The sequence below is a fragment of the Primulina tabacum genome, chromosome 7 (assembly GCF_025594145.1).
Source record: "Primulina tabacum isolate GXHZ01 chromosome 7, ASM2559414v2, whole genome shotgun sequence".
NCBI lineage: Eukaryota > Viridiplantae > Streptophyta > Magnoliopsida > Lamiales > Gesneriaceae > Primulina > Primulina tabacum.
The window spans coordinates 10,198,230-10,270,318 of record NC_134556.1 but is presented as its reverse complement, the minus strand read 5'-3'; the positions used below and the strand labels follow the sequence as shown (position 1 = coordinate 10,270,318).

The 72,089-nt window shown below is 37.3% G+C and overlaps 4 protein-coding genes and 1 pseudogene across 5 annotated transcripts; 3 read left to right on the top strand and 2 right to left on the bottom strand.

Annotated features, from left to right (window-relative positions):
• The first annotated feature begins 32,134 nt into the window (after positions 1–32,134).
• On the top strand, positions 32,135–34,453 carry LOC142551132 (uncharacterized). The gene is made up of 7 exons (XM_075660192.1): positions 32,135–32,388; positions 32,464–32,502; positions 32,619–32,672; positions 33,173–33,226; positions 33,739–33,792; positions 33,879–33,950; positions 34,026–34,453. The coding sequence occupies exons 1-7, from the start codon at positions 32,347–32,349 to the stop codon at positions 34,134–34,136; spliced, it is 426 nt and encodes a 141-aa protein (XP_075516307.1). The 5' UTR covers positions 32,135–32,346; the 3' UTR covers positions 34,137–34,453.
• Positions 34,454–36,044: 1,591 nt separating this feature from the next.
• On the top strand, positions 36,045–36,940 carry LOC142550556 (uncharacterized). The gene is made up of 2 exons (XM_075659629.1): positions 36,045–36,277; positions 36,391–36,940. Exons 1-2 carry the CDS (start codon positions 36,045–36,047, stop codon positions 36,938–36,940), a joined length of 783 nt encoding a protein of 260 aa, XP_075515744.1.
• Positions 36,941–39,580: 2,640 nt separating this feature from the next.
• Positions 39,581–41,229, bottom strand: LOC142550496 (putative protein phosphatase 2C 40; annotated as a pseudogene).
• Positions 41,230–54,800: 13,571 nt separating this feature from the next.
• On the bottom strand, positions 54,801–59,753 carry LOC142550555 (uncharacterized). Its single transcript, XM_075659628.1, has 5 exons — positions 59,403–59,753; positions 58,636–59,008; positions 58,012–58,488; positions 55,214–55,348; positions 54,801–55,102 (listed from the first exon to the last, which is right to left on the bottom strand). The coding sequence occupies exons 1-5, from the start codon at positions 59,751–59,753 to the stop codon at positions 54,801–54,803; spliced, it is 1,638 nt and encodes a 545-aa protein (XP_075515743.1).
• A 5,475-nt stretch (positions 59,754–65,228) lies between these two features.
• Positions 65,229–68,072, top strand: LOC142551131 (uncharacterized). 2 transcript variants are annotated; one of them, XM_075660190.1, is made up of 4 exons: positions 65,231–66,551; positions 66,900–67,108; positions 67,283–67,486; positions 67,563–68,072. In XM_075660190.1, the coding sequence occupies exons 1-4, from the start codon at positions 65,273–65,275 to the stop codon at positions 67,692–67,694; spliced, it is 1,824 nt and encodes a 607-aa protein (XP_075516305.1). In that variant the 5' UTR covers positions 65,231–65,272; the 3' UTR covers positions 67,695–68,072. The 2 variants fall into 2 exon arrangements, with proteins under 2 accessions (XP_075516306.1, XP_075516305.1); XM_075660191.1 differs by lacking the exon at positions 67,563–68,072 and having other exon boundaries at positions 65,229–66,551; positions 66,900–67,125; positions 67,283–67,419.
• Positions 68,073–72,089: the final 4,017 nt, after the last annotated feature.

The following is a 72,089-nucleotide window of genomic DNA, read 5'->3' as shown; positions in this document are numbered from 1 at the left end:
AGCAGGCGGAGTCCACTGCGAGAGAATTTCATTCTCCCTAAGATACTCTTGGAACTCGGCACTCAAGTACTCACCACCTCAATCCGATCGAAGTGACTTGATGCTTCGTTCCAATTGTTTCTCTACTTCACTTCTAAATTCTTTGAACCTTTCAAAGGCTTCAGATTTGTATTTCATCAAATACACATACCCATACCTCGAAAAGTCATCGGTAAAGGTGATGAAGTAGGCATGTCCATGCTTAGTGGTGATGCTAAGCGGACCACACACATCGGTATGGATCAAATCCAATAACCCTTTGGCTCGCTCCACAAGGCCCTTAAAGGGAATTTTGGTCATCTTTCCTTTCATACAGGATTCACAAGTAGTGAGAGAATTAATATCAGACATATCAAACATGCCTACTTCCATTAGCTTGTTCATCCTTCTTAGGGAAATATGTCCTAATAGAGGATGCCATAATTGAGCCGAATTTAGAGTATCTTGTTTTCATTTGTTTGTTGTTGTTATTGCTTGGACATTGTTTAGTGGAATATCTTTCAATTTTAAGTCATAGAGATCATTTTCAAGTTCTCCAGTACCAATTAAACATTCATTCTTGTAAATGTTGCAAACACCTTTGCTAAATAAACAAGAATATCCATCTTTATCAAGCATAGAAATGGAAACAATGTTTTTAACCAAATTAGATACAAACAAAAAATCTCTTAAAATTAACTGAAAATCATTGTTCAAAAGCAAGTAAACATCTCCAATAGCCTTGGCAGCAACTCTTGCTCCATTGCCCATCCTCAAGAAGGTCTCACCTTCCCTAAGTCTTCTACTTCTTCCCATCACCTGCAAATCATTGCAGAGATGTGAGCCACAGCCGGTATCCAATACCCAAGAAGTAGAGTTAATTGAAATGTTTACTTCAATATAGAACATATCATTTCCAGAACCCTTCTGGGAAATATATTCTCTGCAGTTACGACTCCAATGTCCAGGCTTCTTGCAGTGATGACATACATTAGTAGTCTTGTCAGCCTTAAATGGTGTGACTGCCACAACGAGATTCGGAGCTTGCTTCTTCAAGGGCACATTCTTCTTGGAACGTTGGAAAGAACGCTTCTTTCCCTTCCCTGGTGGACCAGTCTTCGCACCAGATGAAGAACACACATAAAAAACTAGCTTCTCTTTCTTGATGGTGGACTCAAACGTAACAAGCATGTTCACCAAATCCTCAAGGGTAGGCTCTAGCTTGTTCATGTTGAAATTCACCACAAAAGGATCAAATGAGCTAGGCAGTGACAAGAGCAACACGTCGGTGGTCAACTCCGAAGGCAACGTAAGATCCATGCCAACGAGCTTGTCCACAAGCCCAATCATCTTTAGACATTGTCAAAATTTGTACTGAAAAGTAAAACGGATAAATCTTAATGACTATTTTAAAATATTTAGTAAGATATAAAGTATGGACTTTTACTTCATAAATTTTCGTTTCCACTGTTTTGACATTTTTCACTATCCTCTAGTGAAAACAGGTAACTCCTTTCCTCAGTAGGTACGTAAGGTCCAATTAGAAAATTATGATCCCGAATAATATCAGCAAATCATAATTTCTAAAAGATAGTTTCCAATTGCATCTCCATGCAACTTTTTACGTAAACTTTTGTCTCACGTTTGATTAGGACCCAATAATATGACGTCGTTCATCTTTACGTGTTAAGCCTTACCCATCGATATTGAACCTTAATGGACGGTCGCCATGAGCCTCAATAATATGAGCTGAAATCATGGGAGTTCCACGTAGTTCACATCACCATGTCAATAGATGTCACAGCTTTCCGATGTCCAGGGCTCCCCCAATAATATGAGCCGAGCCCCGAGCACGGGTTGCGTTCATCATGCACCCATTGTCGATGGAAGACATGTAAATTATAAAAAACCTTTATAATTCTCTTTTTCGGGCTTGATATTAATTTTGAATCTTATTCAAAATGAGGGTTTTTAATTTTGAAAGGTCTCATCATTAATTTTGTTTAAAAGCTCGCCATGTTTGATCGTACGTTTGTCAGATTCATACAACTTTGTTATTATCATAATAATAACGCACATACTCATTATTTATAATATATCATGCATATATTATAAACATTAAACTAAACAAGGATGATCAATCGTCCCAAAAACTAAAGGCTTGTGTGAGTCAAACACGAGCCTAGGTCCAATCATAGGGAATGCATGAGATGCAAATGCAAAATTACATAAGCCTCCAATATTTACATGTCTTCGATCTTCATAATCATCATGGCCACCAACATCCAATCTTGATCTTCAAATATACTAATATTTAAAAATAAATATCCACGGCATACATCTCATTAGGTGGGAACTGGATATAAACCAATCCCACTTATAAATTGATAATTATTACAAATATTCAACACAAAATATCCTAGCATACACCTAGCAAATTGGGCTTGGGCTTTTGATCATCCTTCATGCATAATATCACATATCATACACCATCAATTAATTATCACAATAATCAATTGATCCAATATTATATATCTTGATCCAATCACTAATCGCCACGATTATAAACTAAATCAACAAAGTAAACAAACTCCTTTGTTTACTTTCTAATTAATTTATTTATAACCAAATTTCTTGTAAATCACAATTTACTATAAATTATTAAAGTCAAACTTCAATTATTTATTTTATGAGAAAATATATACAAATTTTGTGGATTTAAACTTAAGAGCCCAATAAGACATTTTTCACCAAAAACCATTTTGGCCCATTTAAATTCAAAAATTATGTTAGCCATCTAATGGCCCAACAACTCAAGGCCCATGACATTTGGATATTCCAAAATACTTTTGGTAACCCTAATCGTCATCGCCGTTGCCGGATTCCGGCCAACATGCACCAACTTTTTTTTAAATTAAAGTAGGTGAACATTTCGGGAGCCCATGGGGCTGCCCTTGCTGTCTGAAATGGGCAGCAACATGGGGTCGAAGTTTTCCCCAAAACCGGCCAACGATTTGTTGTAACGATTTTCTCATGCGATTAGAAATTGTCCTCAATATAATATCATGTATTTGCTACATAAAATAGTAATCTTAGCTCATGATAACACTTGAAAGCGGATCGGTTACGGTACCCGGATACGCAACGGAAGTTTCAAAACAAAATTTTAACAAGAAAAAGCGAGCACCCCTACATATAGTGTGTAGCAAATAACATAAAACACAAAAATGACATTCATGGTGTGTTTCGTATTTTACCTATCAATCACACAGGATTGATTGATGGCTCCAACCAAGTTGTAAACAACTTGGCTCTTGAAATGTAGACAAATCTACAAGCCTCCTTTAAGCACCACCAACTAGGAAGATCCCCTCTAATTTTGCGCTAGAAAAATTAGAGAATTTTTCTTTGAGAAGGTTATGCTATCCTCAATAATTGAAGAAGCAAAAATGGGAGAGAATTGCATCAAAATTTCGGCCAAGGCTTAAGGAGAGAAGGGGATGATATTTTTTTGGTTGTGTAAAAAGTTAAAGTGTAAAGTTGCATGTGCATGCCATGCCATTAACTCAAAAGTTGCCTCCAACCCTTCACCTTCCAAGCATGCAATTTGTTTGGGCGTGTAACAATTACAAGGCCCATTGAATTTTATTTAAATATCTCAAACATATTTGAGATCATTTAAACTTTACTTGATTTTACTCAAGCCCACTAGTTGAATAATTATTTCTAATTGAGCTCTAGTAAGCCCAATGTTATTTAATTAATTCAACATTTGAATCATTTAATTATTTGGACTCTACTAGGTACATAGTGTTTAATTAATTCAACACTTGAATTAATTTAATTAAGTCCATAATAATGTTTATGAAAATCACAATTTTCAAATACATTATTTATTTGGCCAACTTTTAATTTAGGAACATTTCCATAAATTAAAAGTTACATTCCCCATAACCCTCTCATAGAAGTCATACTTTTATTTTTGTTAACGCTTATAAAATCCTTTATAAGCCGTTCAACACATTGAACTATTTTCTTCTCAACGGGATCTAGAAAGCTAGTATTTATGTGGTCCTCAATGGTTCAATGATATAACTAGCCGTGAGTTCACATCTCAATGTGATTCGGGACTAAACATGTCCTTATATGAGCATACCCCAAATGCTCCATTCTTATTTATCAAGTCATTGATAATAAGAACGTCAGAGCTCAATTCTGATAGTACCCAACCAATCATGTTAAACGCCTAGCAGCATCGCTTACATGATTCCCTAGATATCAAATGATAGTGCCAGCAAGAACCAATTTTTTAAGGTTGGCGTACAGTACGGTCCCTTCATCTCATATATCCCGACCGATTCGACAACTATTCGTATATCGAGAGTTGTCAATAAATCGATACTATGTTTCATATCGTAGTTGCATCGATGGTGCAATCTATGAAACCCCTTTCATAATTAGCACCAACACTTTGATCAGAGATTTCAAACTACATACACATGAGATAACATAGAATATCCATACCCGAAGGTAAATGGTGAATCCCCTACTACAATGCATCGACTCCTATATGTTCCGAAAAAACACCCAATCTTGCCACCTGATGACCCCATGAGAGTCGGTAAACAAGTCAAAGTGCAATGCTAGAATATAGAGTCACAATATTGTCCCAGGTCATAAGGACTAATGGTGTACAACCATAAACTAGGACGTTTCCACTCGATAAGTGAGAACCACTAGAAAAGTTCTTTATGGAGGGTTGTTCAGTGCACTTTACAAGGAGCACCTATCTGCATGCTCGGACATCACAATGTCCCCTACCAATGAAATATGGTACTCACATTGCAGATACTAGTCTCAAACTCGAGCGGCATTTATCCTTCTTAACGGCGGCTGAATCGACTAGGAACTGTTTAGAATATACAGTATTTTAAATATGAGTTTCATGATACTCATCATATGAGCATATCGTATTTTTTTTACTATTTATATATTCAAGGACTTTATCTATACAACAAGCATGTGTATACAGATAAAGATGTGTCAAAACATTAATTTCAAATATTATTAAAATAAAGATTGTTTATACATAGAGTTTCAACATGAACCATCAGCCAACACTTGGCTCGACGGGCACCTACTATAACAAGTTCAACTGGCAAGTCAACTGATTTCACCAGCCCAACTGAAGATCAGTTCAGATGACCAGTTCAGAGCATCAGTTAAAACTAATCAGATTGCAGAACACGGCAAGCTTATTTAATGGAATCCAGTTGTGCACAAAGGTACAAAATCAATTGTCCAGTTAAAGGACAATAACGTTGCATCATGTTTAAAGCCAAAACGTTCCAGAATGGCTGTCGGAAATTACAAACATGTTTCGAGAAACAAATTCTAAATGCAACGGATACAATTATTGAGTCTCGCTGTACGATCAAGCTTCGCGCCTATAAATAGAAGATGAAGATCAGTGGAGACAATATAAAACAACAAGAATGTCTGAAGAAGAAGGGCACGCGAAAAGCCTTATCAGCTTACAAGAAGTAATCAGTCAGTTGTGAGGGAACACTAAAACGTGTTATCAGCTTAGTATAGAAGTTCTTTTCCCTCAGTGTGTGAGAAAACCTTCCTGATGTATTCATTGTTCAGTTCTCACACACACTCACTCACATATATCATAGAGTAGAGCTTATTGAATAACTGAGTGAGTCTTGCACAAAGACAATAAACTTGTGTATGTAGTCTTTGACACACAGACTTTAAACAAGTGTTGGCTAGAAGGTGTTGCCTTCAGTCTAGGCTAGGAGTTCAGTTAGGTAGTAGAGTAAGTCTTAAGCTGAGTGGGTTTGTACAAGGGGTTTTATAAAACAAAGTCTTATAGTGTATCCTACCCGAGGAGGTAGAAGGGGTGACGTAGGAGCAGTTGAAGTCTTTGAATCCAATAAAAATATCTTGTGTTATTTCTGTTTAACTATTTTATTTTTGTTCTTAACTGATTTGATCATTTCAGCTAATATCAGTTCAATTCTATCCATACTGAACTGATATAAACCAGTACTGATCCCATTTAATTTTCAGTTATTCAGTTGCACATGATATAAAACCTATTAGTTTTTTTACCGAAGGATTACTTCGAGTATTTTACTCTTGGTTTGCAACCAAACTCGATTTACTTCATCAGTGTTTACATTATTCGAACACGAGCTACTGCAGCTCATTGAGAATATTGTGTTTGAAGCACCTTCAAAGGTCCCCGAACCGATCCATCAATTGGTATCAGAGCTATCTGTTCTAAGAAGGACATTTGAAAGATAATATTTTAAAATTTGTTTCAAAACGGTATTTAAAATGGTTTTCAAAACCCTCATAAATTTTATATGAGTTTGCCGTGAGAAGAGAGAAGGTTTTTGGCTCTGCAACTAACATTGTAGTCACTTCTCTCGACTCCGTAACTTTGATGTTTTAGCAGCTTGCCGGGTTCTGAGTTCAACTAACTGCAGAACAACTAAACTGATCTGTGGACAAGATTTCAGTTGCAAGCTTACCAGTTCAACTTATCAACAGACGAACCCAACTACCAGCTGAAACTGATGATTTAAGTAGAGATTAATCATCAGAAGTACTGCCGCTTAACTGCCATATCAGATCAAAATAGATGATCAATGCGGTTCAGCATTAGTTGAGTCCAGTTTGAGTCAGCTCGACTAGTTAGCCAGCACAGAGATCAAGTCCAAAGCAAATTAGCTGCTCTTCCGGCGAAAGAGACTCAAGACCGATGCAGAATTCAAAATATTCAAGGTGACCAGCTGTTGGTATATCCAATTCTAGCATGTATAAAATGACTGATATTTGAAGTTTTTAAAATTTGCTATTATAGTAGCACTTTCCTTTACAATTTGGTGCATTTAAATGTACGAAAAAAACGCGTTTTTGTTCAAATAAACATCATTTTATCTAGTTAGTTTTTATGTAACTGAATTGCTATTTTCATATGTGTGTTGCCTAAAACTGCTTGAATGTTAAATGATATTAAAACTCATTGTTAAAATCGCATAAAAATGATTATATTTTTGAGGGGGAGTTTTTAAATTCACTTATTGAGGGGAATATTTATCCCTCGAACTTAAAATTTTTTTTTAATCGTTTCAAATGTTTTTAATTCTCACAAAGGAGGAGAATCAGTTAAATTTTAAATTTTAAATTTTTCAATCTCTTTAATTGTACGATCAAGTTTCGCGCCTATAAATAGAAGATGAAGATCAGTGAAGACAATATAGAACAACAAGAGTGTGTGAGGAAGAAGGGCACGCTAAAAGCCTTATCAGCTTACGAGAAGTAATCAGCCCAGTTGTGAGGGAACACTTCAACGTGTTATCAGCTTAGTATAGAAGCTCTTTTTCCTCAGTGTGTGCGAACACCTTCCTGGTGTATTCATTGTCCAGTTCTCACACACATTCACACATTATCACTCACATATATCAGAGAGTAGAGCTTATTGAATAGCTGAGTGAGTCTTGCACAAAGACAATAAACTTGTGTATGTAGTCTTTGACGCACAGACATTAAACAAGTGTTGACTGGAAGGTGTTGCCTTCAGTCTAGGCTAGGAGTTCAGTTATGCAGTAGAGTATGTCCTAAGCTGAGTGGGTTTGTACAAGGTGTTGTATAATCAAAGTTTTCTAGTGTATTCTACCCGAGGAGGTAGAAGGGGTGACGTAGGAGCAGTTGAAGTCTCTGAACATCTATAAACATATCTTGTGTTATTTCTATTTACTTGCTTGTTTTTGTTCTTAATCAATTTGATCATTTCAGCTGATATCAGTTCAGTTCTGTCCATAACTGAACTGATATAAGCCATAACTGATCTCATGTAATTTTCAGTTATTCGGTTGCAATGATATAAAGCCTATTAGTTTTCTTAACGAAGGATTACTTCGAGTATTTTTCGCTTGGTTTTGTAACCAAACTCGATTTAATTCATCGGTTTTTACATTCTTAAAACACAAGCTATAGCTCATTGAGAATATTGTGTTTGAAGCACCCTCAAAGGTGTCCGAACCGATCCATCATATATCAAAGTCTTTTAGTGAAATCATATTCTCGTGATAGAAGGGATGACATAGAATCATTTGAAGTTTCCTGTTAGGATCGGTTGGGTGTGATAAAGTGTTTAGAAAGGGGTGGAATAAACACTTGACAATTTTCACAACTTTTCGATGGATGAATTAGTTTAGTGATAAAATGAATTCATGAATCTTGTTGTCAATGTCAATCAGTTAACTTAATAAAGATGCAGAGTTAGTTGAAAGATAGATAGAATAAAACTGATAATAAGCAACACAATATTTTTGTTGATGTTCGGAGATTTCAAAAACTCCTATATCACCTCTTCTATCATGAAAATAGGATATTCACTAAAAGGCTTTGATTTATACAATGCTTTGTACAAACCCACTTCATTTCGGACTTAACATTGCCAAAACAGAAACTGAGACGTCTACTAATTTAAAATGCTACTAATTTTTTTTCCTTTTTTTAAAGCTCAAATTTTCGAAAATAAACATTTAATATTTTGCATACATGCAACCCTACTGAAAAATATGTCATTTAAAAATAATTATAAATTCTTTACAGATAAACTACTGCAGTTTAAAAATATCTGACAATTAAAATATTGCAACTTAAAATTGCCGACACGACCATAATATGCATACGTAAAAATAACTCAAATAAACATCCTGATAATCATCACCATAAAAAATCAACGTATCCAAATGTTCGTGTCCACTCAAACTCATAAAAACGTGAAATGCGGAAAAGTGTGGTCCTCAAGTCGTGTGCGCACATCCAGCCCTGCCTACTCAGAATTCGGCACCTCCTATCCCCTCATCGACATGCTCACCTGCATGATTCATACTTAGTGAGTCTAAAGACTCAACACACCTGTACCGTGATTACAAATATATATATACATATCATGCAATGGTGAAAAATATCATATTCAACATGCATTCATGATCATGGAAAATCGTATGAAATATCTTAACTTGTCACAACATAATAATAAACATAGCACATATCATCATATCACCATATACGTGTTCATTTTCTTAATTCAAATTCTGTTCGTCAGCTGTGACTTTCGTATTATCATGTCAGTCGATGGATCCATCTACGTGTAAACGCGGTACCAGGCGGAGGGGACATCAGCGACAGTATTACCCGCCCACTGAGCCTTGGCCTTACATATCATCGTATTAACGTATTCGTATTAGTCACAATCAACTCCCTTCCTTCAAAAACATGTTATCATATTCATCACTTTATAAAACATTCATATACATAAACTTTTCTTAAAATCAAGCATGCATCGTAATTTTCATAATTACATAAAAATCATATACATGATGCATAAATATTTAAAAACATGATAAATTTGTGCTCAGGGCACTGCCAGGACTAAAACTCACCTCGAGTTCAAAATGACTATTTTTCCCCTGAAAATCCAAAATGACCGTTTTACACCCGGACCTCACAATTTCGACCCGAATCTTACCAAACTCCTTAAAAAACATCAAAACATATAAAAAGTGTTTCTTAGATCGGGTGACTTCGAGGCCAACTCTAACCATGCTCAAGCCCTAGCTCGATCGCCGCCTTTACTAGACCCGAACCAAGCAACCTAGGGCTTAGACCAGACCCTACTGGACCCAGCTGACCAGGACTTGCAGCCCCTCACACGTCCCCTCACTCGTGCCCCTGAATAACAAGCCACACCTAAGCCCCGGCCATGACTCATCTTCGATCGGGTGACTTCGAGGCCAACTCCAGACGTGCTCAAGCCATCATGGACCATGAATTTGACCCACCAGGGTCTGGTTCTTGGTTAAGGAAGGCCCTTGCACAGCCGGCTCGGCCCTTCACCCCAAACCCTAAGAAACCGAACCCTCCTTAAGGAATACACCTCTTGGCCTCCACCATACAACGTCTAGCCCTTAATAGTAGCTTCATATCTCCTTTATACCATTGAGTACAGCCCCTTAGTGACCAAAAACCGGCAGCCCTTTGCACCAAAACAAAATCGTGAGTAGCACACAAGTTATACGCATATACGTGTCAAAACCTTTACAAAAATGATGCTATAAGGGGGACCAACGAATTATCATGCAAATATATACATAAATACGCATAAAAATGGTGTAAATGATGAGAAAGGAGATATACAGCGTGTCTTGATGTTTTTACGCTAGAAAACTTGAAGATGCGCGCGTAGGTTGAACACCGGAGAAGCAGGGAAGGGTTTTCTTGCAAGCAAAGTTCTTTGGCCGAGAGTTGCTGCTCAAAAGTGTGAAAGAGGCTACTGAAGAAGTGAGGTGGGCGGCCACTAAGAAATAATTAGGTTTAGGGTTGCTTAATGGAGTTTTTTAAATACTTAATTAAGCACTAATGGACCTTAGAATGATAATTAAGGAAAAAGAATAAGTGTTGAGCTCATTACGTATTAAAACAAACCCATCAAGCCCAAAAACAACCCCGAAAAATTTATCATTTTGGTACGTCTTTGAAAATATTGTCCGAACCCTCAAAAAATCCTCCGAATCATTAAAATTTGTGTGCCGGCTAAAAATACAACGCAACGAGTAAAAATACCCACCAAGGACCATTTTTGAAAAACACCCTTAAAAACACTTCATAATAAATAACTAAAAATAATTATTCAATAAAATATTTTTTTGATAATCGTATACTATAGCTTTTCTGAAATGTGGCGTTCCCACTGCTTCTGTACAAACTGTCGGTTGTTGGCTACGTCCTTAACTGATGACATGTAAAGCTGATAAAATTAGTTGACTTCTTTAGCCGATAGGATTAACTGATTAGTGTGTAACTGATCAGTCTCAACTGATTGTTGTGTAACTGAGCAGTCTCAACTGATCGTTCAGTTGACAACACAATTCAGTTAGCTTCGCTTAGTTCATTTGCCTATAATTATATATGCATTAATCTTCAGTTCGGGCAATTATCAGTTTACGAATCTTCAGTTTAGTTACCTTCAATTTTCTTGATCAGTCGTTTAATCTTTTCACGCTTAATTTGTCAAACTCCAAATTTTAGTTTCCAACATCTCCGAACATCCATAAAAATATGTGTGTTCATTAAAGTTACCATTTTAGTTTTACACTATATCAACCCTAAGTATTCAATCTATATTTCAGTCTTATTCCGCATTTTTATCAGTTGACTGATTTATATCGACAAATAAGATTCTAGGATCAGTTCTGTAGTGCCCAAATTCAGTACACGTATAACCCATGCATTAATTAAATTGTTAAATATTTTATTTAAATTTAAAATGATCCTAGTGATGCATGATTTATTTAAATTGCATTAATTACGTTTTTGTGATGCACATTAAAATGTTTTCTCAAGTTTCATGTTTTAGGCGATTATTCGATGCGGGATCGAGAAGATGAGACCGGGGACGATTTTTGATAATTTTAAAACGTGATATTTTATTTTAAGTTGGGCTTGAGGCATTTTAAAAGGTTTAATTAAAGTTTAAGCATTTTAAAGTCTAAATTAGTTATTTAATGATTTTATGAATTGAAACTTTTAAAGATTTAGAACTTGTGCATTCTATTTAAATTAGAGAATTTTATTAGAGGTTAGTGGGGAGTAATATTTTAATCACCTTGCTAATTATTGATTATGCAAATTTTACTTTCCCTAATTAACTAATCACATGTTTTACACACTTTACACGCACTGAAATCGTAAAACACACACACACATTCAGATTTTTATTTTTTTAAAAAAGAGCAGAACCTAGGTTTCTTGAGGAACTCAGCAACCGCCCCTCCCTTCAAAGAATTTCATCAGTTTTCGGTGATTTTATTTCAAGAAAATCGAGCCAACATCGTCCTGGATCAAGCCTCACTCCGTCTCCGCTTCGGTATCGCCGTATCGTGAGTTTTTAATATCAAAAGACACATATATTCTGTTATTTCTGCATCGATCTCGTCATATTATGTGTTGTGTTGTTAATTATGCGTAAAAATACATGTGTGATGCGTAGAAGTTTGAGCCATTATGTTTAGATCACTTTTGAAACCATTTTCAGATCTAAATTCACGTTTTTACTGTCTTTTTAAATACTGCGATTTTTCGGTCGCGTTTTTGAGAAAACTTTCAACACAAAAATTGTATAACTTTTCGTTACCTTCGATTTGACAGTAAATTGGAAATATTTGGATAAAAATTGAGTGAGTTATGATGTTTTTTGTGGGACTGCTCAAATTGCGTTTTCAGAAAAATATGTTTATTAATGTGTTCTTGAAGTTTTATCGTTGCAGGCTTCGTTGGGAATCGACGGGTGATCATTGCTGCATCTAGGTATGATTATTATGACGTTGGGTTGGTATTTAGTATGCCGGTTAGTGTCAATAGTCACTTGAATTCATTAGAAGTCATAAGAAACGATGGGTGTGAAATTTCCGTGTTTGTGAGATTGTATTGTGATAGAATGGGCGTCGTTGTTTCGGAGTGTTTGTACAGGTTGTATCAATGTGGTAGCACCGTAGGATGAGTCTCGAGGTGTCGGTTCATAGTCCGTACGAGCGAGTTTAGAATGCTAAGCAATACATATGTATTAAATTTTCAGTGATTTCCAACTTGCGCAGGTATCCGGACCCTGGGACGGACCCTTACACGAGGTCCGTGCCCTTGTTTCCTCCTTAGTGTCAGTAAACCGAGTCTAGACGGACCCTAGCACGGGGTCCATGTCCTTACTTCTTTTCGAGCATTTCTTTTGCGAACCTACACGGATCCATACACAGATCTAGGCACGGGGTCCGTGTACTTCATACATCTTTGGAAATTCTAATTGTATTTTGGGAGTTTCATGTCTTGGGTTAGTACGATAATTTAAAAGAGGTAAAGTCCCGAGTGTTCTAGAATGTCTTAAGTTATTTATCGAATTCAGGGGTGAGCACGTGTGCCTACGTCTAAGCTATGCAAGTTAAGTATTTAAATTCATGTTAGTATGTGCAGCAGCGACCCCAAATAAAATCCAACAAATCCCTCAATGCCAAGTAAGTATGTTGACGTGCAAGAAAATATTTTCAAGTTTTTGAGGTATGCTAAATGTCTTGTGACCAATGTATTTATGGGGTTGGAAAGTGTTAAATCATGAACGGGGACCAACCCACCCCGTTAAAGCAAGAACGGTTTTAGATCAAGATTGGAAAGCGTTAAATCATGAACGGGGACCAATCCGCCCGTTAAAGCATGAACGGGGATCTCATGTATGTGGCAGTGGATTCGTCCCTGTCAGCCCAGTACTATGGTTTAGTCTGATCAGGCGAATTATGTTATGGGTCACTTGCTTTGAAACATGCCTCTACGCAAAATAATGAAGTTCATGTATGTTTATGTATGTACAAGTATGCAAGCATGTTTATGAAAGTTTTCACGTTATGGCACGTCTAAGTTATGTACGTATGTTCATGTTTAGTGTAAGTTCAAGTTCCAAATATGTATGTTCTATTTTAAAGCTGCATGTAGTTTTATTACGTATTATTCGTTACTCCCAGTTTATACGTGTTGAGTCTTTAGACTCACTAGACGTGATCGATGCAGGTGTGGATGATTATGATGATACTAGAGGTGGTGACCAAGGGGCGGGCTTGGACTGAGTAGGAGGCTAGACCCGAGGACCGCCAAGTTCTAGTTTTATGAAAATGTTCAAATATTTTTGTCAAACTTAAATTTTTAGATCTTTTGTTGCAATAGATTTGGAGACGTACAGTTTACTTTATCAGACTCTGGTTGTTCACGATTTATTTAAGAAAATTTTTAATTTTTCCGCAAATTTTTAAGTAGTAAAAGTACGGTATGCTACAGTTGGTATCAGAGCGGTGTTCATGTAAATGATTACGCCTACTGCCAGTCGCAAGAAGCTCACGAAGTCACACCTCGAGTCTGTAAGTTGTAAGGTTTCAAATTTATGTTATGTAGTAAGCATTAAGTTCTGATTTCAGCATGTGCATATTTTAAAGTTCAAGTACGTGCATCTTATGTTGTCTATATCATATTCATGCATGTGGGGTTTACGTGTTGGGTCAATTATTGGAATAGTATGCCTCCTAGACGTGTGATCGACCGTGAAGCAAGGGATGAGGACAGAGATCCTCGAGAGGAGAGAAGAGACGCTCCTCCACCTCCACCTCCGGACATGCAGGCACAGATGCTTGCAGGTATGACGCAGTTCTCGCACAATTTGCGAGGAACCAGACTGCAGTAGACGCAGGGGAGAGGCTCAGACCGGAGGCAGTGTATGAAAGATTCAGGATGATGAATCCGAAAGAGTTTTTGAGTACCACTGACCCGATGGTAGCTGAAGGATGGATTAAGTCCATCGAGGTAATCTTCGATTTTATGGAACTGACTGATGCAGATAGGGTCAGGTGTGCAACGTTCCTTCTGACAGGAGACGCCAGACTATGGTGGGAGAGTGCGTCAGTGGCAGTCAACTTGCAGGTGTTGCCTTGGAATGAGTTCAAAGAGGTTTTCTACTCAATGTACTTCACTGAGGAAGTACGCTCTCGCCTAAACAGAGAGTTCATGATGTTGCGTCAGGGGGATAGCAGCGTGGCGGAGTTCGTGAGGAAGTTCAAAAAGGGGTGTCATTTTGTGCCCCTGATAGCTAATGATGCCCAGGGGAAGCTGAGGCATTTTATGAATGGATTGCGGCCGATCTTGCGCCGTGGTGTGAGAGTAGCTGGTCCCACTACCTATGCAGTTTCCGTGTCCAGGGCTTTGGCGACAGAGCAGGATCAGAGGGATATTGAGGCAGACAGGCAGGGCAAGAGGCCCTATCAGGCTCCAGCGCAGCAACAACAACAACAACCTCAGTTTAAGAGGCCGTTTCAGGGGCCGCTAGGGAAGAAGCCATATCAGGGACCGCCAAAGGGCAAGGGCCCAATTCAGCAGCAGAAAGCTCCTCAGAGGCCGGGAGAGTACCCGGTGTGCCCGAAATGCAACCGCCAGCATCCGGGACAGTGTTTGTATGGGTCAGGCATGTGTTTCAAATGTAGAGCTAGTGACCACATGTTGAAGGAGTGCCCACAATGGAATCAACCAACCTAGGGCAGAGTGTTCGCCATGCACGCACAGGAGGCGAACCCAGACACTACACTGCTGACGGGTAACGTATTTAATTCCTTACAATATTAAATTTTCGCCTTGCATGTTTATTTGAAATGGGACTATTAGGATGTTAGGTGGAATTTTGGGTGTCTTTTGGTGCCTAAGACTACCATTAGAACTTTGTGATATAAGTGTGTGGTGCTAATGTCCCCCAGGAAATATTTTCATCAAGAGAATAGCTACTCAGGCCTTGATAGATTCAGGAGCCACCCATTTATTTATCTCGGAGACGTTCGCTAGTCACTTGGATATCAAGACCATTGGACTCGATGTGAGTTATTCAGTAACAGTCCCATCAGGGGAAGAAATATCAACTACTAACGTGGTCAGAGACATCGATCTCGAGCTGCAGGGCCACCTAGTGTATGCAGACTTGATAGTGTTGCCAATGCCGAAATTCGATATTATCTTGGGGATGGACCGGCTGACGAAGAACCGAGTCCTGATTGATTTTCAGAAGAGGTCAGTATTGGTTAGACCGTTGGGCATGGAGCAATTTCTATTTGAACCAGCAAGATGGAGAAGTTTCCCTCGCATGATCTCTTGCATGCAGGCGCGGAAACTTATTTCCAAGGGGTGTCACGCGTTCTTGGCCAGCATCATTTCAACACCTGACATACCCACTCTGTCACTATCAGATGTGCCAGTAGTCAGAGACTTCCAAGATGTCTTTCCTGATGACATCACAGGTCTTCCACCAGAGATAGAGGTGGAGTCTGCGATTGATCTCATGCCAGACACAGTGCCAATCTCTAAGGCACCGAACCGATTAGCTCCAGCTGAAATGTTAGAACTCAAGCAGCAGATTCAGGAGCTTCTCGACAAGGAATTCATCCACCCCAGTTTCTCACCGTGGGTAGCACCAGTGCTCTTTGTGAAAAATAAATATGGGAGCATGAGACTGTGCATCGATTACCGGGAGCTGAACAAGGTAACGATCAAGAATAAATACCCATTACCAAGAATCAAGAACTTGTTCGATCAGTTGCAGGGAGCTACAGTGTTCTCTAAGATAGATCTTTGATCAGGGTATCATCAGCTGAAGGTGAAAGACGCAGATGTTCACAAGACGGCCTCCAGAACTAGATATGGGCATTACGAGTTCTTAGTGATGCCGTTTGGATTGACGAACGCTCCAGCAATTTTCATGGAATTAATGAACCGAGTATTCCAGCTCTACTTAGACCAATTCGTCATAGTGTTCATTGACGATATTCTTATCTACTGGAAGAGCCATGAGGAGCATAGCCAGCACTTGAAGACAGTTTTGCAGACCTTGCAGGGTCGTAAGTTATTTGCAAAGTTCAGTAAGTGTGAATTCTGGTTGGAAAAGGTAGCGTTTTTGGGTCACATAGTGTCTAGCAGTGGAATTGAGGTGGATCCAGCGAAGGTGGCAGCCGTTAAGGAATGGGTTGAACCAAAGAATGCTTCAGAGATCCGCAGTTTTCTGGGTTTAGCCGATTACTACCGTAAGTTCATTCAGGGGTTTTCTTCGATAGCAGTGCCACTAACTTTACTGACCAAGAAGAATGCTAAATTCATTTGGAGCGATGAATGTCAGAAGAGCTTCGATACTTTGAAGCAAGCTCTTATTTCAGCGCCAGTGTTAGCCATGCCAACAGGGCAAGGAGATTTTGTACTATACATCGATGCATCTAAGCTTGGGTTAGGCGCAGTGTTGATGCAGCATGGTCGGGTAATAGCTTATGCTTCCAGACAGTTGAAGGTGCATGAGAAGAATTATCCGACTCACGATCTGGAATTAGCCGCTGTCGTCTTTGCGTTGAAGATTTGGAAACACTACTTGTATGGAGAGAAGTGTCAGATATTCACTGATCACAAGAGTCTCAAATATTTCTTTACACAGAAAGAACTGAATATGAGACAGAGACGGTGGCTGGAGTTAGTAAAAGACTACGACTGTGAAATTAGCTACCATCCGGGGAAAGCCAATGTAGTGGCAGATGCCTTGAGCTGGAAAGTCGCATTTGTAGCACAGTTTTCAGTGCAGAGACCTCTTCAGTCTGAGATTCAGAGGTTTGGTTTAGAAGTTTATCGCAAGGGTAGAGCTCCGAGGCTGTCTAATGTGACAGTCCAATCTTCCTTACTTGACCGTATTCGTACAGGTCAGCCTTCAAATGAGCAGTTACAGAAATGGAAGCTGAAGGACGAAGCCCAGAGCAGTGTACTCTACACAGTGTCAGATGGTATTGTGAGATACAGAGACAGAATGTGGGTGCCTAGCGTTGATTCGATCAGAGAGGATATTCTGACAGAGGAGCATGCATCTCCGTATTCTATTCACCCAGGAGGCACCAAAATGTACAAGGAATTGCAGATTTTGTATTGGTGGCCAGGGATGAAGCGAGACATCCGCAGATTCGTGTCTGAATGCCTCACTTGTCAGCAGGTGAAAGAAGAACATCATAGGCCAGCAGGAATACTTAAGTCACTCCCTATCCCCGAGTGGAAATGGGAGAATATTACAATGGACTTTGTGGTTGGTTTGCCGAGGTCAGTCAGAGGATTTAACGCCATTTGGGTTATAGTGTACCGACTCACCAAGTCAGCACATTTCCTGCCAGTGAAGACGACTTTCTCCATGACACATTATGCAGAGCTTTATATCAGGGAGATAGTTCGGTTGCATGGGATCCCAGTTTCTATTGTGTCCGACAGGGACCCGAGATTTACATCGTCCTTTTGGAAGAGCCTACATGCAGCCATGGGGACGAAGTTGCTTTTCAGTACCGCTTTTCACCCGCAGACAGATGGCCAGTCAGAGCGAGTGATTCAGATTTTGGAAGATTTATTGCGAGCATGTATGATCGATTTCCAGTGAACTTGGGTATCAAAGCTACCTCTAGTGGAGTTTATCTACAACAACAGTTTTCAATCATCCATTGGTATGGCTCCCTACGAGGCGTTGTATGGAAGGAAGTGCAGATCACCAATACATTGGGATGAAGTTGGTGAGAGAGCAGAACTTGGTCCGGAGATAGTTCAGCAGACTGCAGACATGGTGGTCAAGATTTGAGACAGAATGAAGACCGCCCAGAGTCGCCAAAAGAGCTATGCAGATAAGAGGAGAAGAGATCTCGAGTTTTCCGTTGGTGATCACGTTTTTATAAAGATAGCACCCATGAAGGGAGTTATGAGATTTGGAAAGAGAGGCAAGCTCAGTCCGAGGTTTATTGGACCGTTTGAAATTCTGGACAGAGTTGGGACACTAGCCTATCGTGTTGCCCTTCCGCCGAATCTGGCCGGGGTACACAATGTGTTCCATGTCTCGATGCTGAGGAAGTACCTAGATAATCCTTCGCATGTTTTGAGCTATGAGCCGTTGCAGCTTGCTCCAGACCTGTCATATGAGGAAAGACCCGTCCAAATCCTAGATAGACAGGAGCGAAGACTTCGGAACAAAGTGACCAAGTTGGTCAAAGTCCGGTGGCTAAATCAATCAGTAGAGGAGGCCACTTGGGAAGCCGAAGCAGATATGAGAATTCGCTACCCGGAGTTGTTCGGTAAGATTTAATTTCGAGGACGAAATTTTTATAAGTGGGGGAGGAACTGTAGTGCTCAAATTCAGTACACATATAACCCATACATTAATTAAATTGTTAAATATTTTAATTAAATTTAAAATGATCCTAGTGATGCATGATTTATTTAAATTGCATTAATTACGTTTTTGTGATGCACGTTAAAATGTTTTCTCGAGTTTCATGTTTCAGGCGATTATTCGATGCGGGATCGAGGAGATGAGATCGGGGACGATTTTTGGTAATTTTAAAACGTGGTATTTTATTTTAAGTTGGGCTTGAGGCATTTTAAAAGGTTTAATTAAAGTTTAAGCATTTTAAAGTCTAAATTAGTTATTTAGTGATTTTATGAATTGAAAACTTTTAAAATTTAGAACTTGTGCATTCTATTTAAATTAGAGAATTTTATTAGAGGTTAGTGGGGAGTAATATTTTAATCACCTTGCTAATTATTGATTAAGCAAATTTTACTCTCCCTAATTAACTAATCACACATTTTACACACTTTTACACACACTAAAACCGTAAAACACACACACACATTCAGATTTTTATTTTTTAAAAAGGAGCAAAACCTAGGGTTCTGGAGGAACTCAGCAGCCGTCCCTCCCTTCAAAGAATTTCAGCAATTTTCGGTGATTTTATTTTAAGAAAATCGAACGACCATCGTCCCGGATCAAGCCTCACTCCGTCTCCGCTTCGGTATCGCCGTATCGTGAGTTTTTAATATCATAAGGCACGTATATTTTGTTATTTCTGCATCGATCTCGTCATATTATGCGTTGTGTTGTTAATTATGCGTAAAAATACATGTGTGATGCGTAGAAATTTGAGCCATTATGTTTAGATCACTTTTGAAACCATTTTCTGATCTAAATTCACGTTTTTATTGTCTTTTTAAATACTGCGATTTTTCGGTCGCGTTTTTGAGAAAACTTTCAACACAAAAATTGTAGAAATTTTTGATACCTTCGATTTGACAGTAAATTCAAAATATTTGGATAAAAATTGAGTGAGTTATGATGTTTTTTGTGGGACTGCTCAAATTGCATTTTCAGAAAAATATGTTTAATAATGTGTTCTTGAAGTTTTATCGTTGCATGCTTCGTTGGAAATCGACGGGTGATCGTTGCTGCATCTAGGTATGATTAGTATGACGTTGGGTTGGTATTTGGTATGCCGGTTAGTGTCGATAGGCACTTGAATTCATTAGAAGTCATAAGAAACGATGGGTGTTAAATTTCCGTGTTTGTGAGATTGTATTGTGATAGGATGGGCGTCGTTATTTCGGGGTGTTTGCACAGGTTGTATCAATGTGGTAGCACCGTAGGAGGAGTCTCGAGGTGTCGGTTCATAGTCCGTACGAGCGAGTTTAGAACGCTAAGCAATACATATGTATTAAATTTTCGTGGATTTCCAACTTGCGCAGGTATCTGGACCCCGGGACGGACCCTTACACGGGGTCCGTGCCCTTGTTTCCTCCTTAGTGTCAGTAAACCGAGTCTAGACGGACCCTAGCACGGGGTCCGTGTCCTTACTTCTTTTCGAGCATTTCTTTTGCGAACCTATACGGATCCATACACGGACCCAGGCACGGGGTCCGTGTACTTCATACATCTTGGGAAATTCTAATTGTGTTTTGTGAGTTTCATGTCTTGGGTTAGTACGATAATTTAAAAGAGGTCAAGTCCCGAGTGTTCTAGAATGTCTTAAGTTATTTATCGAACTCAGGGGTGAGCACATGTGCCTACGTCTAAGCTATGCAAGTTAAGTATTTAAATTCATGTTAGTATGTGCAGCAGCGACCCCAAATGAAATCCAACAAATCCCTCAATACCAAGTAAGTATGTTGACGTGCAAGAAAATAATTTCAAGTTTTTGAGGTATGCTAAATGTCTTGTGACCAATGTATGTATGGGGTTGGAAAGCGTTAAATCATGAACGGGGACCAACCAACCCCGTTAAAGCAAGAACGGTTTTAGATCAGGATTGGAAAGCGTTAAATAAAGAACGGGGACCAATCCGCCTGTTAAAGCATGAACGGGGATCTCATGTATGTGGCAGTGAATTCGTCCCTGTCAGCCCAGTACTGTGGTTTAGTCTGATCAGACGAATTATGTTATGGGTCACTTGCTTTGAAACATGCCTCTACGCAAAATAATGAAGTTCATGTATGTTTATGTATGTACAAGTATTCAAGCATGTTTATGAAAGTTTTCACGTTATGGCACGTCTAAGTTATGTACGTATGTTCATGTTTAGTGAAAGTTCAAGTTCCAAGTATGTATGTTCTATTTTAAAGCTGCATGTGGTTTTATTACGTATTATTCGTTACTCCCAGTTTATACGTGTTGAGTCTTTAGACTCACTAGACGTGATCGATGCAGGTGTGGATGATTATGAGGATACTAGAGGTGGTGACCAAGGGGCGGGCTTGGACTGAGTAGGAGGCTAGACCCGAGGACCGCCAAGTTTTAGTTTTATGAAAATGTTCAAATACTTTTGTCAAACTTAAATTTTTAGATCTTTTGTTGCAATAGATTTGGAGACGTACAGTTTACTTTATCAAGCTTTGGTTGTTCACGATTTATTTAAGAAAATTTTTTATTTTTCCGCAAATTTTTAAGTAGTAAAAGTACGGTACGCTACAGGTTCCTCAAAGAACTGATTCATATTTGAAAAGAATACAAAAATCCTAAGTGTTTATTCAACACACCCTTCTAAACACTTATACTATCCTAACCAATCCTATCATGAGCAAACACATCTACTAAGGCACGCTACTCTCAAAGAGCACATGACATCATGCTTGCGAGAAGGGGCCTCAGTCCATGAGCATTGTGTGAGGATGATTGGGCTTATTGAGAAGTTGATGGTCTTGGACCTTGTTATTTCGAATGAATTGTCAGGGACATTACACTATTGTCGCTGCCATCGTTGCTCGACGAATTTGTAGTGAACTTTCATATGAACATGTTGGAGGCCAGCCTTGAAGAGTTGGTCAACATGCTTACAAGTTATGAAGCCACCATCAAAAAGGAAAAACCTATTTTCCTCGTGGGCTCTTCGTCAGGGACAAATTAAGGCCCAAAAGAGAAGGGTTTGTTTTACCACAAAAAATTATTGATTCTTTTCTTTGAAAGAATTTCCATGATACATCAGAATAATCGTTTATAGGGAAGAAACATTCCTCTTCTTCAAAGAAAAACAAATCAAGTAAGAAATAGGCTTCTAGCACTTACAAAGGGCCCACAAAGTCTGATAAAGTAGAAGATGTTTGCTTCCAATGCCCGAAGCTTTGATATTGGAAGCACAATTGCAATGAATATCTAGTCCACAAGAGTTCTCGTAATGATATGTTTTATGTTGAAATAAATATCTCAATTAATTCAACTTCTTGAGTATTAAATATTGGATGTGGATCTCATCTATGCAATAATTTGCAGGTGATTATGAATTAGAAGGGGGAATGTGAGACCTTCTTGAGGATGGGTAATGGAGTAAAAGTTGCTGCAAAGGCCATAGGAGACATTTAGTTAACATTAAACAATAATTTTAAGTTGTTTTTTAGAGATGTTTTATATGTTTCAGACCTAGTTAAAAATATTATTTCTATTTATATGCTTGATAAAAAATCGATTTTCTTGTTTATTTGCTAAAGATGTTTGCAATATTTACAAAATCAATGTTTAATTGGAATATGCAAATAAAAACGATCTTTATAACTTAAAAATAAAAGATATTCCAACCAACCATGTCCAAGTAAACACGATATAAACAACAACAGACAAAAGAAAGCAAGATAGTCTGAATCAAGTACACTTATTGCACGCTAGGCTAGAAATATTTCCCAAATAAGGATGAACAAGCTAGTGGGAGAGGGCATGTTTGACTCATCGGACATAAACCATCTAAAGACATGTGAGTCTTGTCTGGAAGGAAAGATGACCAAATACCCATTCCTCTCTGGAGACATGTCAGTCCTGTCTGAAAGGAAAGATGATAGAAGCCCCTTTCCTAGGAAAGTGGAACGTGCACATGATCCGTTGGATTTTATCCATATAGATGTGTGTGGTTCGCTAAGTGTTAGCACCAGATATAGCCTATCTTACTTCATTACCTTTAATGATGACTACTCGAGGTATGAATGTGTATTTAATGAAATACAAGTATGAACTCTTTGAAAGATCCAAAGAATTCAGATCTGAAGTAGATAAAAACTTAGCAAAGAGTATTAAAATTCTTCAATCTGATTGAGATAGAGAATACTTAAGTACTGAGTTTCAAAACTATCTTAAAAAGAATGAGATTCTCTCATAATAGACTCCCCCTGTCGCACCCAGTGTAATGATATGTCAGAATGTCGTATTCGAATATTGATGGATATGGTTCGATCTATGATGAGATTCACTGAATTGTCACCATCTCTTTTGGAGATTTCCCTTGAATTAACGACAAATTTGTTGAACCAAGTCCATAAAAAGGCAGTGGCCAAAACTCTATATGAGAAATGGATGGGAAAACCACCCAAATATCCTTTCTTAATAATATGTGGATTTCTTGCTTACGTAAAGCAAACAATGGAAGACAAATTGAATAATAGAGCCAATTTATGCTATTTTATGGTATATCCAAATAATTCTGTTGGATATTATTTCAATGATCCTAATGAAACGAAGGTGTTTGTTTCAAGGAATGTCACCTTCTTAAAGAAGGTGTTTGTATTGGATAGAAAATGCGAGATTATAGAACTCTAAGAGATTCATGAATCACTCACTTCTGAAATAATAGAACCCATACCCCAACAGCCAGTCGAAGAAACACGAGCTCTTAGGAGATCCGAAAGGGTCTCAAGGCCGCATAAGATGATGAGCCTGCTACTTGAAGAAGACCAAGAAGAGCTCATTCCTGGGTGTGATCCAAGAAACTTCAAAGAAGCATTGTCTGATGTCGATTCATCTAAATGACATGAAGCCATGTAGTTCGAGATGGATTACATGTATTTGAATCAAGTATGGTTCTTAGTAGATCCATCCAAGGGTATCATTTCCATATGGAGAAAATGAATCTATGGAAGGAAACTTGGGGCAGATGGGAAGGTAATGACCTTCAAATCAAAATTGATAGCAAAAGGATATACTCAAAGAAAATGTGTTGACTACGAGGAAACCATTTCTTCGGACGTAATGTTCAAGTCCATTAGGATATTGCTAGCCATAACAGCATGGTATGACTATGAAATATGGCAGATCGATATGAAGCCAACATTACTTAATTGTGACATTAAGGAAAAGATTTAGATGTGATATGTGAGGCCCGGGGCCGAAGAGGGCGGGGGGTGATCGCCGGTGCCATCAGTAGTTGCACGGACAATGAGCGGCTCCTGGCAGGCTTCTAGGTGAAGGGAACATGAATGAACCGAACCCACACGGGAATGAGAGGGATTCCGAGACTGTTCAATGTAATGGACTGTACAGTTGAAGAGGGCTTAAAAGATTTGATTTGTACTACTCATATCACGAAGGTGCATCTTCTTTTCGGTAGCTCATCACATAAGAACTCCAAAGTTAAGCGTGCTTGACTTGGGGCAATTTTGGGATGGGTGACCTCCTGGGAAGTTTCCCAGGGTGCGTGTGAGTGAGGACATAAGCACGCTGGAAAGACTCGTCGTGGTACAGTGAGGACAGTCGTCGAATCTGGGGCGTTACAAGTGGTATCAGAGCCGACCTCTCTTAGTACGGTGTGGTTCGGGGACGAACCAAGCGGAAGTTGGTGGGCATGTGAGGCCCGGGGCCGAAGAGGGCGGGGGGTGATCGCCGGTGCCATCAGTAGTTGCACGGACAATGAGCGGCTCCTTGCAGGCTTCTAGGTGAAGGGAACATGAATGAACCGAACCCACACGGGAATGAGAGGGATTCCGAGACTGTTCAATGTAATGGACTGTACAGTTGAAGAGGGCTTAAAAGATTTGATTTGTACTACTCATATCACGAAGGTGCATCTTCTTTTCGGTAGCTCATCACATAAGAACTCCAAAGTTAAGCGTGCTTGACTTGGGGCAATTTTGGGATGGGTGACCTCCTGGGAAGTTTCCCAGGGTGCGTGTGAGTGAGGACATAAGCACGCTGGAAAGACTCGTCGTGGTACAGTGAGGACAGTCGTCGAATCTGGGGCGTTACAAGTATGTAGAACCCGTAAATCAGTAGACGTATAAGCCATGCATAATTCTAGATTTAATTGACTTCATTGCATGATTATTTTAAATGCATTTATTTGAAGTTAATTATTTATTATTTCAGTTCAGCAGTTTGATTTTTAGCATTTCAGTTATTTCAGTGAGGCCGGACTGGAGTTGGAGTTTTGAGATAGAATTTAAGATTTGAGAAATATTTCCAGAAGTTAATTTAGCTAGCAAGTAAGTTCATTTAAGTTAAAAAGAAGTTTAAGGAATTATTTAAGTTAGTTGAGGATTTTAATTTAATTATTTGAGGTGATTAAGAAATGAACTCATTTAAGTTATTAAATTAATGGGTTAGCTCACTAAATTAATTAAAGGATTAGTAAGGCTTTCAAGGATTATTAGTTGACTAGATAACAATATTTCCCCTTCATTTTATTGCAATTTTCGGCCCCCATAGTTGCTAGACAATTTAATTGCCAACTCATCAACCTTTTGACCATTTCTTTGCATGTAAGTTGTAGGATAATTCTAGGATTTTTGGGAGCACAATTTAATTAATTAATGGACATATCCTAGACTAGAAAATAAGCAAAATTTCGGCCACCACCTCCTAGAAGCATCCACCAACTCATTTGATATCAATTCAAAATTCAAATTCAAAAGGGGAGTGGACTTGGTCTTGATATGATCCTATTTTTGTGCACCCTTCTCCTCACCTTCATAACCACTCAATCCCTCTCCCTCTCCACCGAAATACCTCACCATTCAGATCCATTTTCAGTGTAAAAATCGTGAGTCTTAGCTAGAGGGAAGGCAAGAAAAAAATCGAGAACTAGAAAGAGCAAGAGAAGCGCTCCACCTCCTCCGTGCCGCGTCGTCGTTGTTTCGTTCGTTTTCTTTCAAAACGAAACCAGGCATGTCTAGATTTCTTTCAAACCTCAATCAAGTCATATTATCATTTATTTTTCAGTACATGATCATGTTTTAGCAAGCAAAAACCGAGATACATGTCAAAATATTTTGGAACACACATGCAGAATTTCGGCCCTTCCCTTGACAAGCTTCACGTTTTTCTGAGTTTTGATGGTTTCAGGTATTGGATCGACTCCAGGCTCCCAAGGCGGCTTGTATACAAGTAGTAGGATGCATTAGGACCATGTTGGTCCATTCAAACCAGCCCCATGCTTGCTGGAAATTCAGAATGACAGCAAGTTCCCCATAAGTGCAGAAATGTGATTCGAAAATTCAGTTTCTTGTCAAGGGGTTGGATCTGATCTTGGCTGCCCCAAGGGCCTATAGCCATGGTTGGATCACTTCCCTAGCATGTCTAAGACGTGACTAAGTTACCCTTTTGGTGGCTTGGTCCATGGTTCATCGGTTTTTAATAAAAACGTCAAAACAGCCCCTATACCCATTCGGCTTCTTCATTTGTTCAGCTTTTGGTTCGTTCTTTTGTTGCTTGGTATGGATCTTGGTTGGCCTATGGCCCTTAGCCACGGTTCATATCATGCTCCTAGATGTCTAGATCGTGCCATGGTCAATCAAATGGCCACTGGAATGACGCAAGACATCGATCATAGCATAAACACTACACACGCATTCAAGATGCTCTCGGTTGGACCCTTCGGTTGAGTTATGGTGTGATGCGGATTGTGGCTGGCCTAGGGCCCTTAGCCATGGTTCAAATCATTCCTTGGGATGTTGGTAAGAGTCTCTGGTCAGTGGTTCACTCCCCTAATGGCCGATAGTCTCGAAACCAACGCAAGTCTTGTAGTTGCGCAGCTGCTGGAAATTACAGCAAGTTGCTGTGTCGGTTCAGAGGCTCGTTCGAGTTCTTGGTTGGCTTTTAGCCCATGGCCTTGGACTGGACAGTGCCTCATTGAGTTAGGAAGGTCATGTTTTTGACCGTTTGTCATTTGGATCATTTTTGAGGTCGTACGAGAATTTACGGTGCAATGTGCCAAATTGACTCTCGAAAGAGCGTTTCGTGTTTTGGCCTCCATTTCACCTAGATTTCGACCCTATCATTTTAGGAGCATTATTTTATGATTTTTTTCAGCGTATTTTAATCATGACTATACGTCGGTTCAGTGTCGGTTCAGGTTGGCTCGGAGTCATGATTAAATGCGAAGTCATTAGGCGTCATAGTCGCATCTTTTGAACGTAAATTGCATAGTTGGTCATGTTTAAGCATTTGCATATTTTTCATGGCACAGTTAGGTTGCAGCGAGCCTGGGAACGATCCAATCCAATCCAGTTGGTTAAATTACAGGAATTTTCATTACGCCAGTTAATTATTTTACGTGCATTAAATAGAAAATGATTATTTTTGAGATTTATGCGATATGGCTTGTGGTTCATTCACTATGTGGGAGTGTTATTTTATACGGTCGCCAGTGACCGATCAGTTCAGTATGGTACCACCCGGTCGCCAGTGACCGGCCAGCTCAGATCAGTTTCAGCCTCCCCGGTAGCCAGTTACCGATCAGTTCAGCTTAGTGCAGTGGCCACAGGCGTAAAACATAATCTCAACAGAAAATTTTACCAGATATTTCAGTACAGGCTCCAAGGAGCAAATATTTTTACAGTGATTTCCAGTTCAGTTATGCACGTATTATAATTGCTCAGTACAGATTATTTTCAGTATGCCTCAGGACAGGATATTTTATCACATGCATATTTTAAATTCAGATTTTTACTCGTTACCTGCGATTTATGCATGCTGAGTCTTTAGGCTCACTAGACTTGATTGTTGTAGGTACTGATGAGGCCAGGGCCGAGGGCGGGGACCAGTGAGCCAGCTTGGGTCGGCAGTAGTGGCACCCGAGGACCTCAGTGCAGCAGTTGTTATGTTTTTCCGCAAACAATTTTATCAGTTGTTGGATATTTTTAAATTGTGATTTTTGGCAAACTTTGATTTTCTTCCGCTGCAATATTTTGAAATATTGAACTTGATTCACCAGTGATTTTATGAATGAGGCCATTTAAGTTCTTTTAAAAAAAAAAAATTTTAATTTTCCGCAAATTTTCAAGCAAGTAGTTCGAGGGCCTTCACATGATAGGTGTCATTCTTGCGTGTTTTTATTGTGTTATTTCGAGTCACATCGTGAGATTTCATTTATATTTCGTTGTTTTTCTTATTTGTTATGTCTAATAAGTGTTTTGCAGGTGTGTGGGTTGATTTTCAGGGTATGTGAGGAAAAAAGAGGGATGGAAAATAGAACTCGAGAGATGCACACTAGGGCGGGTGAAACGTCCGTCCCACAGTGCACATGAAGAAAAATGCACCAGAGCCGAGGCAGATGCGTTGGAGCAGAAGATTTTTCATGTCCTAGCGCGCCCGGGTGAAAAATCGCGAGGTAGGCACTTGGGCAGAAGATTTGTTCTGCCCTAATGTGCCCGGGTGAAACAATGGTGAGCCAAGCGCGCTAAGGCGGCAGATTCTGCCTGCCCTGGAGTGCCTGGGTGAAACTTTCTACACAAGACTCATGCTAGGGAGAAAAATTTCATCTGCCCCCACGCGATATAGAAGGAAAAATTTCCCTCGATTTCCTTCCACGTTTTCTGAAAATTTCCTGGATAGAAACCCTTGCACACTTATTTTGGAGGAGGATCAGTAGTTTTAGAGAGAAGGAGGAGGAGGAGCAGCCACACGCAAAGAGACAAAGCTGGAGTTGAGGAAACTTGAAGACTCGATATTTTCGAGCAGCGTGTCGACCGTTCTTCATCCAAACTAGTATTTTTAGTTTAAGAACTTTTATTTTAATTATGTGTTGCATTTATTAATATGAATTCTAGTAGCTAAACTTTGTTTTTGTTGGGATTTGAGGCAATCCGACCCCGAAAATTAGTTTGAACTAGTTTAATATTCGATTGTGTTTTGTTCTTGTTTATATTATCGCTTTTACTTAAATTATTGAAGTCTAGCTAACTTTGATAATATTTTATATTGCAAGTGTGTTCGAGAGAAAAATTTGCAATATGAACTAGTAATATAATCCGTGGATTCATAATTTGAATATATATAAAATTGAATACACGTTGATAGTCATAGTCTGATATGTCGAAAGTAAGAGATTCCATAGATCGTGCATGCAATTCACCGTTATTAAATAATTAAAGACATTTAATTATTTCATCGTGTCGAATTAGTTTAATATAGCTTGAGAAAGTGTGTTAATGATTTTGGGAGTCTTGTCAAAGGAAACAAAAATAGTCGAGATTAATTATTGGAAATAACGAGGGATAGGTGAACCGAGATTCCCCACAACTTAACTTCCTGTTTGATTTTTAATATTCACTTGAATCGTTTCTTTGATACTTGGACATTTAGTTATTTCAATTCTAGTATTTAATGAATCCATTCAAAGTATAGTTGCTAAAGAAATACATAATTGAAAATAATATTCGTGTAATACAGTCTCGGTGGAACGACTTATGTATTTTATACATTATACTATAACTTATATCGTGCACTTGCGATCATTTTGAGCTTGAACCTTTCAACAATTTTCATTGGGAATTTATAGTGCAAGAAAAGCTCGATCAAGTTTTTGCCACTGTTGCTGGGGACTGTTAATTCATCATTTTATTTTCAGTTGTTTTCTTTAGTATTATTTTATTTGTCTTGAACTGACACTATGTCTTTTATTCCAGATATCTCTTTTAGTGCATGCCAATCACTTGACTTGGAACTTGAGCCATTTGATCCTGAGATCAAAAGGACCTTCCGCTGAAGAAAACGACAGCAGAGAATCAAAGACATAATGAACAGGAACGAGCGTGAGGAGGAACATAATGAAGATCGACCAGTCGAGGAGCCAAGGTGCATACCCATGCTGAAGTATGCACAACCTTCTGTCTACGGAACATAACCAAGCATAATGAGACCGACTGTGAGAGAAACTCAATTCGAAATCAAGCCAGCTATCATCCAAATGATTCAGAATACTGTCCAGTTTGGGAGAAATGCTTTGACGAAGCCCTAACAGGGCCATTGTTTGAGAAGCATCGAAAAGCAATAGGTCTAAAATCTACGGGTAGTTGGCTATAGGAAAAGTGGGAAATTGTTAGAGTAGCTACCCAACAAGCCAACTTATAGCTTATGCTTTATTAACTCTAATTTAAAAAAATATTTATTTTAATAATATTTTATGATTTTATCTAATTATGACAACAAGTCAACTTGTAGCTTATGCTTTATTAACTCTAATTTAAAAACAATGTTTATTTTAATAATATTTTATGGTTTTATCTAATTATGACATTTATTTTATCTGTATATTCATGCAAGCTTTATAGATAAAGACCTTGAATATATAATAGGTACCATGAGATCTGCCTCTCAATGTAAGATCATGAAACTCATAGGAAGATTACTATATATTCTAAACATGTTCCTAGTCGAATCACCAGCCTAAAATAATGATAAAGATCGTTTGAGCTTGAGACTAACATATATGATGTAAACGATATGTTTCATTGGTAAGGGAATGCAGATGTCCATTTATACAGATGAGTGATCATTTGATTATTCACTGAACAATCATCCCTCAGACTGTCGAAGTAGCTATCATTTATCGAGTGAAATAGTCAGCAATTATGGTTGTATACCATTATTCCTTTGATTTGGGACAATGTAGAGGCTCTACCTACTAGCAAGCACTTTGATCTGTTTACCAACTCCATTGAGAGTTATTATGTTGCGAGGTTGGGTGTAGTTTCGAAATACGTAGGTAAAAATACATTGTATTCATGGATTCACCGTTTGCCTATGTGTGATGATATCTTATGTGATCTGATGAGTTAATAGTGCGATGAATATCTGTCCAGAGTAAGATATTCATTTTCTATAACCAATCTTATCTTTCATCGAACTTAAAATCCCAATTTATACATTTTCTTACTCTCAAGTCATTGCAAATCCTCGAATCATTATTTCTTATGAGTAATTCCCAAAAATTAATTTAACTAGTAACCATGAATCATAAATATTTTCTTAGAAAATCTACATATCCCAAATCATTTATAATACTCACGATTAATCATAAACTTTAACTGTTAACCCATTGCTTTAAACTAACTTGATCAGTTCGAATATCTATCAGTTCAGTTCTCACCATAATTGAACCGATACATGCGAGAACTAACCCCCCTTATCTTTAGTTAATTAGTTACACAAGATTAAAATATTTAAGAGATCAGTTTTCTTAACGAATGATTACTTCGAGTATTTTCATCTTGGTTTTAACTTCAAACTCGATATAATTCATCGGTGTCATCATTCTTAGAATACGAGTATTGCAGCTCATCATGTTTTTAGAGGATTTTCCCGATCCAACAATCTATTTACCGACTCCATTGAGAGGTATTATGTTGCGAGGCTGAGTGTAGTTTCGAAATACGTGGGGGAAAATGCATTGTATTCATGGATTCATCGTTTGCCTATGGGTGAGGATATTTTATGTGATATGTTGAGTTAATGGTGCGATGAATATCTGTCCAGAGTAAGATATGTGCATTCGAAAAGGTGTTTCCTCAGTTACAAGTACCATGTCACTATTATTACTCAAAGATACATCACATCGTTATCGAATTCAAATTCAACTCCCGATGTACCAATAGCTGCATATTCAATCGGGATATGTAAGTTGAATGGACCGTACTATACGCTAACCATAACTTAATGTTCTTGCAAACACTATCAGTGATATCTAGGGGTTCATCTAGATGTATCCATGAACCATTGAAGGTCATACACGTATCGGATTTTGTATTCCCGTTGAGATAGTCAAAGTTTGAGTAATTGAATTTTGCGACTGTAGTTTGATGAAGATCAAATAAAATGCTTATAAATAAATTTATAAATTGATTTCATATGATGGAACAATTAGAATTTAACTTATATGTTAATTAAGTAAAAAAAATGATTAAAAATTTTAATATTTGAAATTTTCGATTTTTATTATATAAATAATATTTATATCTTTGATACATCGATTATTATCCAAGTTATAACTAAGATCTTCATCTACATCTTGTCTATGGGTGAAGATATGCTACGTGGCAGCGAATGAGTGTCCATTCTCATCTTCCTACGTTTTGAGTTCTTGGATCCTTTTATGGTTGTTGTTTGAGTGTGATTACACGTGGTTTTCATCGATCGATAAACTAGGAGAGTTCGTTCATATCAAATAATTTTATTATTTAAAGATTTTGTCAAACGTGAGTAGTCGTCTCGCCCGCCCAAACGAATCACAAATTTGAAATTCAATTTGATGCCGATTGGATTTCTGTCGCTTCTCCCACTTGTCTTTCTTCCCTACAACAATTGCATCCGATAAATCCCACCTAAAAAAAAAAAAAACCAAACCCCAGATCCGACCCACTAGTTCTCCAATGTCAAACAGCGATTCCACCTCCTCGGTTCCTCTGTCAGCTGTAAGTGACATAAATTTGTTGATTTGATCACGCTCTTGGAGTCTTAATTTTTTATTTTTGTTTTTGTTTCGCTAGAAAAAAGAGAATGCGATTCCAATTAGCCCCAAGATTGCGGTACGATTTGACTTTATTGTTCTATTTATCTGATAAATGGGTGTCTGCGAGTGTGTTAAATTATCTCAGTTGATCTGACTGAAAGAGTTGATGGTTTGTGTGTATGGGTTTCGCAGGAATTGGCTGAATCGAGGCAGGAGCTTATGAATAGGATACAGACTTTGAAACAGGTGAGCTTGCACTCTAAGATGGATTTTGTTTGTTGAAGTACGCCAAGCTAGGAGATTTAGCTGCATGTATTCTTTGTAAATCCATTTTGCTGCATTTGCTCATCGGAACTCTTGGATTATTCGCTGCTTGTGTTTTTAATGTTGGATCGTTGATTGATTGTATAATAAATCCCCGTGTGTAAGAAGTTAATTCCTTTTCGTTTCTATTGGTCTGATGGTAGAAAAGTTTAGAAACTCCAGGAACATATGAGATCTTACTTTGATGTGACCATGGCTCCAGCCTTCGGGGCATTTTGGCATACGAACTGGCTTTTGAATAATGAGTTCGATTGTCAACTTAAGAAGAGGCTCTTTCAAGCCCCGATGTTAGTACTTTTCAAGCTTGACTTAGAACATCGTTTTGTGGGCAGAAAGTATTCTACTTCTGAATAATGAGTTCGATTGTCTGCAATTCTTTCCATATATTAGTTGATATCTGTTTTTACTTTTCAAATAACTAGGATCTACAAAGTTGGCGGATGAAGATGGACACTCAAGTTAAGGTCTACCGCTCTGTAAGTTCTTTTGTTTTGTTAAATACATAGCTGTTCGTGAGAATTACTCGTTAATTTGGAAACGTGTGTTTGCTTCAGTGGCTTGTATATTCGGTAATGCAGTTCACAAAGAAAGTTGAGCAGTTGGCATAAATTGGCCTTTCACCACTAACACTGCATGATTAATTAAAATCTAAAAAGATGTTTCACTTAATCAAAAACCTTTAGTCCAAAGAAGATTCAAATTCAAGAAACTAGGGGATTATTATTGAAATATCTGGCATATCAAAAGAATTCAGAAAAGTGAAATCGGGCCATATTAGTTCCCAGAAGATTGAATCCATCAAGGTAGACAGTTATATATTTTTCAATTGATTTCTAGGGACCTAGGAATGGTTTAAATTCATGCCATGTGTAATCCGAACCTTGAAAGATAAAGACAAGCAGGTTTACCTTCTGTTTTCACAGTTCTCAATGAATTTGATGATTTTATCTTACCATGCTATTTATTTCTGCTTCCTTGCTTTCTTCAGGAGTTATCAGAGCTTAAAAATTCATTAAATTCTGAAGTGGAACAACTTCGATCAGTTAGTGGCCTTTCCAAAATTTCATGTTTCTCTTACTTTAGTGCGTTTGTACATTTACAAAATTTTCATTTATTCAACAAATATAGGAATTTCAAGAGCTGAGAAGCACTCTTCAGCAGCAACAAGAAGATGTTACAGCCAGCCTAAAAAATTTCGGGGTCAGTGTCTAAACACAAAAAGACTTGATTATTAATGAATTTCTCAAGGTTCACATTATCTTGAATCTTTTGTAGCTGCAAGATGTTTCTGGAGAAGAGAAAGAGGGTACAAGAAATGTGGAAAACAGTGATGATACAACTAAAGATTCGTCAAAAGATGACAATGGTAAGGAAACTCGTGGATAATTGAAACATTCAATCATTTCTGTACCCTATGATATGCTACTTTGTCGAACTGAGGTGAAACTCACCACTATTTAGAATGAAACTATAATCTTAGAATGCATAATTATTAAGCTTGGATAATCCGGAAAGGACTTGAGGAAGGTCAGTAGTTGCTGATCTTCTCTGCTTTATACTTTGTTCTGTGGAGAGATTTTGCTTCTGGAAATAAATTCATGTTTTAAAAGTGTGTGCAGCAATTGGACTCTCAAACAGACATGTCATGGCCTTTTCCTTTTCTGTTTTACCTCAATGAGTGTTTATGAAAAGGTTGTATAATATTCTTGTGTTTGAACACAGATATAGGACCACATATATGGCGCTCTACGAATAGGATGTTATGGATTATAAAAACATGAAGGGAACAACATAGAAAGAAATGATGATTTATAGTGTTTTGATACAGTGAGCATCACATGATGTTACGTTCTACATTGGTGCTAATCGTATCAAATGTAATGGTTTATATATGCGTATGTTTCAATATTTAACTTTAACATTGAACAATTAAAATCAATAATACGGAGAATTTATCAAAAGTTTGGAAAATGTGTTTTATCGATGTATATTATTTTTAATCGTAACTGTAAGAGATAATAGATTCATTAAGTTACTAAAACGTAATAAAAAACGTGTTCAAGTTATAAAAAATTAAAATGATTGCTCGAACCATAAAAGTATTAATTACTATAAAAAGGGATTTTTTTTCAATTATTATCCTAAATACTAAGAGATATCGGAAAATTTCAATGCATTCATAAGGGCATCTACATTGGTTTATTATTTGAGTGTTATAACAATGAACATAAAAAAATAACCAATGTGATTCAGAGTTCATAAATGCCACATTATCAAGGCGTTGACATCTTTGAACGGATCAAGGTTCTAAAATTCGCTAGGGCAACCTTTTTTCAACTTTTAATTTTTCAATTGAACTTTAAAATATTAGAACCCCAAATAATTTTTTTCAAAATAAATCAGGCCTATTTAAGAGTGTCTAGGCCCATCTAGGCCAGCCCAGGCGGGCACAGGAGCACCCAGGCGCCTAGGCTGGCTGCCTAGCACCTTATCGGTGCCGTAGATCGTCGCCTAGCGCCTAGGCCGCAATTTAGAACATTGGAACGGATGTTCAAAAATTTTTTTGACGCATTTTAACTCATACGCACGCGCCAGACTCAAACCCATTGGCCATGCTTGCACGCTTCTTGGCAGTGCGTGAATTTGGGAATTGTGCCACCATAGCTCTCCAATTCTTTGTTTTGAATTTTTCTTTTACTTTTTAAAAATAAATCTAAATTAAAAAAAGATATAAAATTCTTTTATAAAAAAATCAAACGGCTATAATTCTTTTTTATATGAATATTCAACGGCTAATTAATAAAAAATACCAAAAATTAGATTGTGTCAAACTACTTTTGTTTAATTTAAAATAAAAAAAACGGCTAGTTAATTAATAAAAAAAGAATCAAATTTTTATCAATATATACTCATCATCTTACACAACTTATTTCAATCATTCAAACACCTAAATCACTCTAAAAAATTTCTCTCTACTATTTTATTCATCTAAATTTTACTTTGAATATTTCTTTCTATTATCCTATTTTTCCGAAATGGATGAAAATAACCAATGATTGCTTATAAATTTCGTGAATTATCCAAAAATACCAGAAGAAAATACTTCTTCCTAAAATTTACAAATTCCACCAAATTATCCAAATTTTCCATACCCACCAAATTATCCACATCATACATATCCACCAAATTATCCGTATAATCCATACCCACCAAAATATCCATATAATCAATATCCATCATATTATCCATGTAATCAACATGCAACCGGTATGCTTTTTACATCTCCTATAGAAAATGAACCTGCCACTCCGACTTTCGTCAGAGAGACTCAATTGTCCGACCGTGAATTCCCAATTGAAGTCGCAAATATGGAGAATGTGGATTCTTGCGCTGAGGGTAGAAAAAAACTGTCAACCTGGAGAAAAGTTAAAGTTTGTCACTATCAGCGATGACCCAATCATCGGCAATGATCAAAAGACAAAAGCTTTCTGGGACGTGTTGCAAGCTACTACAATGACAATCGTCCCGTAGGTACGCCAATAGAAGTACAAGTGTCATACGATTGCACTGGCACAATACCATCCAAAAAAATATATCGCTTCAATGAAAATTACAATAGCATTTATAATGCATATCGTAGCGGCCATAGTGATGAGGATATACTATGGCTCGCGTATGAAAAATATCGAGAGGAAAATAACTGCATCTCATTTAATCTCGAGCATGTGTGGAGAATCGTAAAAGACCGTCCAATGTTTACTCCACAGTCCGTTAATCACCTTGTTGGCACGAAGAAGGCAAAGACCTCGGAGTCGGAAGCAAGCAACACCTCATCCCACCAAGATGCGAGTCTACATGTAGACATAAACGAAGAAGAAAATCGTCCAATGGGTCAGAAGGCAGCAAAAAGAAAGGGAAAAGGCAAAACGAAATCGGACATGGAGTGTATGACGACAAACTTGGACAATATGTTTGCAAAGTTTACTGAGTATACAAGCATAAATAAAGCTGAAGTTGAAATGAAACAAAAAATACTCGAAGTAAAGGAGATGAAAGCAAAAACTGCCGTAGCCAAAGTTCAACTAAAAGAATATGCAATCTTTTCGAAAGATACTTCGCAAATGACATACGAGAAACTTATCATCCACGAACGTCTATGTCAAGAGATTAGAGAGAGATGGAATATTTAATTTTTAGCTATTGTAATTTTCATTTATTGTAATTTTCAATCAATGTAATTTTCATTTCAGTTAATGTAACTCTTTGGTCAATTAATGTAGTAATTGCAAAGCAGTCATTGGAATATAGCCGTTGCAAATATGGTCGTTAGAAAGTAACCATTGAAATATCGTCGTTGCAAAATAGTCGTTGGAATATAGCCGTGGCAAATTTGGTCATTTGAAAGTAGCCGTTGGAATATAACCGTTGAGAAGATAATATATATTTATACCTTGTGCTATATAATTCTTCATTCTACAAACATATCATTTATCAAACACGTAGACTTGAATTTGTTTATTTCAAAATGTCTCAATATTCCAGTAGTTCCAGCTCTAGCTTGACACGTGAAAACGAAGTCCAAGTTGAAGTTGATGACGAAGCTTGTCACCCCTACAAAAATGCACGGCTGCAATTTGTCAATTGGCGTATGGAGTCCCGGCCGACCATCTTGACTAGTACCTACGCATGGGTGAATCAACTGCCATCAAGTGTTTTTTCAAGTTCTGCGGACATGTGGTTGAACTATTTGGTAATCGATATTTGAGAAGGTCAAATGCTGATGATGTTCAACGTCTTCTTCAAATGCATGATGAGAGGCACGAGTTCCTTGGAATGTTGGGCAGCTTTGATTGCATGTGCTGAGATTGGAAAAATTGCCCAGTTGCTTGGAAAGGCTAGTTTACAAGAGGCCATGGATCACAAACAATTGTGCTTGAAGCGGTCTTGTCTCAAGACTTGTGGATATGACATGCATTCTTTGGTGTCGCCGATTCACGTAATGATCTTAACGTGTTGTATGAATCTCCAATATTCAATAACATCTTGCAAGGAAATGGCCCAGAGATTAATTTCATGGTCAACGAGACTCAATATACGAAGGGGTATTATTTAACAGATAGAATATATCTGGAATGAGCTACTTTCGTGAAGGCTTTTCCTTGCCCAGAAAATCGAAAGAGGGGTTTTTTTAAGAAAAGACAAGAGTCTGAAAGAAAAGATGTTGAAGGAGCATTTGGGGTGCTCCAAGATCGATGGGAAATTTTCAGAGGTCCAGCTCGTTACTGGTACAGAAAAAAGTTAAAACATATTATGTTAGCATGCATTATTTTACATAACATGATTGTTGAAGATGAGGGGGTTCACGTGACAAATTGGTACAACGATGAAAATGACGAACCCGCACAACCCGTCCAGGGCTCAAACTGAGGATTTCATGAATATCTCCGAACAAATTCCGAAATACATTACACTCATGTGCATCACCAACATCGTTCCGACCTAGTTGAACATATTTGGTCACAATACAACACAATCATTGAAATATTATTTTATATCTTCTCTTACATTTAATTTATATGTTTGTTTTTACTTTTACGCATGCGTGATTTATTTTTATATGTTTTACTGTTTCATTTTAAGATTATAATAAAATTTTAATTTTAAATAAATAACACTCATAAAATAAGATAAAATAATTTTACGTATTATATATATATAAATTATTATTTATATAAAATAATAATAATTTAAATTTTGTAAATAATTTGAAATTGAATATATTTAATGTAAAATAAGAATAAGATGAAAAAGTAGACAATGACATCTACAAGTAATGAGTGTTAATGTTAAAATGAATGTGGGAGAATATATGTGTTAATATAATGTGTATGTGACATGTGGACCCCATAATTTTTGATGAGGTGCTGGATGTTATAACAGTAACGAATGAGGATGCTCTAAATTATTTGATACCCTACACAGTTCATGCCACTTTCCAATCATTTTTCCCTTTTATTTGTTGGACTACGTCATGACCTTGTTCTAAGTTTAAGGTTTTTTTGACGTGTCTTTGCATTATAAAGTACCGTATTAGAGTTAGAGATTGCATCCAAACTTGCTGCACTAAAAAATAATCTTTATAGCATATGACTGAATATGGAGATACTAATTCGGGCTTCCGTACCACACTACTAAATAGGTCGGGTCGGGTCGGGTCGCCGTTTTGCCCACTCATTTGGAGATGGGGTTGTTAGTTGGGGTCGGTTGGTCCGTAATTTTTTTTAATGAATTTTGAAAGGTTTATATATAAGTTGAATAGTTTGAATTTTCTCGACTCGTAGGTTGGCTGGCGGCTTGCCCCACTGCGTAGTTTGAGTCGAGGGAGGGAAAACTCACCCGTTTGACAGCTCTAACTGACCATTTCACGTAAAGTCGAAGACATTGGGATGATTACTTACTCTGTTTCCCATGAGTAATTCAGTGTGAAGTGATCGTTTCAATTGGAACTTGTCTCAAATCCGTATCATATGAACAATAAACTATTGGTCGAGTAATTCTTTATTTCAGAGCTGCAAACACAACATCATGTTTTAAGATTTTATATATTCAGGAAAACAAATGATTATTGCACATGAAAAGTCGAATCAACAAACCAAAAAATTAACACTACTTTCTAATGACTAATAGTAGATTTCATGCGAGAAGCACCATGCCATGCACAATGGCGTGTGCGTGACTGCTGCAAATTCAGCACTAAAGAAGATTTTTAACCTTCAAAGAAGGCAGAAGAAAGCCTAAGGTATCACCAGATATGTGATTTGTGCGGCTATTCAGATACACATCGATGCCTTTGAAGCTTGCTTGTTCGTGCCTACTGCCTAACCGTAACATCATCATGATATTTCCGTCTCCTTCCAGCCGGTAACCTCAACAGCTCTTCGATACTGAAGCCTGAAATAAACCGAAGGAAATCATCGAAAACTAAAGAAGATTTTAAACCTTTAAAGATGCAGGAAAAAGAAGGCCTATTATCAACCACAGAAAATTTAGTAGCATACCTGCTGACTTTGCTGCCCTCTGCTCCACCAGAAATTTTGCTGGATCACCGGAGGGATTTTGCAAAATATATGAATGCACAAGCTTTACAACTTCATCATTACTAAAGAAGTCGAATAATCCATCACTTCCTAATATACATCGAAGCGATCAGAACTTGAGACCTCAGGTATTCTGAGCGATGTTTGTAAGGATACGTATGGAAGACTTGAGAGATTATGTAGTTGAAGAATTCCCATCAAAGTATCATTCATGTTTTCTGTGTGACATAAGTAGAATGGCTAGATCAATACTGGTTATAGAAGGGTATCCTAGGCTTTGCTGAATCAAGATCCGGGATTACTAAATTTGAATTATGCAATTGTAAGCCTGACAGAACAATCTCAAATAAATCGTCGTACCTTTCAAGGTAACCAACTCCAAAAGTCCTTGTCACCTTCAACTTCCCTTTGACTTTACCAGCCGCAATCGTGAAAGGGTCATCCGGATGGTCGTTTAGAAGCTGTGCTTTCTCAACTTCATTATCGACATTATGAATATCAGTAAGCGGTATGGCTTGCAGCTCTTTGTTTTCCTTCATGTTGACACCTTCGGTATACTTGGGCTCGACTATAACCTATATTGAGCAAGTACAAATCCTTGCCATAGAGTAAGACTATTAACACACGATCCTATGGATACTAAATTCGGACGGTCTTCCATTTCTTGTTCAACCATGCGTAAAAAATCATCCTCTGCTTGGGTTAGAGCATGTTGAAGGCAGTTGAGAACTTTCTGCTTGAAAAGATCCGATGATTGGTTCCATGAGCCACAAGACTTGACTGTGTCCTGCTAAAGTTCCAAGTCTGCTAGGTTGAAGTGATATGCTATAGTTTCATAAAAAGTTCCGGCGAGAAAATCTGCTGCATCCCTACCATTGAATCCATCATAAATGGCACAGAAAACCCAACCATTCTCTTCGCTACAAACTATATGAACACGATCTTCACCAGCTGCCCCACCAGCCACTTGTACTTCCATTGTAGTAAGAAAGTTTTGCGATTTTGGTGAAAATGAATCATAATCAAGTGCTTCACTTGGCGAGGATGGACTAAAACTCATTTTTGATATGCTACTTGAAAGAAAAAGATGGCAAAAAGTCCATCTTATTACAGATGGTGAAGTGGGAATCCTACGGAATGAATTAGGAGAATCCAAAGTCGGAAGTATTTCAGAACTAATAAACCCATTGCACATATTTGTATTAGCTAATGTAGCATTGGCACTCAATGCTGCACCAGAGAGGCAAGAGAAGGAGCTGCTAGCTCTTCCGAGTTTAACCTTAGATGGGATATCGATAGATTTTGATCTGCCACAACAATCATCTTTATTGGAATTGCAATGGTAGCCGAAACTAACTTTGATTTCTTCTGAATCATGCATGGCTTCCTCGTGAATCATTACACTCGAGGCAAAACCGGAAAAAAACTTAATCAAGATTTTTTTCCCTGCCAGAACAAAATGCAAATACAATAAGAATTTGCATGCAAATTTGATGTCTACAAGAAACAACATGTATAGAATTCGATAAGGATTTTGACACTTAACTCGTTATCAGTCGAAAATGTCTGTGAAGGTTTCAGATTTTACATAATGTGTAAAATTATTCAATAAAATTCTGCAGGGATTTATCGTACAATTAACACACATGCTTTATATGCATTAGTCGATATCTAACTGCTAAGTGATCTGTTTTTTATACATAGATAAAGAATTAAACAATTTCGGGTACATGCTGCTAATGAAGAGAACTAGACCAAATCATCCTGTCATAGAACAAATTCGGTTAAATCAGTTTTCGGTTATTTCGCTTCGATTTTTTTACCGAATTAACAAATGATGCATCCCTTATCCTGGAACATCAGTCAAACACTAGGGTCACTTTGGTAACATTTTATTTCAATCAATCTATTTTAAAATATATATAACTTTATCATTATTTTAATAATTGATTATTTAAGCTTAAATCGAAAAAACATTAACAAAAAAATAATAATAATTCACACGCGGGGAGCCCTAATATCGCGCCCCAATACAACTGATGTTGTCCAGAACATCCTGATATCATGCCTCTGTGCACCTGTGACTGTCCTGGACGACCCTTGGTCGATTTTGGCGAAAACATTTTATCAAACTTTCGATTTTCCTCTAATTTTTTTTGGTTGAACAAAAAATAATGGAATATCGAAATCTTATACCAAATCCTTCAAATTTCAACCAAAATTGAAACTTTAAAATATTTGTTTTCAACCAAAATATTTTCCAGATCTAAAACCTTATCAAAAAAAATTTCTTTTCCAGATCTGGAACCAATTAATATCTAAAATTTTAAACAAATCTTAATGATTCAAGCACAAGTAGGTCTGATACCACTTGTTGGGGGAAATTCGAAATATTTGGATGAAAATTGAGAGTTATGATATTTTTCGTGGGACTGCTCAAACTGCGTTTCCTGAAAATTTTGTTATTGATGCATTCTTGAAGTTTTTGAGTTGCAGGCTTCGTTGGGGATCGACGAGTGATCGCTGCTGCGTTTAGGTATATCGAGAATGATGTTGGGATGATTGTGGGTGTTTCGTTTCGTGTCGTTAGGCACTTGGTTGAATGAGTAGTCATAAAATTCGTTTTGTTGTCAAAAGTCGCGTTCACGGGTTTATTGGGTTACTTGTCATGCGTGGTTGTTTTGAGACAATTGTATAGGCTTGAGTAATTATTATGGTATCCTAGGACCGGGTCTCGAGGTGTTGATTTATGGTTGGGATGATAGAGTTAGGAGAAATAAGCCTTGAGTATATGATTTCCCGTTGGTTTACTTTCACCGAGCGTACACGAACCCGTACACGGACCTTGACACGAGGTCCGTGCCTTTGTTTCCTTCGTAGTGTCAGATTTGCGAGCCTACACGGACCCTGGCACGGGGTCCATGCCCTTCCTTCTTTTCGGTGTGTTTTTACAGTATCTACACGGACCTAGGCACGGGGTCCGTGCCTTCCCTTTTCTGCACGACACATTTTACAGTACCTACACGGACCCGGACCCGGACCTGGGCACGGGGTCCGTGTAATTCATATTTTGGGAAAAAAAATTAGACTTCACATCAGGTTTTGTTTTGGGGTTCAAGATAATGGTTAGTACAATGATTAAGAGAGGTCAAGTCCCGAGGGAACTAGAATGTCATAAGCTACTTATTCACTTCGGTGTGAGCTTGAGTATCTACGTCTAAGTTATGCAAATTAAGTAGTTAAACCCATGTTAGTATGTGCAGCAGCGGCCCAAGCGAGATCCAACGAATCACTCGACACCAATTAAGTATGTTCGATGTGCAAATGAGAAAATGTTCTATTTTTGAGGTATGCTAAATGTCATGTGACCAATTTATGAATGGGTTTGGAAGTCGGTGAACGTTGCCGAGGACCTCTCCACCCCGTTAAAGCATGAACGGGTTTAGATCAGGATTGGAAAGCGGTAAAGCATGACCGGGGACCAATCCACCCGTTAAAGCATGAACGGGGATCTCATGTATGTGGCAGTGGATTTTCCCTGTCAGCCCAGTACTGTGGTTTAGTCTGATCAGACGTATTATGTATGGGTCACTTGCTTTGAAACATGCCTCTACGCAAAATGATGAAGTTTATGTAATACAAGTATGCAAGCACGTTTAAGAAAAGTTTCATGTTATGGCACGTCTATGTATGTATGTGAGTTCAAGCTTTTATATGCACGTTCAGGTTCAAGTATGTACGTTCTATTTTGAAGTTGCATGTGATTTTATTACGTAGTACTCGTTACTTCCAGTTTATATGTGTTGAGTCTTTAGACTCACTAGACTTGATCGATGCAGGTGAGGATTCATTTGAGGAGACGAAGGGTGAGGACCAGTGAGCTGGCTTGGACTGAGCGGGAGGCTAAACCCGAGGACCGCCATGTTTTAAGTTTTTATGAATATTCAAAAATACTCTGATTTATATTACTGGTTATGAGATTCTAAACGAATACTTTTGGCAAACTTTACCTTGAGATCTTTTGTACAACTACTTTGGGATGTACAGTTTGTTTTATCAAATTTTGAAGGTTCACGATTTATTTATAAAAAAAATTTATTTTTCCGCAAATTTTAAAGTAGTTAAAAGTACGGTATGTTACATTAAATGCATGTTTATTTCATTAATTTGTGTTTTAATTCATGATTTATTTAAAGTTTCATGCATTAGGATTTTTAGTTGCATTTCGCGCTCGAACGAGGAACGGAGACCGGAGATATTCAGGAAAATTATTTTTAATACATGATTAATTTTTATTAATTAATATAAGGTGTTTTAAACGTATTTTTTAAAAAATGGGCTTTGTTGGGTATTTTTACCCGCCGAAACATATTTTTATACGGTACGCAAATTTTTAACGAATCAGATGACTTTTTGAGGGCTCGGGTGATATTTTAAAAAACTTACCAAAACGAAATATTTTCCGGGAGTGTGGTTGGGCTTGTTGGGCATACTTTTAAGTTTAGTGGGCTCAAAATATTTTTATTTTCCTTGGAGGCCCATTAGTGCATATTTTAAACCACCTAACTACAATTAAAATAAACTTAAACACTCCTTAACCCTAAATCACTCCATCAGCCGACACCCCCACCTTCCATCAGCCATTTTCACGAAAAGTTTCTGTTGAAGCTTCGGTTCTCCCTTTTTCTTGTTAACAAGTCTTCTTCCCCGCTTCTCCGGCGCCTCCTCGACGTGAAATACTTCAAGTTTTCGTTCATAATACATCAAGGCACACCTATATTTTCGTTTTCTCTTCATACACACCGATAATATGTAGATATTTATGTGTTTGTATGAAAAATTGCATGAGCCACCTTGTGGTTGCGTTTTTATATAATATGGCATGAATCTTGCAATTCTTCCTAGCCTTGCTCACGTTTTTATGATTGGTTGCAAGGGGGCTGCCGGTTTTTGTGTTTCTAAGGGCTGTACATGATAGTTAGAGGGTTTCAATAGGCTGGAGTCGATGGTTAAATGGGTTAAGTCGAGGGTCGATCGTTTTTTGTTGTTGAAGTATGTCACAAAATCTATCACCCTCGGTTATTTCGAATTATGCGTCTTATTGGCTGGTTTTCTGGAAATATATTCAACATATGATTTGTAGAACTATCTGTTATCTTCGTTCGATATCAAATTCGTAATTTTTTGATAAGAAACGAGGGAGATATGATTTTTATTGTAAAGCCGCGCAAGATGTGAAATTTCCGTGTCACAAAATCCGTCACCCTGGGTTATTTCAGATTCTGCGACTTATTGATTGGTTTTCTAGAAATGTGTTCAACATATGATTTGTAGCACTCTCTGTTATCTTCAATTTGATAGTAAATTTGTAATTTTTTGATAGAAACGAGGGAGATATGGTTTTTATCGTAAAGCCGCGCAAGATGTGAAATTTCTGTATCACAAAATCCGTCGCCCTTGGTTATTTCGAATTATGCGACTTATTAGTTGGTTTTCTGGAAATGTGTTCAACAAATGATTTGTAGCACTCTCTGTTATGTTCGATTCGATAGCAAATTCGTAATTTTCTAATAAGAAACAAGGGAGATTTGATTTTTATCGTAAAGTCTCTCAAGCTGTGAAAATTTGTTTTCATACGCTGGAGAATTCCAGCAATCTTTGGGGCTTGTTTCTAGGTCCTAAGTGGTCTAAAATAAGTGGGTTAGAGGCTGGTCATGGAGGTTTGAGTCATGGTTCGAGTTAGGAAAAATTTGGTTAAGTTTCGGTTCGATGCGGGTTAAAACTTGGACTCTGGTCCAAGTTTTACAACGAATCGGTTAAGTTTTGAAACAGGCTCGAGTTTACGTCTAATAAATATTTTAAAGAGTTTGTTAAGCTTTGGGTCAAATTTTAGAGGTCCAGGGATAAAATGGTCATTTTGGGTTTCCAGGTGCAAAATGGTCATTTTGCATCCGGAGTGAGATTTTAGTCCTGGCAGCACCCCGAGCACAAATTTATCATGTTTTAAATGCTTATGCATCATGATCACGATTTTTAAGATTTTATGAAAATATACGTTGCATGCTTGGTTTTAAGAAAAATTGCATATGTGCATGACTTTGATAAGTGATTAAGATGATGATGTTTTGAATTATGAGAATTAGTTGTGGCTATCGAAGTATATGTAAATTCTTAAGACGTATATGTAAATGATGATGATGAAGCCTAGGCACAGTGGATGCGTAATCCTGTCACTGATGTTTGACAGCCGCCGAGTACCGCAGGTTCTATGTATGATGGATCCATCGTAAATGATGATGTACGATAATCACTTCTAATGAACTGAATTCACCATAGGAAACGATAAATGATGAATGATGATTAACGATGATCTGTTTTGACACGTCAGGATTTCATATTGCACATTTACATTACGCTTTTAAAGTTCATTAAAGGTATGTTGATTATAGGATATTTTCACTGTTGTGTGCTATATATATGTACTTGTTATTTATGGTACATGTGTATTGAGTCTTTAGACTCACTAGGCATGTGTGATGCAGGTGAGCATGATATCGAGGGGACTGGAGGTGCCGAACTCTGAGTAGGAAGGCCTGGTGGGGGTACACGACCCGATGATCACATGTTTTCCGCACATTTATGATTTTTATGAGTTGAGAGGATTTGAGTATTTTTTTATACGCTTATTTATTTCATTGATGGATGTTAGGATTTTTCTTTTTTATGCTTCCGTTATATTTTATGTGGGGACCCGAACTTAATTCAATTCTTAATCACTTTTTGGGAATAATTATTCAATTAAAATAAACAGGGTCTAAATTTTTTTTTTAAAATACGAGAGTATGCAGCATATGAAATAAGTCTTATCTCGTTTACAAGATCACTATTCAGATCCAAGTACAAGTCCTGTACAACCATAAATCATAATAACTACTGTTTCTTCACTACATCTCATGTGATATAACAGATATACTCCTAAGTCCGGATCTCCACGCTAACTGTCTTCTCTCATCCTCTTCTTGACCCTGATCCAGCCCCACCTGTTGTCATGCACACATACAAAACAAGACAACAGTCGGATAACTCCGGTGAGAATAAATCCCAGTATAAACAATGTAAACATGCAATCATATAAAATTATATATAAAAGCATAATACAGATATCATTATCATGTAGAAATTCACCAGACATGAATGATATAAACACTGTAAATCAACATGTCGTATCAGACTCAACTCAACCGACGCGTCGTCTCAGACTCGACTCAACTGGCGCGTCGTCTCAGACTCGACTCAATTCTAATCTAGGGATCCGGGTGTCTGAATAATGATAAATATACCGAATCTCAGTCGATAGGAATGAATCAATCCCTAAACGGTATCGATATAATTCATATATCCAGTGTCTGGGCGAATCGGCCGCAGAATTGACGAATCAGTCAAAGATAGGCGAATCAGCCAGTAACTAGACGAATCAGCCTGTAACTAGGCGAATCAGCCAATGACTAGGCGAATCAGCCAATGACTCAATACATACAATGTCTATGAATCAATAGACCATACAAATCAATCTCATCAATTAAAAGTATCAATGCAATAAACTAAAGTATGTGATTTAAAGAGACTCGAGTCAAACCTCACTCGAGTTGTGCAATCCCAACTCAACATTAATTTATACCTTTCTTTCTGATACTCTGACTCTGTCGAAGTCTCGAACTCAAATCCTGTCAATACTCAATCTGACAATAACAATATTGAGAGTACGGCATCAATACACCACTCAATCAATACTGGATATAATCAGAATTAAATCAAATTCTGTTTCAACAATATAATGTCATAATTTCAATATATCCAGCACTACCATATCAGTCAGATATCAATCTCAACCCTCGTACTCGATACTACTTCAATCCTGATATCAAATCGACTCCAAAACTACTCCGAAAATCATAACAATTTCATATGGTATCTGTTCTCCAGTCCGGTTTCGATTATACGATGTCTAACATGACAAGAACATCATATATGAATCATATCAGATTTTGACTATACCATAATTTCAAATCATATCAAAACGTAGCAAAACTTATGTCCAGTTGTAGCCTACGTCGATAGGAACTCAATACCGAAGTCGGATTCAAAATCGAACGGGCGGATTTCTCACAAAAGGCGCTAAGGATTTTCGGAGCTTCTTCGGCCTCTTTCTGATTTTTCTTCATTTCTGAAGAGGAATGTTATATATATATATATATATATATATATATATATATATATATCATGCATGCAATAAGCCAAGTGGCTCGGTGTGCCTACTGCACGTCTTGTGCATATGCGCGACTAATAGTCGGCGCATATGCGCGAGACCTACGGGTCTCGTGGATAAGCTTCTCGGCAGCTCGCGCATATGAGCGACTCATCTCCGCGCATATGCGCGAGGTCCTCTGGACTTAGCTTGTACAGGCTCGCGCATATGCGCGACTCACTTCGCGCATATGCGCGAGGCCCTTTGCCCACGTCGCGCATCTGTGCCGCGCATATGCGCGAGGGCTACTGTTCCTCGCATATTTTCATGCATTATCTCGTCTTTCCGGTCTAATCCTTTCCGTTTATAATCATATCAATTATCCCCAAATCATTTCAGATTAATAGGATAAAATTCTCGGGCCTTACATTTCTCCCCCCCTAAGATATGATTTCGTCCTCGAAATCACAGGCAATCAATCATATCATAAGAAGGTATATAGAAGAAGCTAAGTAAACAACTACCTTAGTGAAATAAAACTGGGAACTTCTGTCTCATATTAGACTCAGTCTCCCAAGTAGCTTTATCAATGCCATGTTAACTCCACCGAACTTTCACAAGTGGAATAGTCTTCGTTCTGAGCTACTTTTCCTTCCGATCAAGAATCTGAATCGGCTTTTTGAAATAACTCAATGTCTCATCCAACTCGGCCTCATTTGGTTGGATGACATGTGAAGCATCAGACAGGTATTTTCGCAAGAACAAACATGAAAAACGTCCTGTATCCCATATAATGAAGGCGATTAAAGCTAGTCGATAGGCACGATCTCCTATCTTCTCAAAATCTCGTACGGCCCAATATATCATGGAGATAGTTTCCCTTTCTTGCCAAATCTGACAACTCCTCTGAAAGGTGAACAACTTCTCTGAAAGGTGAAATTTTCAAAAATACTCGGTCACCAGCCTCAAATACCAACGGTCGTCGTCGGACATTGACATAATTGGCTTGTCTGTCTTGGGCTGCATTCATTCTCTTTTGAATCAGCTTCACTTTTTCAATCATATCTCTAGTCATGCTACGTCCGATCTCAGGAACCTCAGAGATATCATTCTAATAAAGAGGGGATCGACACCTCTTTCGTACAACGCTTCGAAAGGAGCCATCTCAATACTCGTCTGATAGCTGTTGTTGTACGAAACTCACCAAGTGGCAATATATCTTGCCAGCTAGTGTTAAAATCAAGCACTGATGCTCTCAACATATCTTCCAATGTTTGGATCGTCTGCTCAGACTATCCATCGGTCTATGGATGATATGCAGTACTAAAATATAACTTCGTATCCAAAATCTGCTGTAAATTCTGCCAGAAGTACGATGTAAACCGAGGATCATGGTCTGCTACAATCGACTTCGGCACTCTATGCAGTCTGACTACCTCTCTGACATAAATCTCAGTCATCTGGTCATGTCTGTACGTCATATTGTACGGAATAAAGCATGCGGATTTGGTCAATCTGTCAATCACAACCCAAATCGCATCGCAACCTCTGGAGGAACATGGTAACTGCGTCACAAAATCCATGGAAATGTGATCCCATTTCCATTCAGGAATGGACAAACTCTGTAACAATCCTCCGGGTTTCTTTATCTCAGCCTTCACCTGTTGGAAATTCAGACATTTGGCTACAAATTTAGCAATATCAGCTTTCATTTGTTTCCACCAAAACTGTCTTTTCAAATCATTATACATTTTCTTGCCACCAGGATGAATACTGAATCGAATGTTGTGCGCTTCTGATAGTATCTATCGTTTCAACTTCGAAACATTTGGCACAACAATACAATTATTTACATACATAACATTGTCACGAACCTGATACTCGGATCGATGTCTTGCTCTAACCCTCGCTATCTAGTTCTCTGGGTCGGACTGTACAATATAAATTCCCCCACTGTCTACTATCTGATTCGAACACGGATTCAGAATAACAGCAATATTCAATCAGATTCAAAACATCACTCATCGGTACTGATCTATCCATCTCGGCCAACTAATTACGGTTTAGTTCTGCTGAAATCAATAGATACATCATCTTCAGATATAACATACCCTGAATGAAATCTGTCTCAATCAGGATTCACCAATTCAACAGTTTCTAATATTAAATCAAGGATAAAATCAATCTCTCTGACTAAAATCAGATCTGAAGTCTCATCGGGGAAAAAAAACATCTATAACTTTCATATCATTGGTAAATCAGCCAAGGATAGACTCAACTTCAGTAAATCAACTGAATACATAAGGAGTCTCTCTGCTCCTTTCTGTAATAATCAAATCATAGATAGTACGGATTATCAAAGGAATTCTCAATCTAGAATCCTTATCGTACAATATTCATCCTTTGGCCATCTCAGGTCCGATTCTCACCATCTTCTGGAACTAATCTAGGGTAGCTCTGTACTTGGTCAGCATATCAACATCAGTAATGCAGTCCCAAAATCAGACAACACTAGTACAATACCAGCTACAGACGATCTAACTCAATCTCATTCTCATCCTATTGTAGTATACGATATTTTACAGAATTCACTGCTATAAAAACTCTCCCCAACCAGTAAAGAGATATACTACAGTAGATAAAAACTCAACAGGTAATGCATGACTCAATGCAAATCGTTCAAAAATAAACGTATGGGAAGCATCCGTATTCATCAATACAAAAGCAGGATAACTACATCAAGAACAGTTACCTGCAACATCATCATCTGGTGCTTCCTGAGCCTGCTCCTCAGTCAAAGCAAATACTCTGGCCTGCTGTCTAGGAGGCTGGCCAACTGTTTGACTTCCTCCTGGACTCTGCTGTGACTGAGATGGTGCTGGCTAAAATGAATGAACAGCAGCTGATCGTCTACTCCACTGTGCTGCTGATCCAGATGATTCGGCTCCCTGGGATCTTTGAGAACCCTTCTGTGGACACACTCTGGCAAAATGTCCATGTTGTTTGCAGAAGTGGCAACTACCAAGTACTCCTTGGCATTGCTCAGTGGAATGTCTCCCTCCACAATTTCCGCAGTAAGCTCCGGTATAACTCTGTTTGGAACCACTGGAGCTAGAAAAACTGACGCCAGACTTCTTAAACTGCTTTCGTCCAGCCTTCAGAAAATCTTTCTTTCCACCACTGCTACTATCACTCTCGAATCGGGGAGATGGTTGCTGTGGTCTCGGTGCGGGAGGAACATCTGCAGCTCCTCTCTGCCTTATCAGGCCCGCTTCAGAGCCTTTTGCTCTATTGATGGCATCAGCAAAGTTATTCGGTCGCCCTGTGTTCACCAATGTAAATATATCGGGATTCAAGCCATTGATGAACTGATCAGCAACGGCTTCGTCATTTCCAGCCACATGGGGAGCAAACTTCAACAAGGTAGAGAACTTGGTCACATATTCTTCAATGTTCAGCTGACCCTGTCTCAAATTGGCAAACTCCGCCCCCTTGTCTTTCCTGTACGACACTGGGAAAAATCTTTGATAAAACTCAGTTTTAAATACATCCCAAGTAATAGTCGTACCTCGATGCTCCAAGGCCCTCTTCATCGTAATCCACCTAGTTCTTTGCAACATCAAGCAACTGGTGCCCAATCAATTTAATTCGGCGCTCATCACTGTAATCCAGTGAATCAAACAGCATCTCAATGTTATCTAACCAACTCTCACATTCAACTGATGTCTCAATACCCTTCAGAGTCGGTGGTTTGAATGATTGAAACCTTTTCAATAACGTTTCCATCGGAGTTGCTGTCACATCAATTGGAGGATTCGATGTGCTACCCTGTTCTGGTATTCTTCGAGGAGGCATATCTGATAATCAAATGGATTAGTGCCCCAATCCAATAAACCTGTTTCACTTCAGTTCCCTCCTCCGATCATCTTACTGCTGATCGAGAATCGGTTCAAATTCGTTCCCAATAATACATATTACACAATCAAATCAGATAAGTCAAGTAACATGTATTATATAAAGCAGTAAAGCATGCTAGCAATCACAAGCAAAGAAGGAAAACTCAATCTACCCCGCTCACTAGCTTCTATCTCAGTCTAAAGGATCTATCGCTCTGATACCACCTGTTGTGGGGACCCGAACTTAATTCGATTCTTAATCACTTTTTGGGAATAATTATTCAATTAAAATAAACAGGGTCTAAATTTTTTTTTAAAATACGAGAGTATGCAGCATATAAAATAGGTCTTATCTCGTTTACAAGATCACTATTCAGATCTAAGTACAAGTCCTGTACAATCATAAATCATAATAACTACTGTTTCTTCACTACATCTCAGGTGATATAACAGATATACTCCTAAGTCCGGATCTCCACACTAACTGTCTTCTCTCATCCTCTTCTTGACCCTGATCCAGCCCCACCTGTTGTCATGCACACATACAAAACAAGACAACAGCCGGATAACTCCGGTGATAATAAATCCCAGTATAAACAATGTAAACATGCAATCATATAAAACATATATAAAAGCATAATACAGATATCATTATCATGTAGCAATTCACCAGACATGAATGATATAAACACTGTAAATCAACATGTCGTATCAGACTCAACTCAACCGACGCGTCGTCTCAGACTCGACTCAACTGACGCGTCGTCTCAGACTCGACTCAATTCTAATCTAGGGATCCCGGTGTCTGAATAATGATAAATATACCGAATCTCAGTCGATATGAATGAATCAATCCCTAAACGGTATCGATATAATTCATATATCCAGTGTCTGGGCGAATCGGCCGCAGAATTGACGAATCAGTCAAAGATAGGCGAATCAGCCAGTAACTAGACGAATCAGCCAGTAACTAGGCGAATCAGCCAATGACTAGGCGAATCAGCCAATGACTCAATACATACAATGTCTATGAATCAATAGACCATACAAATCAATCTCATCAATTAAAAGTATCAATGCAATAAACTAAAGTATGTGATTTAGGGAGACTCGAGTCAAACCTCACTCGAGTTGTGCAATCCCAACTCAACATTAATTTATACCTTTTTTTCTGATACTCTGACTCTGTCGAAGTCTCGAACTCAAATCCTGTCAATACTCAATCTGACAATAACAATATTGAGAGTACGGCATCAATACACCACTCAATCAATACTGGATATAATCAGAATTAAATCAAATTCTGTTCCAACAATATAATGTCATAATTTCAATATATACAGCACTACCATATCATTCAGATATCAATCTCAACCCTCATACTCGATACTACTTCAATCTTGATATCAAGTCGACTCCAAAACTACTCCAAAAATCATAACAATTTCATATGGTATCTGTTCTCCAGTCCGGTTTCGATTATACGATGTCTAACATGACAAGAACATCATATATGAATCATATCAGATTTTGACAATACCATAATTTCAAATCATATCAAAACGTAGCAAAACTTACGTCCAGTTGTAGCCTACGTCGATAGGAACTCAATACCGAAGTCGGATTCAAAATCGAACGGGCGAATTTCTCACAAAAGGCGTAAGGATTTTCGGAGCTTCTTCGGCCTCTTTCTGATTTTTCTTCATTTTTGAAGAGGAATGTTATATATATATATATATATATCGTGCATGCAATAAGCCAAGTGGCTCGGTGTGTCTACTGCACGTCTTGCGCATATGCGCGACTAATATCGGTGCATATGCGCGAGACCTACGGGTCTCGTGGATAAGCTTCTCGGCAGCTCGCGCATATGCGCGACTCATCTCCGCGCATATGCGCGAGGTCCTCTGGACTTCGCTTGTACAGGCTCGCGCATATGCGCGACTCACTTCGCGCATATGCGCGAGGTCCTCTGCACACGTCGCGCATATGCGCGCATCTGTGCCGCATATATGCGCGAGGGCTACTGTTCCTCGCACATTTTCATGCATTATCTCATCTTTCCCGGTCCGATCATTTCGTCTATAATCATATCAATTATCCCCAAATCATTTCAGATTAATAGGATAAAATTCTCGGGCCTTACATTTTAATTTGCAAATACTTATGATTATTTTTAAATGGTATTTTTCACAGCATGCAAGATATTCAAAAGCTTATTTTCAAGATGTGAGATTTAAAAAAAAAACAAAAAATTTCCGAACTTTTAAAATGGTAGATGTTACAACTTGGTTTTATGTCTCTTTCCTATCAACAATTTCAAGGTCAAATTCCTGCAGCAAAAGAATTCAGCAAATTAGCCTTGAATTTGCATCTTTCTTATTCATTAAGTACTTCACGGCCGAATGGTCAGTGTGCACAATCAGTTTGCTTCCTATAAAGTATAATCTGGATTTTTCTAGGGAAAACACCACAGCAAATAACTCTTTCTCTTTAGTGGCATAATTCTGTTGAGCAGCTGATAGTGTCAAGCTAGCATTGTGGATGACATGAATTTTTTTGTCTCTCTTTTGTCCTAAGACTGCTCCTAGAGCCGTGTCATTTGCATCGCACATCACCTCAAAAGGTGATCCCCAGTCAGGTGATACGATCACTGGTCAGTAATCAACTTTTGCTTTAGAGTCTGGAATGCCTGCACACGGTCAATAGAAAAATGAAATGCACATCTTTTACCAGCACATTAGTCAGTGGCTTGGCAATGCTAGAGAAGTCCTTAATGAAACGTCTATAGAATCCAGCATGTCTTAAAAAACTACACTCCTTTAACATTGGTTGGGGGTGGGAGTTTTTCGATGACTTCAATTTTGGCTTTATCTACCTCAATCCCATGTTCAGAAATTTTATGGCCCAACACAATTCCCTCTCTCACCATAAAATGACATTTTTCCCAGTTCAAGACTAAATTTGACTCTTCACATTTTTCTATAACCTTAGACAAATTAATCAAGCAAGCATCAAATGAAGAGCCAAAAACTGAAAAATAATCCATGAATATCTCAATAAACTCCTCAATCATGTCATGGAAAATTGCCATAATACAACGTTGGAAAGTAGCTGGTGCATTGCAAAGACCGAATGTCATTCGTTTTTACGTAAAGGTCCCTTAAGGACATGTAAACATAGTTTTATCTTGATCTTCGGGAGCAATAGGAATTTGCATATAACCTGAATAGCCATCCAAGAAACAATAAAAAGATGTCCCGCTAACCTTTCTAACATTTGGGAAGGGGAAAATGATCTTTACGGGTGGCATCGTTAAGTTTTCCATAATCAATGCATACATGCCATCCCGTAACAATTCTAATGGGAATTAATTCATTATTATCATTTTTCACAACAGTAATCCCACCCTTCTTCGGAACAACTTGTACATGACTTACCCATTTACTATCAGAAATCGGGTAAATAATATCTGCATCCAGAAGCTTAATCACCTCCTTCTTGACCACTTCTTGCATGGCGGGATTGATACGCCTTTGGGGCTGAGTTGATGTTTTGTGATCGGCCTCCATCAGAATCTTGTGCATGCACATCGAAGGACTGACCACCTTTATGTCCGATATGTTTCAACCAATGGCCTTGATATTATCTCTCAACACTCGTGTCAGCTTTTGAAACACCCCACTCCCATGACATTTAAATTAAATAAAGAAAATGTGCGAAAGCCTTAGCATTTAAAAGGGAAATGACAATATATCATTTACATCATAAGCATTTTCAATAACTAATGTACATGATCATTCACTAAATATTATCTATAACATAATCCAAAAGCAAACATAAATCTTTCCCATCCTTCAATTAACAAAATACAGGATAATTTAAAACTTCACATGTTCACTCTAACACAAATAAGATTGACATAACAAAAAGTTTTTCCACTTTCATTCTATATGACTTCTCCTGCCTTGAACAATCCTTTTCAATCCTTTTTAGCACATGCATCACATGACATAACTGGAATGAGAATAAACTCAGTAAGTAAAAAGCCGTAAATAAAAATTACGTATACAATAGCTTGGCTTGAAATATAACTATGGCAATGACAATGAAAATTAAATAGTACCATCTTCAATAAACAATGGATAATCAACAATTTAGATGGTATTTCTCGGTATAGATTAAAGGAAGGAAATGACAGTTATGTGACCTGTGACCTGTGGTAGCATCTCTTTGATATAATATCAAAACTGTGAGAGATACTTTATAATCATGTGATTGGCCAAGGACATGCATGAATTACTATCATTCCTTGGCTTTAATCATAGGGAATTTCTTTGAGGAAATTCAACAAACATTTGGTAGGCAACAATAAAATACTAGCTCCTTATCAATGAATTCAATGATATTCTTGGCTCAATAACCAAATAACAATACGTACATCAATAATTTAACAATGGAAGGAGCTAAAAATCAATAACTATGGCTTTTATACATATAAATCATGTGAGCATTAGAAGGAAAAGCTTCTACTTACAACCAACAATCAATTGGTAGCTATAATATCTTGAAGCAATCCCTACAACTATAAACACAACAATAACTATATATCATCACCAATAGCCAAAGAAATTCATCATCTCTTTAAACTCTTCTAACTTCCAACAATACTAAGTTCTTACCTTGTCGCTTGGAATTTGAAGTAGAATAAGCTAAGAATTCTACTAGGCTTCTTTAACTTGAGGTGTAATTTGAGGGAGAGAAAATCTTTGAGGGAGAAAGGAAAGAATCGATGGAGAAGGATAGAAATGAGGAATGAAGGGTTTAGAATTATATTTAAAAGCCTTCAAATACACCAAAAACATGTTTTCTAAGCCATATACATGGACCCCGTGCCCCCCTCCGTGTATGGGTCCGTGTACATGCTGGAAATCACTCATTTTTCATGGCAAGACCCGGACCCCGTGTATGGGTCCGTGTACCCACTGCCAAGGGCCAAAATGCATTTTTTCTATCGAATTAGCCAAAGTGGTAAACATGAAAGTTGTAACCCTATAGATCTTTTCTTGCATCTCCAATTGGCCTCATGTCATTTGAAGGTCTGAGTAAAAAGTGATGCTCATTCTCCCAATATGTGTCAGTGCAGGAACAACGAAACACACGACACATTTCGGGCCACTTTTGGCTCGTCTTCCCTAATGATTTGAACAAAACTCAAAACATGAAAGTTATAGCCTTATATCTTATCTTTCTAATGAAAGCTGACCTCACATCAATTGGATCAATATACAAAATATTATACTAAAAACCACAACTACTGCCACATTTTTCATACCGTTTCTGCACTTCCATTTCCTATTTGGCTCAAGATCAACTTTCTATTCTACCCTATTCATTTCCATAAGCATCACCAACTATGAACATAATACCAAAACAATAACCATAAACAATGACCATATAATAACCATTCCAATTAACATATCCATAACCAGTAACCATTCAACATAATCTCAACCAGTAAAGCATAAAACATGATCATAACAATAATAAACCATAAGGATTAACATGATAAAAGGTTGGGCTATTATAGATTTTCTTCCTCGCCCCCTGTCAAAGTAGATGAAATAATTACATGCAATTTGTCATTGTCAAGCAAAAATAAATACTTGAAATGCAAAGGGAGAAGTTTCATTTCAAGGATTGAGGTTTCTTCTATAGATGACTTCAGTGTTCTTGGGACATGCCCAAGCTCTCCTATCATAGAATTTACCATCCTCGAAAGTGGTTTACTTGCTTCCAAATAGTGCACGTATTCCTCAATCTCTTCATTCTCAAACTCTCTTGGACATGAATAAGTCAAACAAATCACCAAAGGGTCCTCACAAATTAATTCCTGCATATCACACTCAACAAACTCATCAGCAACATCAATCTAGAACAATTTGAAACATCATTGGGATATTTGATAGATTGAAAAACATTAAACACCACACTCTCATAATTCAATCTCAACATCAACTCACCTTTTTCCACATCTATCATAGCTTTTCCAGTGGCTAAAAATGGTCTACCTAAAATAAGAGGAATCTCACGATCCTCTACCATATCCAACACAACAAAGTCTACTGGGAAAATAAACTTGTCAACCTTCACTAAAACATCTTCTACCACTACCCTAGGGTATTTAATAGATCTATCAGCTAATTGTAGGAAAATTGTAGTTGGTTTAATTTCACCAATTCCTAGCTTCTCAAAGCATGAATAAGGCATTAATTTTATGCTTGCACCACGATCACACAAGGCCTTGCTAAAGAATGAACTTCCAATAGTACAAGGAATAGAGAAGCTACCTGGATTCTTAAGCTTCAGAGGTAATTTATTTTGTAAAATTGCATAACATTCCTCTGAAAGTTTAACCGTCTCAAATTCTACTAGTTTCCTCTTGTTTGATAAAATCTCTTTCAAAAATTTTGCATAAGAGGGTATTTGAGCTAAAGCTTCTGCAAACGGGATATTTATACGTAGCTTCTTAAATATCTCAATAAATTTTGAAAATTGATTATCCAGCTACAGCTGCTTTGCTCTTTGGGGAAATGGCTGAGAATTGATCTCAATATCATTATTAACCTTAGAGTTTAGAGACTTACCTTTCTCTCTTACATTCTCGCCCCTATTCTTAGATGACACTTTCTCTTTGTCAGCTCCTTCAACATCAACATCAATATCCTCTTTCTTCAATTGCGTAGCCACTATGATGGCATTGACACCCTTGGGATTTTTTTCTGTGTCGCTAGGTAATGAGCTTGGAGCTCGTGTAGCAAACTGGTTTGCCAACTGCCCCAATTGTGTTTCCACCATTTGCATCATTGCATCATGGTTTTGCCATCTCATCTCATTTCCAGCTATGTACTTCGCAAGCATATCTTCAAGATTTGACTTGCTCTCAGATTTTTTGAAACCCGGTGGCATAGAAGGTCCGTTATTTTGTGAAGGTTTAACGGGTACTTGAGTAGAATTTTTCTGTGCAGAATGTTGGGGAGGATTGAAGCAGTGTGGTTCAATATGATTTTACGTTGGCTTTCAACCAAAGTTTGGATGACTTCTCCAACCTGGATTATATGAGAAGCTAAATGGATTGTATTGTTGTGACCATTGGTTCCCCACATAATTTACTGAGTCCCCCTCAAAGACAGATGGAGGTGTGGATTGCATAAATTGTGTGCCACTTGATGATGCCCCCCGCTATCTCAGTGCTTCCTTGGACTTGATTTACTTGTTTGAGTGCCAATGTTTGATTAGCTTGCAACTGAGTCATGTGGTGTGTTAATCCATCAAGTTATGTTGTGATCGCTGTTAGAGCATCCATCTCAAGAAATCCGACTTTTTTCTCTCTTCTGTTGTCTTGCCAACCCACGTTACATTCAGTCATACTTGATATGATTTCAAGTGCTGCTACTAGTGTTTTTCTATATGGGCTTCCATTGGAAGCTGCATCATGCATAGATCGCAATGATGGATCCACCCCGTAGTAGAGAGTCTCAACTTGTTGGCCTGTTGAGAACCCATGTCTGGGACACATTCTCAACATCTTTTTGAATCTCGCCCATGCTGAATTCAGTGATTCCCCATCCTTCTGCCTAAAATATGTGATATCATTTCGCAGTTGTGTAATCTTAGTTGGTGGGAAATACCTGTTCAGAAAGACCTCAACCAAACCATCCCACGTGGTGATAGAACCCGCTGGTAAATCACGGAGACACTCCATCGCCTCTCCTTGCAGTGAAAACGAAAATAGCCTCAATCGAATAGCATAATTGCTTACACAATTGAATTTGATGGTATCGCAAATTGACAAGAATTGTTCCAGATGTGCGTTTGGATCCTCGGATGGTAATCCCCCAAATCTGAAGTTGAATCATTTGGATGATAGATGGCTTAAGCTCAAATGTATTTGCTTGAATCGTTGGGCGAATAATGTTGGACCCATAACCTCCAAACATTGGTCGATGGAGCTCCATCAGAGTACGGTTATCCTCTTCTCCAGCCATATCTTTAGAACTCTCTGCAAAATTTTGCTTACAATCTGTATCAAAATCCTCTTCAATCTCCAAATCAAGTGGCACAAGGTTTTAATATCTCGAGCACGGCTCATATAACATGAGCTGAACTCCTGAAATAAAAAAAAAGTGTCCAATTAAACCACTTAGATGAAAAAAACTCAAACCTTAAAATAAATAAAAATAAAAAATGGCATAAATAAAAATCTATTCTCAAACAAATAATCAATCCTAATATTGAACAAATAGTCCCCGACAACGGTGCCAAAAACTTGACCGACTGATTTCGGTTGGGAAAGCTAGCAAGTGCACTAGGTCAAGTTAATATAGTTGGATAGAGTCCAAGTCGTTCCCACAGAGACTATTGTCGAATTACTAGAATATATATTATTTAATTTAACCTAGGCTAAATAGAAGAAGTGATTTTTGTTAATAGTTAAAATAAATTAAATTATTCTAAAGAAAATAACACAATTCAATTAAATAACAGATTAAGTTTATGAGAAATTTAAATTTAAATAAATGATTGAGAACACACAACGGTACCAAACATCAATTATTGACATATATGGGATTTGATCTAATAATAATTACTTTAAAATCATGATGAAATTCCATATCTTAATTATTAATCTATTTCTAGAATTAATAATCATATTTTTATTTAACAGTCCAACTATTTCTAGTTGAATTTAATTAAATAAAAAAGCATTCAACAACTATGAAATTCCAGCTTTTTGCCTTAAATCAACCACTGAAACCGAATACTATTTCTAGTCGGTTTAACCATGTGTGGATCAATATTTTTGAAGCTATTTTCAATCTATTCTCTTTCGAGTCAAGATCAAACAACAAACGTGCAATTAATTGGCCAGATTAAACGTAAGAAATCTACGCAAATATCAATCAATAACATAAAAGATAAATCAAAACTCTGATCGATCAAATATGCAAACAACAATCACAAGTAAGACGACTACTCCATAAAATCAAAATTAGACAACAATCTAATGTTTGAATTCATGAAATAAAAGAAATAAAAATAAAAATAAGAAATCTCAGCGATGATGCGTGAATCTTCTTGTCCAGTGCGTCTTCTTCTCCTTGTTCTTCACGTCTTGATGATCCCAAAAGTCTCCTCTGAGATTGTAGTCTTTTTCTTGTGTATATGGGAGATGGAGGATAGAGAATAATCTTCTTCAAAATAAAATCTCCTCCTTCTTTGATAGGATCCTCTATCCATAAGGAAGATTGAGTTTTTTAAAGCATAAAAACCCTATCAAATCCTTCCTTATCTTAATTTTAAAAGCTTTATTTTTTCTCAAAACATTCAACAAATCAAATACCACAATTAAGATTTTTAATTATGGTATTTTAAGACTTAAATTCGAGCTTCATGTTGTCACAAGGCAGAAGTGAATCAGACATAAGGCGTGATCACGCCTTGTTCCAAGACCTCTTCTGTTTTCTCAAGATTATTCCAAGACCTCTTCTGTTTTGTCACGGCAGGAGTGAAGCGACACAAGACGTGATCACGCCTTGTTCCAGGATCTCTTCTGTTTTTTCCCTTCTTCCATAACTTTATATTAGCAACTTCAAATGTTATAGAAATCACATTTCTAACCCAAATTTATTCCAAGATCACAAAACTTCCTCTATCTTATCATAAGAATTGTTGGATGATAGGAAAAGTTATTCATCACTTATTTCCTTCATTCTCGTAAATCTTTCCTACTTGGCATTGAACTCTTTGACCTTGTCTCCAAAATTAAACTTTTTACACCATTTGGTCAAGCCTACAAACAATAAAAAATATGACGATTTAAGCGTAAAACTCGGAATAAAAATGCCAGATAAACACGAATACGACAAAATAAAATCCTAAAAGAGCTATATGATTCGTTCTTATCAAGTATAATGAAAGAAAAAGATGGATCTTGGCGAATTTAAAAAGGGAAAACCTATATTTCAGATTGGAGAGACTCCGGGAGATTCGCCGCCTTAAGTCTTGAACATGAAGATGAAGAAGAAAAAAGGGGCAAGAAAAGAAGAAGAAATCAAAAACATGTTTTTACCTTTTTTTCTCTTTTCTATTTGTTAGGATTTAGGATATCCTACCCCAAACAATTATTTTTTGACTTTGTTTGAATATTAAATTTTATTCTTAAGAATACTTGATTATGTTATTGCGTTTATTACCATTTTGGAGCAAGATCAACTTCAAAGTACATTTTATGTGTTATAATTGAGATCGAGATGGGTTTTTATAATACGGTAGAGTTACATAATCCATGAATATATGACTTTTATAGACATATGAGGTTGGATACATGCTGATAGTCATAGAAAAACAATTGAAAGCTAGATGATTCCATGGTTCGTTAATGCAATTATAATTGTTGAATGAACAAGGACACTTGGTTACTGCAGTTGTTGAATATTTCAATATAGCTCGAAAGAGATTAGAGAATTTCGTACAAAAACATGGATTGAGAATTAAAATTCAATTATTAGAGAAAATTAAAATGTAGGTGAACCCGAAATTTTAACTATAATTTATGTATTATTTGGATTTAAATTATTTATATTACATTTGTTTCATCTTATTATTTTAATTTCAGTTTAGTTTATTAAATGTTAACATTTCATTTTAGTTAGTGTTTGAGAAAAATTTGTTGAGGATCGATAAGGAGTTTAGAGGGGAGGGGGGTGAATAAACTATTTCCTTTGTTTGATGATTTTGCAAAGGTGCTAGAATCCTGTTAGAGATTATAGCTGGTCTTGTTCGAATGTAAGTCCAATAGATCACAATAAGTGCGGAAACGATCCAATGGAGTACGATGAGAAATAATAAAACAGTAGGCAGTAGAACAGTGGTTGTTTCTGGAAGTTCGAAGATAAAATCTTCTATGTCTCCCCTTCTTCTGTTTCCAGAAGATATCACTAAAAGACTTTGGATTTACAGTACAACACTTGTACACACCCATTTCAGTAGGACTTACACTTAGCCTACTAAAACTCTTAGTTACACAACTCCGTAAAACGAATACAACAAAGTTTTGGAAAAGACTCAGTCTTTTCCAGTTTACAAACTCTTCTCAATGATATAGTAAAGTGTTTTAGCTTGAAGAGAGTTATGAGACAGTAACAGCACAAAATGATCTTAGAAGATTGGCTGTTGATAATAAGGCATGTGCTGTTTTCTGTATGTTGAGCTTTGAAGATAAGTAGTAGTTGATGATAGCTCAAACTCACGTTGGAATAATAGTTGTGATGATAAAGATGATAACGTTTTTTTATAAAGAATTGTTCTTCTTATATATAGAAAGCTTGAGTCCAACGTAAAATAAAACGGCTTCTGTTGACTTCTGATAGGAATCAGCTTTATTATCTAAAAAGGTTCCTACAGAAAGCTTTCAGAAAAATTAGTCTTTGCTTTATACCAAAATTGGTAAGGCGTATTAAATAACTTCGTACAGCATTAATGGCACAATTAATACTTGTACTAGATAAAGTAACGGTAACATTTAAGATAACAACGATCAAGTAAAGTACGTTAAGTTATTTCTGCTTAAACTAAGTTCTGCTTATAAAGCTACGTTCCGCTTCTGGTTAAGCCGATAAGTACTCGAAGAGTACTGCTTTTGTTAACGCGATACTAGAACTTCTGCCTTTATGTAGTTTTCTGATTTTAGCTAACGCGATCTACTGGTTTTGACTCTCATCACCACAATCAAATAAAGTCTAACAAAATTTTTTATATATCACTCTTTGTGTGATTATACATGTACTTATTATACCATATTAAAACTTGACTCGTATACTTGCGGTAATATCGAACAGCTTAGGAGATATTTAATTTTTATAAATATATGTGTTAGAAAAACTTGATCAAGTTTTTGGTGTCGTTGTCAGCGATTGAAATTGACAAATTTTACTTTGTGTTACTTTCTTTTGTTAATTTTTTTAACTATTTATTATATTTCATTCATGTGTAATCTACCGGTTTCTATTATATTTTTGCAAGAATTTTCTTATATAATACTTCAAGGTGTTCCATCAACACGTATTCACAAGTTTCGTCCGACATTATGGAAAATCATTCTACGTAGCATGAGATAGATTCAATGATTCACGAATATCTTCCGATATCATGATTGTTCTAAATATTCTCTTAATCGATTTTTCTTTAACAGTTTGGATGCAGTGACAAGAAGATGGATCATTAATGGTGCCTTATCAACTGTAATCTCATATTTAGTCGAGATGATGATGATGTCATAGATTTGTTCGATAATATGATGCGTTTTGGCTATCATTGTCGTTGGGATGGATATTTTATATATAAATCAACCGTTCGAGTATCATTATCATGAGAATGGAGATAGCTTGGAATTAAGAATGGCTCGACTCAAATTTATGATGAAAAAGTTTATAGCATTGAATGAGGAAGCTTTATAAATCTTTTCAATTCGTCTTGATAAGCAAATAACGACTATCATGACATCAATTTCTCAGGATTGCCAAAAACATGAAGTGAAGTAAGATACTCAAACTGTGATCCATCAAGTTGGGTTTGATTGTGAGGACTTAGACAACCGAGATTGGGAGAGTAATTCACATCAAGATGAAGATTTTAATGATGTTTAGGACCTTTCACGTTATCTAGCTCAGTCGAAAGAAGTTTGAAGGGGTTATTATATGAAGATAAGTTGTCAATGAAGTTGGAGGATGATGGAGCTCACGAGACTATCGATTTGAAGTTTTATCACAAAGATCGATCATTTCCTTCCATCAACACTAGTTTCAAAAGATTTTGTTCTCCGAGAAACGAGAATGTCTGACATTTTACCCATGCTTATCAAGTCGAGACAAGTGTTGCTGGATCAACGTCTTGCCAAGCTTGAAAGAGCCAACATTGAAAAAAACACACATTACCTTTATTTTAATACTTTCTATATTCAATGTTTTACATAATTTATATCCGTTCTCGAAAATTTATAACATTAAAGTGAATCAAATTTCTAATAATAAATCATAAAGTTCACGGAACGATTGAGCATAAATTTAATTCTTTCACAAAAACCAAATCAGATATTGATAATGGAAATACCAATAAAATCAATACAATCAAATTGTTAAAATCAATCAATATTATTCTTACATATTCTTCTTATTTATCGTGAAATCATATAAAAAATCGCTCTTGAAAGATGTTTGACTTTGTATGATGGCGGCTGTGCAATACACGGCCACCTCTTCCCGCCTCCGCCACAGCCGCCGCCCCACCACCACAACATTCGCAATTTCCACTTCTTTCCCCAGACAGCGTGCCCTGAGAAGAAACTATCTCCGGCAGAAACTACTCAAAACCCTAAGATACCCTTCCATTCCCATCGACTCCCGCCCTCTACAGCAAGTAATAGAGCCCGTGCTTAAGGAAATTCAAGAACTCGAAGACTCTGAAAATCCAAAATCTGGGAATCATCAAATTCAAGAAATCGAAGTGGTCAAGGAGGTTGGGATTTCAGAGCCTACTGTTGGTGTTCCAGTTGATGGAAGTGTCGGTTTGTTAGATAAAAATCTTATCTTGAAGTATGGGTTGTGGTTGGCAGGGGCTTTTGTTTTTCAGGCTGTTTGTGCTGTTTGGGTATTTAGATCAGCTGGCTCTGGCAGCAGAAATGGGAATTTAAATGGAAATAGAGAAGATTCTGTTCTGGAAGCGTGGGAAAATGGACAGGGTAAATCAAGGGTGAAGCTTATTTCCAAAGCAAACGTGAATTGGCAAGTGGGTATTGGAAATGGAGCTGTTTATGTTGATGAAGTGGAAATGGAGAGCGAAATCGAGGAAATTCGAGCAATGGCGAGGGAGGCTAGAGAGAAAGAAAGGCTAAAGTCAGAGAATGATGGTCTTGATAGCGAGGATGATAATGATGTGGATGCTGGAAAAATTGATAGAACAGGGATTGATTGGGAGGTCTACAATCGATTGATAAAGTTGACAAAGAAACTCGAGAATGAACGTGACAGATCGCCAATTGCATTGATTGGGCACTCGAGGAGGGAGGGTGAGAGAAAAGATGGGGTTGGAGAAGGTGAGTTAAATGAGATAGAGGGCAATGCAGCATTGCTATTCAAGAAAAAGTATAAGTTTAAAGATTTGTCGAGGAATCAGGGTGATAAACCAAAGGGTTTTTGGGGTTCGGATGATCATTCTATTCATGAACCTAAGAACAGTGGAGAGACGGAGGGAGGGCTCGAGTTGTTGAGAAGTGGGAATGTTGGTAACAATGCAGTTAATTTAGGGGGTGAAGAAAAGCATATAGACCTGGCTGATGTTGATTCTAAGGGAAATGATTCAGTTCATATGGTGAAAGAAATTAAAAGTACAGGTAATGTGGAAATGACAGAACTCTCAAAGAGTACAAGGAAGAAGGTGGAAAAAGAAAAAGGGACGACCAAAAAAATAAAGAGATCTGCTGTTGTGAAACCTAAGGGGACGGCTGGTAATGCTCTTGGAATCTCTTGTAGGAACTAATAGCCAGTTTATGTTTATGCAGACAATATTCGGGTTTTGAACTCTTAAATGCTTTTGGTATCTCATCTTGTGGTTCCTTTCAAGTTCAGATATCGAATATAGTAAGAACTCTTTGGCTGTTTATGTTTTTTGTGATGATGAAACCTCTTTCTTCTCCTTCGTGCTGTTGACGGAGAAACATGTTAGAAATAGGATATAACTCTCTGAAATTGTGAACTTTGCGTCATGCTGCGTAAATGTCGGGTTTATTGATTGTAAAACTAAATGAATACTGTAACTACTCAATAACTTTTAAAACTAATTCATTAATTTACAGTGTTTGCACCCGAGAAATCAAGAAAATCAAGAGGTGAAGCTGTGAAGTCAATAGAATCGGGAGCAGTGGAGGTTGTTGCAGTATCTGACCATCTGTCAGATGTATCAAGAGGCAAGGAAGTCTCTAGCAATATATCAGCACCGAAATTTGGTGCAAAGAAACGTGGAAGTGATTCTGAATTTTGGTGGTCCGATCTTCCATACGTTCTAGTATGTGAATAGAATCTGTAAACATTTTACCTCCTCGTCTTTTTCTTGCTTTCACTACTCTTCTTATGCCTCAGATTGGATTTTGCAGTGAACTCTTTTGTATGACAAGCTGTTGGAAAGATTAAAACTAACAGAAATGTAGACGAATGAAAAAATCTCCTTTGTTCAATTCAGGGTATTCTTATGTATACAGTCAACGATGATACGGGTGGAAGAGGACTTTATACCCTGAAGAACTCTCCCAGCACAGAGGTATCCTTGTCGCACATTGTTGCTTTCGAGGACAGTGTCGACGCAACCAATTTCTGTTACATTCTGCAATGTTTCTTCGAAGATCTGGAAGACTTCAAAGCTGATGTTGTTCCTTTAACAGTCAAAGTAAGAGCCTTACATCAGTTTCTTGATATTTTGCTCGCCAGTTATGCTTAGGTTTTATCCAACCATTCTTTACCAGGAACTAAAGGATGCAGTAAAGTCAGAAACGATGAGTGCCATTGTGGTGAAACGAGGGGAGCTGCAGCTTTATGCAGGACAACCACTAGCCGACGCTGAGATGGGTTTACGTGATATGATAGAACAAGGTTGAATAAACATAATCAAGAATCACCCTCCAACCGAACAAGTGAGAAACACAATGTTGCTTCTGTGAAGTGAATCTCCTCGAGGCAATGTCATGCGGAGTACAAGAACATTCAGGCACCGTCTGAGTGAATTAGAGTGATGCTGATGCTGTCTGCCACAGGTGTGTTTGATGGCAGTTTTCCTTTCATTTTCTTTGTTGGAGACCTCGGATGTCTGGTTGATGGGTAGAAGATATTTCATTTTCACGAAGGAATGATCGATCGTATGAATCTAAATTTGATATTAAAGCTGGAAGTGATTGGTGTGTAGTAATTTCTTTTTATATTGGACTTTGTATTTCATTCAGATCAATTCATTATGGGGTGGTGGTTGTTTTGTGTAACACCTCGAAAAATTGTGTTGTTTAATTAAAATTTAATAAAATAATAATAATACTTATAATAATAAATAAATATATTCTAACAAAAAACGTTGAAATATAAATAAATGTTCTACACATTAATCTACTTAATGTTCAAAAATAAATAAATATATTCTAACAAAAAACGATGAAATATAAATAAATTTTCTACACATTAATCTACTTAATGTTCAAAAGAGTTAAAATAAAATAAATAAAAATACTTCTAAATAATAATAATATAATTAAATGAATTTATTATCCCACAAATGAAATTTAAAAAAATTTATACAAACATATAAAATAGATTTTGAAATAATATAACTTAAATAAAAATAATAAATGTTGGAAACTTTATTTCGGAAGTTTGATAAAACGAGCGTATAAAGATTGAACAAGCTGATCAAGAAGACTGAAAGAACTGATTAAAAATACGCAAACTATTGGTTGCCTAACTGAATATTAGTGCGCAGATAAGGCAACTGAACTAAGCTAACTGAACTATGTAGTCGACTAGATGATCAGTTGGAACTGATCAGTTTTACTACAATCAGTTGAGAGCTATCAACTAATTCTATCGGTTGTGTCAAACTGATAAAATAGTTTGACACGTAATCAGTTAAGGAATGTAACTATCAACCGACAACTGTGCAAAAGCAGACTGCAACATGTAGTGTGAATGTCGCATTTCAGCTATGCTATAGTGTACTATTGTCAGAAGGATATGACGTGACAAACAACGGATAGAAAGATTCAAACACATTTATTGTTACCATTGGAAGCAAAGCCTATACATAGCCGATAAGAGCAGCTGAGAAAAACAATAAACATAACAGAAACATATATATAAATCGAACTACCAAGTTGTTATTCTGCTGAAATCTCTTCACTAGCTTTCTGTTCATATTCAAAAGATTTCAAAATCACACTTAGCATATACATTCATAACATTCAATGGCTATACATTGAGTTTACAAGCACAAATACATATCATTGTAATATTCGATCTTATAAAGATAAGTTGTGCTAAATAGTTTCAGATCAGTTGAAAACTGATAAACTGTATTGAAACTAAGAGTTTCAGTTTGACATTGTTAAGTCCAAAACTGAAGGGGGTCTGTACAAATTTTGTATTGATCAAAGTCTTTTGGTGAATATCATATCTTCTAGATAGAAGGGATGGCGTAAGAATGATTGAAATCTCCGAACATCCATAAATCTCGCGTCTCTTAATTTCAGTTTTATTTTATCTGTCAGTCAGTTTATTTCCGCACTTTCATTAGTTAACTGATTTACATCGACATAACAAGATTCCCGAGTTCAGTTGATCACTAAACTGACTCATTATTTGAAATGGTGGTAAAATTATCTAGTGTTTATTCAACACCTTTTTCTAAAAACTCTTTCACCCACCAACCGATCATATCAAGTGGTATCAGAGCAGTTGAATCTTGTTCTTGAATATTCCTACCTACAAAATCTGATTACCATGTCTTCCTTCAACAAAATTCTAATGTTCTCAAGAGAAGAGTTCGATGATTGAAAGATTAGGATGCATGCTCTTCTAGCTACACAAGATGATGACATGTGGTATGTCATCACTGACGAACCCATGAGAATATTGAAAGAAAATACTGTTGTTACCATAACTGATGGCACACCACACCGTATTGAGAAGCCAAGAGAAGAATGAACAACAGAGGACAAAAGAAATGCCAATTTAGACAGTGTGGCCAAATATATCTTGTACAAAATGCTGGATAAAATCACTTTCAGCAAAATAAAAATGTGCAAGACTGCAAAAAAAAATCTGGGAAAAGCTGATTGAGCTCTGCGAAGGCAATGAGCTTGGTGATGAGGGGACTGGAGGTGCCGAACTCTGAGTAGGCAGACTTGGTGCTTGTGACACGACCCGAGAACCGCATGTTTTTCGCATTATGATTTATGAGATTTGAGAGGAGAGGAACATTTTCATATGTTGATAATTTTAAGATTTTTATTCGTTTATGTTTGCGTAACATTTTGGATGAGTTTGGTTATTTTAAACTGCATTATTTTTTTTACTGTCAAATATTTAAGATCATTTTTAAATTTTTCTGTAGAGCGCATGCATGCAAAATGTTTAAGCATTATTTCGAAAATATGAGCTTTAAAATAAAATAAAAAAATTTTTAGCACTTTTAAAGGAGTAGATGTTACACATTGCTTTCTTGAAGCTTTGAGGTTCACTTTCCATCATGAAGTGATGAAATCCGGAATAAATGGTTTCTCATTACTAGCTCTCTTATTACGTCTAGGTCGAGTATCGTGGTTAAGATCTTGTTCTTTTTCAATTGTCTCACATAATCTTTTGAATGAACTTGGTTCTTCCTTAGATTTGGATGGAAACATGTGTTCAAAGAACGAGACATTTCTAAATTCCATTATCGTATTCTTGTGAATATCAGGTATTTAAGATTCACGTACAAGAAATCGATAAGTGCTGCTGTTTTGAAAATATCCAATGAAAATGCAATTAACAGTTTTTGGTAATATCTTTACTTTCTTCGGAGTGGGTACTGCTATCTTGGCAAGACACCCCCACACTCGCAAGTATTGGTAGGAAGGACTTCTACATTTCCATAACTCGTATGGAATTTTATCTTACTTCTTTCAGGGCACCTTATTTAAAAGGTAATTTGTTGTTAGAACATCTTCCTCCCACATGTTCTGTGGTAAACCAGAACTCAATAAAAACGCATTCATCATTTCTTTCAAGGTGCGATTCTTTCTCTCTGCAATGCCATTTTGCTGAGGAGAATAAGGTGCAGTTCTTTCATGTTTGATACCGTGTTGAGTACAAAACTCAGCAAATTATGATTCATATTCACCTCCACGATCACTTCTTATCACCTTAATTTTCTTGTTGAATTGGTTTTCAACTCCACTCTTGTAGGAGACAAATTTCTTAATTGCTTCATCTTTACTTTTAAAAAGGTAGACATAACAAAATTTTTCTATCGTCGACAAAAGTAATAAAGTATTTATTTCCACCACGTGTTTGCACACATTTTAAATCACATACATCACTGTGAATTAGATCAAGTGGTTCACAATTTCTTTCAATTGTTTGAAAAGATGATCTTGTTGGTTTTGCCTCAACACAAGTTTCACATTTGTGTTGTTTATCAATTTGGAATGCATGAATGCTTTTCATGTTAATTAGTCTACGAATTGTATCAAAATTAACGTGTCAAAGTCTACCATGCCACAAAAAAGAAGACTCAAGCAAGTAAGAAAAAGTATTAACTTTATTAATCACATGCTTAGTAGTCATTACATTGAGTTTGAACAAACCATTGCTGACATAGCCTTTGCCTACAAACATTCTAATTTTTGACAAAACAACCTTATCTGACTCAAAGACTATGCGGAAACCATGCTTGTTAAGAAGCGACCCGGACACCAAGTTCTTACTGATGTCTGGCATATACAACACAACACATTGTTAAGAGTTAGCTCTTTTCTAGAAGTCATCTTTAGAACAACCTTTCCATGACCCTTGAAATTAGAAGTAGCAGAATTTCTCATGAACAATTTTTTTCCATTCTCGGATTCCTCAAGAGTTGCAAACATCTCCTTGTTTGAGCAAATATGGCGAGTGACACCAGTGTCGATCCACCACTCCCTTGGGTTAGAACCCACCATATTAGCTTCTGATACTATAGCGCAGAGATTCATGTTCGAAACCTCCTGAGAAATGTTCTCTACCACATTCACTTCTTGGTTTCTCTTCGGCTTCTTACACTAAGAGGCCTTGTGAACCATACCATCACAGTTGTAGCATTTCCAGATAACAAATTTTTTGAAATGCCTCCTTTGGGTCCCAGGTTCATCTTTTTGTTGGAGGAAGAAAATGTTCTCTTTTTCGAGTTTTGACCATGCTCGACAACATTTGCTTTGGCAACAATGGAGAAAATAATCGTCTTTCAGAACTCTTGTTGTCTTTCTCAATGCAAA

Coding starts and splice junctions, on each gene's coding strand:
- LOC142551132 (XM_075660192.1), top strand. CDS start 32,347: ATGTCAAACAGCGATTCCACCTCCTCGGTTCCTCTGTCAGCT. Junction 32,389..32,463: donor CCTCGGTTCCTCTGTCAGCT/GTAAGTGACATA, acceptor TTGTTTCGCTAG/AAAAAAGAGAATGCGATTCC. Junction 32,503..32,618: donor CAATTAGCCCCAAGATTGCG/GTACGATTTGAC, acceptor TGGGTTTCGCAG/GAATTGGCTGAATCGAGGCA.
- LOC142550556 (XM_075659629.1), top strand. CDS start 36,045: ATGAACCTGCCACTCCGACTTTCGTCAGAGAGACTCAATTGTCCGACC. Junction 36,278..36,390: donor ACTACAATGACAATCGTCCC/GTAGGTACGCCA, acceptor TGCATATCGTAG/CGGCCATAGTGATGAGGATA.
- LOC142550555 (XM_075659628.1), bottom strand. CDS start 59,753: ATGGAGTGTCTCCGTGATTTACCAGCGGGTTCTATCACCACGTGGGAT. Junction 58,489..58,635: donor CGAGAATGTAAGAGAGAAAG/GTAAGTCTCTAA, acceptor TCCCGTTTGCAG/AAGCTTTAGCTCAAATACCC. Junction 55,349..58,011: donor TATGATAGATGTGGAAAAAG/GTGAGTTGATGT, acceptor AATTCCCATTAG/AATTGTTACGGGATGGCATG.
- LOC142551131 (XM_075660190.1), top strand. CDS start 65,273: ATGATGGCGGCTGTGCAATACACGGCCACCTCTTCCCGCCTCCGCCAC. Junction 66,552..66,899: donor GAAACCTAAGGGGACGGCTG/GTAATGCTCTTG, acceptor ATTAATTTACAG/TGTTTGCACCCGAGAAATCA. Junction 67,487..67,562: donor TTGTTCCTTTAACAGTCAAA/GTAAGAGCCTTA, acceptor ATTCTTTACCAG/GAACTAAAGGATGCAGTAAA.